Source organism: Cuculus canorus, chromosome 1 (genome assembly GCF_017976375.1).
Source record: "Cuculus canorus isolate bCucCan1 chromosome 1, bCucCan1.pri, whole genome shotgun sequence".
In the NCBI taxonomy this organism is placed as follows: domain Eukaryota; kingdom Metazoa; phylum Chordata; class Aves; order Cuculiformes; family Cuculidae; genus Cuculus; species Cuculus canorus.
In genome coordinates, this window is record NC_071401.1 from 48796800 (window position 1) to 48868888 (window position 72089).

General features: G+C 38.0%; 1 long non-coding RNA gene across 1 annotated transcript; it reads right to left on the reverse strand.

Moving 5' to 3' along the window:
- Nucleotides 1-28893: 28893 nt before the first annotated feature.
- LOC128851012 (uncharacterized) lies at nucleotides 28894-46881 on the reverse strand. Its single transcript, XR_008448300.1, has 4 exons — nucleotides 46779-46881; nucleotides 46166-46338; nucleotides 38536-38734; nucleotides 28894-29002 (listed from the first exon to the last, which is right to left on the reverse strand). It is a non-coding gene; the product is annotated as an uncharacterized LOC128851012 (long non-coding RNA).
- Nucleotides 46882-72089: the final 25208 nt, after the last annotated feature.

Consider the following 72089-nt stretch of genomic DNA (forward strand, 5'->3'; position numbering starts at 1 on the left):
AGGACCAGAGGAATGGGTATAAAGTGGAGAGGGGCGGATTTAGACTGGACATTAGGAAGAATTTCTTCACCATGAGAGCGGTGAAACACTGGAACAGGTTGCTGAGGGAGGTTGTGGATGCTCCATCCTTGGAGATGTTCAAGGCCAGGCTGGATGAGGCCTTGGGCAGCCTGATTTAGCGGGATGTTCCTGCCCATGTCGGGGGTGGGGGGGGGTGTGTGTGTGAAACTGGATGATCTTTAAGGTCCCTTCCAATCCTAACTATACTAAACTATACTATGATACTATGATACAAGAAGTTTTTAAAATTAAAAATTACAAGAAAATTGCACATGATCTTTTGTGCTGGATTCTGTTTCAAAAACTATAACATAGCAAACATTCTATCTAACAGTATTTAGACATCTTCACTGCATCCACCATAGCTAATAATTATTTTAAATAAATCCACGTTAAGGCTAACTCAAATCTTTCAGATTTTGATACTGGCATCAGTATGAACATCCTTGTTAATTCCGCATTTTTAAATAGTTCAAAGAGGTCTAGACTTCTTTATTGCAACAGTAAATATAGGGGCAGAGCCATGTGCTCTTTGAGTTCTCATTAGAATCTTCAAACGGCTTTCGAAACACACACACACACACACATACTCTGAAATGGTTGGATGATCTCAGATTTTAACTATGGTAGTATTCTGGTTTGAGCTAAAGTAGAATCAGTTTTCTAACTTTTCATCTAACTTCATGTTCTGAAAGTCAACTGTATGTTTTTCAAACAGTGTTTCTCTCTAGAAGTAATAACACCGGGCATTGTTATACAGAGAAGTAATTTCTTATATTTATCCCAACAGAGATGAGTTATCCTCAAGCTGGTGGAATGCCATAACTGAAAAAGGTAAACAAGGGTCACTCTTGCAGGGAGGGGTGGATCAAACAGGTGACCCAAAATTGACCAGTAGAATATTCCATTCCATAACATGTCATACTCTGTATAGAACTGGAGGATCACAAGTGTCAAGCCCTCCTCTTTGATGTTTGGTATCCAATCCAGACCTCATCTGTCTTCTTCTCCCATATCCTAGATCCATGCATTCCTGAATGTGGTTCTTGAGTGCAGCTCCCTCTTGCCATTGCGTCCAGTTCAAGACCTTTCCTTGTGTCTGTTCTGCAGCATCAGTGGTAATGTAGTTGTCAAGGTGAGAGGCAATTTTCTTTATTTGTATATATTTTTATTACTTTCTTACTAATTGTATTTTCATTAATATTATTACTATTTCATTAAAGCTGGTTTAGTTTTATCTTACAACCCACAACCCTCTTTCTCTCATTTCTGTTTTCCCTTTCCTGGGAAGAGGCTGGGGGGGAAGTGGAATTGAGTTCCCAAACTTCTTGTGTTTAGCTGCTGATCAGGTGAACCAGGGCTAAACAGTGACAGATATACAACATCTATGGGTAGTATATATACTATGATATGTACACAAGATGTATACCTTATACTATGATAAGTTAAGCCACAACTTCATTACTCTTAGACAGATCAGATAATGAAATTTTATCAAATTGGAAATCATGCAAAAAAACTACATTGTCATTCATATCCTCATTGAATAGCGGGCTAGAGAGGCTGAAGCTGAAGTACTGCAGTTACTTAAACATCAAGAGGTCTACAATACTTTCTGCTCATTAATGTGAAATAAAAATTCTAGATTATTCTTCACAGACCTATTGCCCAAACCTGCAAGATATTAAGCAGTTTGTCAGTTACTGGCTGTATGGAAAGGACTGGGGGCTACAGTTAGATGGGCTATTCTAAAGACAAATGTTTGGGCATAGACATTCTAAGCAAGAATTAATCACTCTTTAGAGAACTAGAAGTCTGAATGTAATGCAAGGACTTGAAAACTGCAAACTTGTACTGCTAAAATGCTCTGACATAAACCGAAAGCGAGCAGACTGTTGGCATTAAAGAGGTTTCTGCTTATAACTGCATACTTCTTTCTCTTCTAGGATTTTTTTCAGCAGTAGATAAGGTTAAGTCTAAAATCAAACATTTCATGTGTTTCACCTGTATTGCTCTCCCTGTCCAACTCATGGGGAAATAAAAATGCTATTGTAATAAACTCGCTGAACACAACAACTGCTCAGTCTCTTTTCTGAGTGGCACAGTGTGATCATGATCAATTCTTACTTTTCACAGTGACACAGCTGTGGTAGGAAGCATTACTGCCTATTCTGAAATTCTGCCCTAGCAATACCTTAATGTTGTGACATTCAGATTTATGGGAACTGTCTGAACAGTAATTAGCTGGAAATCTTAGGGAGGGGATCTCCTTCTGCTTTCTTTTCAATGCCTGTATGAGAAGTAATTATTGGTTTGGGTCAACTGCTGTTGAGAACAGATTTCTTAGTCTGAACTTCATTTAAATTTTACACTGTACTATTTTCTTTTTTTCCGTCTTCAGTGATTCAGAGGTAAAAAAATACTAAAAATCTACTGAAAAACAGACAGTTAGCTTAAACAGCTTAAGAAGCTATTTGATAGTAATGGAACATTTCCACCATTTTTTCCAGTGGAATAAGGGAAATGCAGTTGCATTCATTAGACTGAGTCAACTCTTACTGGGATTTTAAATAATATAGAAATGCCTATACAATTTAAAAAAAAAAAAAAAAAAGAAAATGCAGTTTTATTCGTGTGAAGGCAACCTCCTGGGTAAAGACTTCAGCAACTGGGGGGAGGAGCTTATAAAACATAAACAAAAAGTCAGGTCCAAAATAAGCATCTCCTGTAATAAAAAGTAAAATGGCATCCCTTTTATAGACAAAAATATAGATCCAATACACTTTTGGCAAAATACTAAATGTCTATAAAATATGGGAGGTAGAATATACTTATAATTTAAATATGGATTAATGAAGGCCCCAAGGTTTGTATTTTTATAGAGCAATTAGATATTTCCAATAATCAAAGCAGATTGCTTATAGCAGCCTCAATCTAAGCAAAAAAGTCAGTCTCACTCAATAAGACACCAAATGGCTCTCTTTTGCTTTCTCTTTTATTTTTTTTTTATTTATCAGGCAAAAAAAAATTTATAGGCAAAAAAAAAAAGGAGTCATACATGTAACATTGGTTGAAAAAAAGTTGAATAAAGTTTTAGTCATTAAAAACAATAAAACCAGAAGAACTTAAATTTTATGCAAGAATTCAATACATGGCCACCAAGAATATGTAAAGGGGTGAATGTATATTTTAAGATTCCAGGTTAGTACATTTCAGAAGGCAAATTAATCACTCTGCCCCAAGGGGTTAATTAGGTGCCTAATAATCTTAGCAGTCTCTGAATACATGGTGCATGTAGGGCACAAAGTTACTGATAATGTCCATGGAGCCAGAATTCTCTTCAGGCTTCAAGTTTAAATAAAACATTCTAGGCAATCATCTGTAGGGGAAAATGCCTGTAGTTGTTACAGAGCATTATATTAGCGTCTCTGGCTGATGTTGCAGCAATATCAAATATATTTCAAAAATTGCTTGCCTGGAATAGCTTCACCTCCTTCCCTTAAGAAAAAAAAAAATCAAATTTGAGCTAAAATACTTCATCGAATTCCGCATTCTTTCATTTTCGTTGACAAATATTTGTCCTACACTGCGTGCTGTTGTGCCACAAAGGTTATGGGTTGTCTGTAAAGATGTGGAGTGTAGCAAGGGACTAATGTTTCCCATTCTGTATTTGTTGTATAATTCCTGCACACAAATGTATTCTAAGTTCAGATTTTTCACAGTAAAGGAACTCCACATACTATGAATTTAGTTTTAGCAAGTGTTTATTATAAACACTTTTAATGATTTCAGATCTTTCTTAACATACAGGTTCCATTACCACTACTTTGGGTTTTTAAGGGGAATTGTGAGATCACAAGAGGAAATACTTCTAAGAAAAGTTGTGTTAAATTATACTCTTAGTATATTATGCACCTAACTGTTTATATTAGCAAAACAATACATTTCCACTTCCCTTCCCTGCTTCTGAAGTTTATGTTCTTAATACTTATGCCATTTTTTAATCCCATTACATTCCTCAGTGCTCGCAGAGGTGGGGCTTAAGCTCCATTTAATATATCTATCTAGATATCTATAATATATCTAAACTCATCACTCTACTAAATTCCAACATCACCAGTACTTTGTTTTACAGCTCCTTCAAGCAAAGTTATTAGAGAGGAAAATAGAAACAGGGCAATCCCAGCTGCCATCCGGAGACCACACATGGACCATCCGTCTATGCCCATATGTCTTTACCTGCCAAAGGTTTAGTGAATGACACCAATCCCATAGGCTTTTGATCTAGCTCAGAATTGTTTAAAGATTCAAAATATCACAGTATTTCTGCAGTTGTGGATGATAAATAGTCAAGTAATTTCAAACATGTGAGGAGCTCAAGTAGCCATGATGAAGGCACCAAGTTATGGCCATTTAAAACAGCCTAAATTAATGGCAATAGAAAATGAGTTGTCACAGACTCATAGGACTAGGCAGGATCTCAAAAAGTCACTTAATCTTTTCTCATAAAAAAATGTAGGATTAGTTATGCATGCCTCATTTAAGGAAGATGCTTGCCTGAGCCATCCCAAAGATATTTTTTCAATCGTTACAGCAATGTCTTTTCATCTTTCAGAATTACAAAAATCTAAACCCAGGAGACAACAATCTTACTGCTACCATTCCCAATGAAATCTTGATCCAAAGTTTTGAGACAGCAATAGCTTGATACTACAGGGAAGGAAATCTTTCCCCTTCACGTCAAACAGATTCTACAAAACCACTTTGCAGAACCTTTGGATAAGTTTCAGGAAACATGAACATAGATGAAGGCTCAAAGAGAAGATGTGACAAAGTGCAACAGTTTGAAGCAGTAGATATGGTAGATTTTCTGGAAATATACATGACTTAAGCACTATTCTCAACTATTTCTCCAAGAAGAAGCCACCTGTTGCTTGAATGAAGAAACAGGTTTTCTAGCCTGAACAACAGTAATTTTAAAATGTGACAAGGTAGGAGCTACACGAGATAGACAAAAACATTCTAAAAATTAATCCTTCTCACTTGCATCAGCAAATCATGATTCAATGCACTCTTTACTAAAATGTACTTAAATGTATTATAACCTATGTGCAAAGAAATACTAAAACAGATGTTTACACATATTTGAATGCCTAATATGAATCAACAAATTCCTCATTTGGTAGCAAAGGAAATCCATCTTTTTCTGAAAGAGTAATCTAAGATGCCTCCTAAGTGTGGTTCATTCGATCTACTTCTCTCCAAGTACCATATATAGAGCCCACCATCATTTTTTTACATTTAGGCATATATCTAGATGCCTAACGCATGTAGCAGAAGCCATCTAAGTAACAGAGTAGGTAACTTAGAAGCTGTACCTGCAGCTGACCAGCAGCTCCTTAGACAGGTAGTTGGGTGCAGTCTTCCAGCATTCACAATTTCCCAATTCAGGCAGGCCCCAAAACTAATGGCAGGATCTTAATCATCAGAAGATAATAGATATGTCCTGCAGCACATCATAAATTGAACAAGCCACCAGCATTGAATCAACAGAGTTTGTGCCTAATCTTGTTATCCCCCTACATACAAACCTCTCAGCTTTTAGGTAGGTACGTGTAAAATCAAGGAGAATGAGAATTTTCCTGCTGTAGTTTTTGCATGGCTTTTTGTAGGATTTTACATCCTGCGAAATGATAGAGTACCGTAAATGTCACACTAAAATCAAACCACTGCTGATGTAGTCAGCAGTTTACTATTTGTAACACTTTAAGAAATTTAAGAACTTTAAGAAATCAATTCACTTCCAGAAATGAATTATGAAGGAGAGCAACTTTACAATGCATGATACTCTCATTTTTCATCATTTATCCAGTAAATCAAATAGATGTGTTGCAAAACAAGCTTACTAAGGTCTATCCCTCTAAAAACTTACTTTTAAACACAAGGGGGAAAAAATTGTACAAGGCAGGCACTCTCTGGGTTAACAATAGCTAACCAGATCAATAAAAATTCTTATATGTATAAAGTACATCTCAGCATTTGAAAATACTTTTCATTTCTGTTAACTATTATTTCAATTTAGTACATAGGATCCTGATGCTTCCAAGACTTAAATATGCAAGTACTGCCCAGGACATAGCACTGTAACTGAAGTCCCGTAAGCATGTATTTGCAGGTTCACAGCTTATATGAATCAGTTCTGCCAGAAACTAGTTCAAAAAGCTGATGCACTCAATGCTTGAGGATTTCTCTCTTACTTGTGGCTGAACTTTTGGGAAGAGATAAGTTACAAAACAGATTAAGTATTAAAAAAACCCTCAAATTAAAACAATTTGAATTACTTTCTTCACTGAAAAGAAAACAAAAAGACATTTAATAAGTATTTAAGAAGTTTCTTGTCTCCAAACAGCACAAGTGAAATTAAACAATCCTCCCAAGAAAAGATCTGCCGTCACAGGTACCTTGTATTATTGCATAGGCTCTGTGAGCCTTTTCAAGTGTGCAGTGAACAGATGGAGACTGTTACAAGCTTTTCAAACCAGTGTTTACTGCAAACTTTCAGGCAATCTGTCATGGGTTTTTTATTCCCAGGGACTTTTAAAGTTCTTGAAAAGGGACCAAAATCATAAATGGTCCTTACTAAACCTTGTCTGCCTAATTCACAAGCAAAGTTTTATACTCAGCATCAAAAACATGTTTAAAAAGGTGAAGGAAATTATACAGCTTTCTCAAACACATCAAACCACTTTTGGAAATGGAGATGTATTCATTTTTGTGTTCAGAGAAAGTAGACATTGTAAATAAAACTCTGGTTCTTCTTCTAGAGACCAAGCCATATTTTACCTTCCAATTAATGACAGGATTTGTTGAATGTAGCAGTAGAATAATATGTAAAACTACAAGCTTGATACCCTGCTGTTCAGTCAATGAGTGTTCTCTGAACCAGTCGAGACATGTATTAGTTTCAAATTGTCCAAGATGGGGAGAAAAAATTGTTGTGCCCTTATTACCAATATATTCATTCTACCTCTACCTAGGCTTTCATACAGGGTTAGATTGTAACTCCTCATCTACATATCAATGCAATTTTTCCCCTGACATTTTTCATAGTAACAAACAAGCAAGAAATTAAATATCTCCCTTGGAGGCACTCACAGAAGCGTATATTCTTCTAACCCTTGTTATTTGCTATAAATAATAACTGCTACAGTTTGGGGTTTTTTTTTAATAATGCATAAAAATCCCTCCAGAAATTACATTGCTTCAAATTTTCAGCTTGTATACAGTCAGATCTTGAGTCAAAAACCGGAAAAGTATAGCATGATTGCTAACAAATTTGTTGTCCGAATTTTATAAAAGGAGAAAAATATAGCTTAAATTTATGTTCCAATGACAGCTGTAAAATTCCTGAATTCTTTTCCTCCAAGTGATTTCACTAATGAATCACTACATCTGTCAGCACACAGTGTTAGTTGTAAATAGCTGACAGGCAACAACAATTTGAGAGGACTCTTTAGGGTTTCCTACTCTTAATAATATCATCATTGATAACCCCAATTGTATCTCGTGCCTGGTAGGAGAAAAGGGTTATCAGTTGAATATTTTCATTTGTCTAACTAGGAACAAACAGCAATCATCTAATGATTTAGAGTACCCCGACAGATCATTTAAAAAATCACAATCGGTAAATCATAACCCATAAAAACAGCAAAAGTGCCCACTGCATCTTTAAGGTCAGTCCCTTCAAATGACGGAATGGTTTGACAAATGAAAGCAAAAGCCACCAATCTTGAAGCCCACTGTAATATCTTATTAGCATCTATGTATTGCGTATAGTCAGAAAATTGTTTACAAGCTTAATATCTTTGCTATAACATGGTGTTTCACAGAATGGAGAGTCTTTTTTTTTTTCTAATTTTTTCGTGTAGACGTGATTGCTTAAAAACCAACCTATTGCTTTTTTTCATCACATTCTCTCTTATGCCCAAGGGGAACACATTCGGTTTTGGAGAATATATTGTTAAGTTGCAAAATAAAAGTAGAGTCAGCTCACACACCTAGCAGGTGAAGAAAGTCAAACTTCCTCATCAATTATTTCTAAAGTTCGTGGGGATACAGTGGGCTTTATTGCTAGTGACAGAATGTCGTCTGGGCAAATCTGTCCTACTGGACCAAGGGTAAATTCCCTATAATAGCCAAGCCACCAAAACCATAAGGAAGCAGCATGTCTGATTTTGACAGTCTTTCAGTTCTCCAGTCCCAAAAGTCTGAATGATTGACTACCCAAAGCCTTTGAAATTTCCCAGGTAATTCAATATGAATGATGCAATTTAGTGTTAGAAATCATACTGATTCATCCTGGGAAGCAGCTCTCGCATTCAGATAGCGTGACTGCAGGTTGAGGAACAGCGATAACCGTCCAGCAAGTCCTTCAGAGATCTTCCTTTTCCATGACATCAACAAAAATCACTAATGTTTAAGTTAGTAAAATATGTTAATGTACAGCTTTTGCAGGTCTACCAGCAATAATCCTTCTAGCTTGTGAAGGTCAGGGAAAAGCTTGGCAGCCTGCTAGTGTTTTAGTTGGCATTGCACTGTAAGGAGTTTTTTAACTTGGGTGAATCTACATAGTCACCTGAAACGTGAACCTATTCAGAAATCATTTCAAAAGTCAACCATCTGTAGATTTTGTAGCTATGAGAATGCCACAAGGGGCTGAGGATTTCTATTGCTTCATAATCTGCAGCATGAGAAGTTTCAAAAGGACACTTGTTTTCTGAATTGTAAAAGTACAAGTATAGTTAAGGATATCAAATGTTTGATGCCCCATAATGTTATTGTGGTCATTCATTTACTAGGGTCTCTCCTAAATCTTTGGAGTTACGCTTCAGAAAATGCTTAGTTATTTGACCAAACAAAATCTTCTCCTGAGCTGTCTCACAGTGTCTAACTGATGCGGTCCAACTAAAGCCATATCTGTAGGCTGCAAACACTGCAGAACGGCTGCAGAAGCTCACCAGAATGCAGAAAATTACTGTGCCTGCAGGCGCTTGGCACAACTAACAGACGGTACAATGCATGCAGAGAGCTTCAGCCAGGATAAATAGGTGTTATAGACATGCTTTTGCACTGCTTCATGCACACCTATAACTCACGGAACAACAGAGAGCTGTAGCTGTATTTCTGATGCTGACTGCTCCTGCAGAAAATCTTTTTGGGGATTGTGTCTGCTTGTTCATCTGTGTTAGGAACATCAGTATCCTAGTCCTGCAAAAACAGTCTCCATCAAAAGCTCGTCGAAATATCTAGCATTGGCCCAACTTTTAAACTATTTATTCAGCTAAGACAATGCCCTACTTCTGCCTACAGAAAAAAAATATAGGAATATGACAGCAACTCTGATACATCAGCCTTTCATGATCACAATATCCTTATGCATAAGGCAGTTCTGCAATTGGTTTACTTGAAAATTCCTCAAAGAAAAACACTCCTCAGAAAAGGTAGATAATAATGTTTTTAGTTTTTTACAGTACAGTTAGACTGAGCCATTTTACTCACAGCATATCTTTGCATTCTCCTTAGGCTAGGATGTAAACCCTCTTTAGGAAGTCTTCTTACATGTTTAGTCATTTAATACATTCCACTTTTTCTGTTCTTATTCAGTCCCACAAAAGCTGAAAATTTTTGAGTCATTTTTATCAGAATAAATCAATTTTTTATCTCTTTCACAAGGCTTTACATTTACTGTACTCTTTTAACGTTAAACATATACACCAGCTATTCTCTGTAAAGTGACTTCAAGCATTAAAGTTACCATCAAAACCTAAATAAAGAAATTGATTAAATGTCAGACTACCTAGATTAGCCACTTCTTAAAGGATTCTTAAGAGATTGACAAAATATTCTTATGCATCCTAAAAATAAATAAAATAAGTACCTTTAACAGAACAGAAAGAAAAACTACAGTGCATAAGGTTTAAACTTAAATCCTTGTTTGATTTACAGATACAAAGAAAGCAAAAGGATGTTCAGAAAATCTGGATAGCTGGGAGAAAAGAAGCACATCTACAAAACTGGAAAATTGAACCAATTCTGTTTTGGTGTTGACACAAAATAATTCTCCTTGTAGCAAAGCCACCTTTCCACCAAAATATTATTCTCCAAAACAAAAGGGGACTCTGGAGTACAACAAAATCAAACACTGGAGAACATAACTTGTGATGCAGTGTAATAAGTCAGGTCCCTTTGCATGCAAAAATCAAGAAGTTCAAATTGGATCGCACTTATGTTTTAAGAGTTCATTATCTACAGGATAGAAGAAAAACACATCACCTCGTTCATTTGTTTCTATGCTAAAAGTACAAGTCTAAGCACCACCATGGGGGAACAGAGAGGTGATTAGCAAAGGCAGTTAACAAATCTACAGTATTTTTGAAATTACACAGGTCGGTCTTAGTGAGAAACACTAAAAGGACACCTAACTTGTATTTAGGACAGGACTGTATTTTGCCTTGGATGAAGAGATTGAGTGTACCCTCAGTAGGTTTGCAGATGATACTAAGCTGGGCAGAAGTGCTGACTGCTTGAGGGTAGGAAGTTTTTATAGAAGGATTTGGACAAGCTGGATCAACGGGCTTGTCCAAATGGTATGAAGTTCAACAAGGCCAAGTGCTGAGACCTGCACTTGGGATACAATACCCTCATGAAACACTACAGGACTGGAGAAGAGTGACTGGAAAGCTGTCTGGTAGAAAATTACCTGGGGCTTTTGGTTGACAGACAGCTGAATATGAGCCAGCCATGTGTGCAGGTGGCCAATGGCATCCTGGCTTGTATCAGAAACAACGTGCCCAGCAGGACCAAGGAAGTGATCCTTCCCCTGTACTCAGCATTGGTGAGGCCACACCTTGAATGGTGCGCTCAGTTTTGGGGCCCTCACTACAAGAAGGACATTGAGGCACTGGAGCGTGTCCAGAGAAGAGCAACAAAGCTGGTGAAGGGGCTGGAGAACAAGTCTTATGAGGAGATGCTGAGGGAACTGGGGTTCTTCACCCTAGAGGAAAGAAGGCTGAAGGGAGACCTTATCACTGTCTAGAACTAGAGCAGAGACCTTATCACTGTCTCTGATTCCCTGTCGAGAACACTTGAATTCATGGAGTAACAAACAAGTCTCTGTTTGGTAATAGACATTCAAAAATAGTAAAATGTAGACAAATATTTTTATTTTACAAAATTAATCACAAACACTCCTGAGAGCAACATGATAGGACTAGTCAATTTGTTCTGCAATGCTAAACTAAGCAACTACAAGTCTTCCAGGGTAAAATTGCTGAAAGTAAAACTACTCAGGTTCCAACTACCTCTACTTCTTTAAAAGAGCTGTAGCTTATGAGCATCTAGGAAATTACACCTGTTTCTACGTCTTCCATCTGCTTAGAATAGATACTGGTGCCACCTTAGGTATAACAGAGTCAACCATATGAACATTATTAACTGTTCTTATAAACCATTTCTTTTTCCTTCGCTATGGGAAATAAGAAAACACACACACACAAAAAAAACCCCAAACCAACCAAAAACCTGGCCACAGTCACAACAATTTGTATGACAAGATATTTTTACCACAAAAAAAAAATTATGATTGAGCTCCATTAGAAAAATAAAGTCAATCAAAGACTTGAAAGGAAAATCTGCACCATGACTCTAAAATAAAGTGCCCAAAAAGGGGGTGTTTTCCATTAAGTTTAGAAGTTAATCCCTGAATGCACTGCTTATCTGCCCATGTAGTTCCTAAGCAGATATTCCCACTGGGACTTGTTAAACAAGTTTAAATTACTTGTGTAAATTATAGCAGCAAAATCAGGTTCTTAGGAAGCAATGTAATACTGATTGATGTTAGTCCAGCTTGTGACATTATGAAAAGGAAGAAAACTATATCCCCTCCAGATAAGAATGTAAGTAAAGATCTAATGAAGAAGACTTTTTCCTGACTCCCTTCCAGGGACTTTCAGCTGCTGCACATAAAGGTAGCATCCAGGGACCACCTTAATCCAACAGAAACACATGAACAGCTGTGATTCTCACAGCAGTACCCCACTTAGTGGTTACATCAAAAGTGTAGCTCACAGTACTGTTTTCCAGCAGCAGACTTTGCCCATCCACTCCTTGGTTTACCCATCTCAAGGTAGATCTTCTCACTGATGCACCACCTGAGCTGATGAAGCACAAGAGGATTCATTTCTCTCAGCCCACCCACTGGCCTCTGCCTCTTCCCTTGCAACTGCACTTGAACCAGCCAAGAAACCCAAAACAAAATGTAAGGATGTGCTTTGAGCTCATTGTTTGGAGTGTTATTTTTCTTGCTGGCTTAGCTCCCAGAATCAGTTATTAGGTCTCCACGAGTGTAAGTGCAGAAGAAAAGCAACAAGCTGGTAAGTTTAACTGTAAGTTTAGTTAGGTTGAACAGTAACAACCAACCTAACCCTTAACGGTATTCACTTTGTTGTGAGAGGTTACTGTAAACCAGAGCAGTGAAAAAGGATTCATGATTATAAACAGGAGAGGGTATGAGCTCTAGATAATACAACTCATACTTTTCAGAGAAAAAAAAACAATATAAACAGTTGCATTGGCACAACAAAGAAGACAGTGATTTATGAGGAGCAGAAGAGAGGGAAGCAGCTGCAAACAGAAGGGTCTAGGACTTTCCTAAATTAGGTTTACCATCAGAAAAATCATAAAGTAAAACCTCAGTTATATGTTTTTTCAAGTGTTATCTTTCCATTACTTACTACAAAAATGTCACATATACCATTCTCAGCCTTTTTATCAGGAGATTTTTTTCATGCTTGTGCATGCCCTATCCACACAAGTCAAGGGAAACACTGATGATTTCCAGTGAAAGTCTGTATGCGCATAGCAGGTCTGATTGCCTGTTATCTCCTGGTCTGTTGAAAATGCTTTTCTATATTTTTCTCTCCTTCCCCTTGTTCCCGAGGTGCTGAGAGCTAATAGCTTGTTGTTGATGCCATTGCTTTGTGCAAGGGCATGGCTCTGAGCTGATCAGTTAATAGCTGAGAGTGAACAACAACAAAAAAAATCTCTCCAATTTTCTCCTGCTCTCATCACCCTGGATGGAACTCAGAATTACAGCTTCCACTTCACCCTAAAGTTTAAACTAATATCAGAAAACAGACAATTTTAGGATTAATAGCAGACCCTCAAAGAAACATAAATAAGGACACCATGAACAGATGACATATTGTTTCTGAATTTACACTATAGCTATATCTCATTTGTACTTTGCACTGAGACCTTGAAACAAACTATCCTCCCTCTGCCCTCTCACTCTACTCCCATTCCCTGTCTCTTCTTGGAGAAGAATCAGGTTGTACTCAAACAGGTCCCTGACAACAGACAGTCTAGGAGATAGGACAGTGGTACACACCAGGGAGTGCAACTGAGGCACAGACACAGCCATCAAATCTCAGTGGACCTGAAGGTTGTAAGTGGCCTGAGTGCGTATTAAAATGTTACTGTGTATACCCACCAGGTCCAACAAAAGAATCAAAATTGAACCTAGTCTGTTTATGCTTCCATTGGAAATAAAACATAAATCCTCATAGCACCCTTCCCTCTGCTCAGAAAAAAATAAGCACAAACTAAGCCTTTACCAGAAGGCAATGTGAGACATGAAGTTGATTTTTCTTCTGCGTTATCTTTATATTAAGAACCTAGCTGTTAGTGGAAATTACACCAGCTTAAGTGCCATTACCAGTGTTTAGTCCTCTTGTATGTTTGGTTGTTAGCTGCAGTATGTCCTAACCTACAGAGTCCCCTTGTGATTTTTCCAGTCATTTAAGGATTCTTCCTAATTTCCTGTATTACTTAAAGTAATCCAACTTTACAAAGGGTGAGGGGAAACGAAAATGTGAAGTCTCTATTTCAATGTAGATACATGTGTTTCCAAAATGCCTGTTCTGTCTCTGAAACTTCACAATAATTATTAATTAGTTCCTTTGTTAAGTCTGAAAAAGAACTGGAAAAAAATCAGGAGGAAGAGTGCCATAGAAATACTAATTTCTCACAAGAAAACTATAGAGATTTTATACAATAGGTTTCAGTCCTATGATTCACTTTCCCACCACCATTTAAGGCCTTGTAAACCAGTTTTTCTAAATTTGTCAGTTTGCTGTACCATCAGAAGCACGAGATAAAATTTTTGAAAGAGCTCTAAAGGGAGATCTTCTCCATTTCACTTGAGGCAGACTGGCTTCCTTTGTAAGGAGAGTTGAGAACGAGCAGGATCTCAGTCCACCTCCTGCTGTCAGGTGGAATAACCCTGAACCTCTTCAGCACACACCCTCTTCCAAATTCAGCAGAACAAATTGAACCCTATCTTAGAGATAAATGCCATAGAAATTAATCTGAATATGCCAGCTGACTTCCCACACTCTCATTCTCAGGTTATTACTGTCTGCTTCTGAACTTTCTTTGCTTCTCCACTACTGTCCTAGGATTTCTCAGCCCTGCCAGTACTTGACACCCTCTTCACAAGATGTCAAATCATGCTTAAGCAATGAATAAGGCACAAAACCTCTGCAGAATTTCACTTTATTATTTTTATCAGGTAGCTGAATGTTAATGTACCCTTTGTGGTGCAGAGACAATGAGACATAACGACTTGTCTACTGTAATACTGGAAATGCAAAATAGACAACTATCAGTAATCAGTTAGGAACAACATAAAGTGAAAGGTGATCCAAAGAATTATACACCACCATGACAACTCTCTGCCATATCACAAAACCGATCACGTTTGCCAGCTGTCCTTTTATTTCACACCTTGCTCTCCTAGCTTCATAGCTATAGGCTTTTAGTTTACTAAAGATAAAGATATTTATAAGCATTGATAAGGTCCCTTTCAGTCTTCTCTTTTCCAGGATAAACAGACCCAAGTCTCTCAGCCTTTCCTCATAAGAGTGATGCTCCAGTCCGCTGATCATCTTTGTGGTCTTCTGCTGGATCCTTTTCAGTAGTTCCTTGTCTTTCTTGAGCTGGGGAGCCTAGAACTGGACACAGTACTCAAGATAAGACCTTGCTGTGGTGGAGTAGAGGGGAAAGAGAACCTCCCTTGACCTGCTGGCCGCACTTTTCTTAGTGCATGCCGGGATAACATTGGTCTTTCTCGCCATGAGGGCACATTTCTGGCTCAGAGTTAATTTGTTGTTCACCAGAACCCCCAGGTTCTTCTTTGCAGGGCTGCTTTACAGCAGGTCAACCCCTAAGCTGCACTGGTGCATGAGGGTTATTCCTCTCAAGGTGCAGGACTCTACATTTGCCTTTGTTGAACTTCATTATGTTCCCCTCCACCCAATTTTCTAGCCTGTCCTGGTCCTATTGGATGACAACACAGCTTTCTGGTGTATCAGTTCTGTGTCATCAGCAAACTTGCTGAAGGTACACTCTGTTCTGTCATCCAGGTCATTGACAAATGTGAACAAGACCAGGCCCAGTACTTACCCCTGGGGAGCACTGCTAGCTACCCTTTGAACTCTGCCACATAGCCAATTTTCAGTCCACCTCGCCATTCACTCATCTAAACCACACCTCCTAAGCTTACCTATGAGGATATTATGAGAGACAGTGTCAAGATTAAAGAGATTTCTGCTAGCTAAGTTAGCTGAAGCAGCCTCCAAAGATCAGGTGAGCATCACAACTGACAAAAAAAATATAGCAAGAACTAGTGAAAGAAGGAGGCAGAGAGTGAGACAATTTCTGGCATCAAACAGTCACATTAGTTTAGCTACCTCACAAGCACACCAGGAGACTGGTTGAGTTACCATCACTGGAGACATTTAGAAGAAACGTAGACGTGGCCAGCAGGGACGTGGTTTAGTGGTGGATTTGGCAGTGTTAGATTTATGGTTAGACTCAGTGACAAAAAGCCATTTTCCAACATAAATGATTCCGTGATCCTGTGACCCCATCTAACAGTGTTCTCCTACCACAAGGGAAGACCTCACTGCCTCCTCCCTTGCTTGCTTTTCCCAGACCCACTGGCAGTCAGATTTATTCCACTTGTGCTCAACAGTTTTCAATCAGTTGATCACAACTACTAACACAATGAAAAACTACCTTTTTTTTTTTTTAATTTTTGACACATCCAATTCTTTTTCTGACAAATTGTCCAGTTGAATCTGCCCTGATGGGGCCTGACAAGTACCTGAACCAGCTCCGGCTGACACACATATGGGCAGGCAGTGCTGAGGGGAGATGGACCCTTCCCTCACGGCAGACGTGAGCTAGATCTCTCCTTTGCCCTGAAAATGTTTCATCAGTCAAATGCCTTCTTGCAGAACATACAATGACCAGAAGTTAGCAGATTACTAACAGCATTCATCACCTAACTGCATATTCCTCACCGGATATCCTCCTTAGGTCTACTACATAAACTTCTGTTTAGGTACATGAGTCCTCAGCCCCTAACATTTATTAATGCAAAAAAATGTCCATGTTGCTGGACACAATGAGTTGAAGTTCTGATTTCCAGACCAGGATGTGTAGGAAGTGATTGCACATGTAAAGGCACTTCTCTTGCTCTCTCACTCCGTGCAGGAATGTGGGGTGATGTATCTGCAGATAACTGAGTAGGCCTAAAAGTTCATTGCTATGGGAATAAATCCTTCCTGATCTCACACCTTCCAGTCAGCAGGGTCAGGAAATCATCTCATCCTTCAGTGAGTCACTTCAGCTCACTAAACAGACAAAAGCATCTTCATATTTTTCTATGTTAATGTTCTATAGTTCAATATTTTGTTTAAATTTTGACTGTCCCTCCCAGTTTTATTTTCCTTTTTATGTATATAAGTTTATATTTACAGTTTTAAGTTCAAAGGTAAAGTTAATTTAATTATAGAAATCCTGACATTGTTATTTGTAAATGTTGGATGTGCAGCACTAATAACTTCTATTTTTTATATGAATATACTCTTAAAAATGTGAAAATCAGTCTCTGCAGCTGATTCGGTTCTATGAAGTAGTGTTTACTAGTAGAAATGTTTTGTCAAACAATATCTGGCCAGTTATATTCATAAACTATTAAGCCATTAGACATTCTTCAGAGATTTGCTTATGTAAACCCTTTCAAGTGTCATTTTGTGTGTGTTGCTTTGTAAATTAGAAAAAAAAATAAAGCACACCAGTTTGTTTAAGGCAACACTGTGAGTCTAATGCTTGAATATCATTTTTTAAACCATTCAAGCTATGTAAACATACAGTAACTCATGTCACATGTAAGTCCAATATAAAATGTCAGCTACATAATACCCCAAAGCTTTGAAATCAATAACATCAATTAGACACACATTGAAAAGTACTGCTTCCCTTTGGTAACTGATATCTTCTGCAAGCAGATACTTCGCACTTTCCAGCAAAGCCAAATGCCTGCATTCACCACTGACGCTGGCTACAGTCGGTCTATGAACACATAACTAAACCTCATGTCATTAGCAGCACTTTGTTTTGGGAGGACTTTATTTTTATGTGCATTTAACTACTTTCTTTGAGTCTACTAATTTACAGCAATGTTCCCATCAGATGGAAACATTTAATGTAATCTATGCCTTATTTTCTGCACTGCTCATGACAAGGCTTTCAAGGCATTTCATGGAGAGGAGGGATAAAGACTGTTTTCTGTGAGAGTTTGTGAATGATTAAAGTCTCTGCAACCCTAGAAGTTGGAGAAGTTTGGTATGCTACTTATGCCTTTCATTACCAAGGAAACAGGAGAAATAAACTCCTTTCTTTCACACTACTTTGATTCCAGTAGTGTTCATAAGGAAGCCTCATGAGCAGGGCAGAAGGGATAGGGTCAGTATTTGGTGCACTGTTTTTGCAAGTCTCCTCTGGTTTGCTCTGTGTTCCACCAGCAAGACCAGATCACAGGGATGAAAACACCAGGGCTACCTCTGTCCCATCTATTCACTAATTTCTTTGAGCTACAGGTTCATAGGCTAAAAAGAAGATCAAGATCATTATACCATCTATCAGTAGCATTTTTAGGGAGAAGGAACCTAGGACAATCTGGGAATATGGAGACTAAATGCCAATCCTGACTTTAGCATATTGGCCTAGACAGAGATGAGACAGTGTCTTTCTTCCCTTGTACCTGCTGCTGCTGCTGAAGTGTCAGTATGCTGCCAATTGGATCAGAAATCCCTTTTTGAGACATCCACATCTTTCTAGGTACTACAGAAAGGTTCATGGATGTCTACATTCAGGCTCCCAGGCAGGAGCAAGGAGTAGCAATGCTGGGTTTCACTGTGCTTATCTTCCAGGGCACCTTGCTGGGCAGAGAATAATGCAGCTTTTAACAAATTACTGTTTTCAAAGCACAGATTTAAGTGACCTCATCATTAACATAACACATTTTACCAGTCACACTCAAGAAAATCCATACTTTAAACTACCAGGTTTCTACAGGGAAGATTAAATCAGTTGTTAACTTTCCTGCAGGCAGTTTCGATCTCTACATCTCCGAAGCGACAGACTGTTGTCAGAAAGCATAGGAAGAAGTACAACTACAGTGACTTAGGAGATGAAGAAGCTGGTTTTTGTGGAAAAGTTAAACAGGTTAGAACTGGAGGGCCAATGCCTGAGGGAAGACAAGGGAAAGATTTACTAAATCCCAAAACCGACAGACAATATGAGTGAAGAGCTGGTTTTCCCCAAATGCTGGTATATAGGGAACTTCTTCAAATAGCCAATTTGAGATAGAGGGCTCCTTCCGAGGAAAGTCAACATCTCAAGCTTGAAATCTGTTGTCTTCAGAGAGAAAAGAGGGGATCAGACGCATGTAGCATCTCTGAAAAATCTGTAAGTCAAAATACTGTTGGATATCCAAAACATTATTTCTGCTTCAGAATCCAATGCAAAAAACAGGCATCTTTCTTGCTAAAAGTGAGATATCTAAGACATAATGCATGAATTAATGAAGTAATTCATCTAAGGAAAGATCATTTGAGGCTAACGGTAAGTTCCTGACTTTTGGATGGTCGCAGGAAAGAGTAAGAAAACTGACCTAAGAAAGGCCAAGAGGAAAACAGCCCTGCTAATTAATGATAGCTGCTCTTTTTCAAGTGGTCAGTGACATTTCTGCTCTTTCATTTGCTGATGCCTTTCACTTTGATCCTGACAAACATAATCATCAGTATACTAAATTGACAGGCAATATGTTAAGCTGTGCATTTGTTTTTTCTCTCTTCTATTAGCTAAATCCTACAGAGGCCAGTTATATTGTCTGTACCAGCATCACAGCATCAAACAAAACTTGGCTCATCGTTTGGTGTGTTAGTAATTGTAAACAGCAAACTATACTTTGAATAAGGACTATTGCTGTGAACTTGTGTTTCCATTTTACCTGAGCTGTTTTTGAATAGAAACACATGGTAATTTGCAATGCAGATACTTTCTCAGGAGCATTATTTCTGACTACAGGAAGACACCCATGTTGTGCTTCCTTCTCTAATTACAAAGGGTCAAATAATTCAGCATACATGAGTTTTTCATTTCTTGTCATTTTTTCACATAATGAATTAGCGTGATCTATGGTTCATTCATTGAATCCGTTATTTATATAATAAATATAGCAGTTTGTCAATGTTTGATAAAGCTGCTAAAAAAAGTGTTTTGAAAAACTAAAAACAGAGTATACAGAATATACATCGAGCTTCCATCCACATATAAAAACTCTAGAATCAAGTGTTTTACAATAGCATTTTGGACAATTTCAAAATTGAATGTTACCATAAAGAACGGTTAAAGAGATATCCTTGATAGCATATTAGGGATAAATGAACAGTCATATTTTTTACACATGGCATTTCTTTTCATAGTAAGAGAGCTATCAAAGTCAAAGCAATGCTTTACAATAAAGCCACTTGACTTTTATAGTACCAGTTATTGTTAGTTTTCTATGTTAAATATATGTGACATTCTTAAAATGAGACTGAAAGTTGCAGTCTTTCAGTAGAGAAAAAAAGAATATTTCTAAGAATATTTTAAGTACTAGATAATGAAAACTTCTTTGAAAAACTTTTGTTTGTTTGAACTTCAGTACTTAACTCAGTCCTAAAAAATCATATATATTAAAGTTCGTTTGATGCAGCCACACTTGTTTGAGTAACAGTGGGCAGGGGCTACGGAACCTGTCTCTCAGAAGAGTAATTGAAAGAGCCTGGACAGCTGGGACTTCACACCAAAGCCCATGTGCTCGATGCTATCCTCAACTGAACAGAGCCCTTAAGACATCTGTGTATCATTAAAAACACATAATCTGGGATTTGGATGAAAACACCTATCTGGATTTTCAGGCATTTCTTCGCGGAAGGAGGAAAGGAAAGGAAAGGAAAGGAAAGGAAAGGAAAGGAAAGGAAAGGAAAGGAAAGGGAAGGGAAGGGAAGGGAAGGGAAGGGAAGGGAAGGGAAGGGAAGGGAAGGGAAGGGAAGGGAAGGGAAGGGAAGGGAAGGGAAGGGAAGGGAAGGGAAGGGAAGGGAAGGGAAGGGAAGGGAAGGGAAGGGAAGGGAAGGGAAGGGAAGGGAAGGGAAGGGAAGGGAAGGGAAGGGAAGGGAAGGGAAGGGAAGGGAAGGGAAGGGAAGGGAAGGGAAGGGAAGGGAAGGGAAGGAAGGAAGGAAGGAAGGAAGGAAGGAAGGAAGGAAGGAAGGAAGGAAGGAAGGAAGGAAGGAAGGAAGGAAGGAAGGAAGGAAGGAAGGAAGAAAGGAAGGAAGGAAGGAAATGGCCTATGTGGTCCTAAACTCCACCCAGCACAAGAAAAAGAATAGTAAAGGATTTCCCTCCAACTGCTTAAAAGCACACCATAAAAGTTTATATCAGGTTTGGGAGTACAGCAGAAGAACTGAGAGACTCAGCAGCCTGACAGAGTCTGAAGGTTTCAAAACTGGCTAGCCAAAGAATGTGCAAGTGTCAAGTTCAATGGAAAAAGTCACCCTCGTGGTAGGCAAACCAGATTAATTTGCTAAATTTTTGAGTTTAGTGTGGAAAAGGAGACTTTATGTAAACACTCTTCTTTCCCCTTGTCCAAAAGCAAAATAGTTAAAGCCACGCTGTACTAAAATCTTACAAGAAATTGTAGAAGAGGTTGAATTACTTCAGCCAACCTAGTATAAAAGACTTTCACATGGAATGATGCAGTGAGCCCTGCTTTCTGCTTTTGTCTTTATTCATGTCCTTTAACAACAAAAGATAATTAAATACTGAACACAAGGTGCAAGAGAATGAAACATCTACCAAATGGGATGAAAGATTTATTACAAGGACTTACAGAAAGATCTTTGATTAAGGCATCCTTGAGTATCCTTGCAAAGAGCTAAAGGGCAAGATGTTAAGCCATAAATCCCAAATAACTATTATATTCCTCTAAAAGAGACAGTTAAACTAAACTAACTTTTTGTGGCCTTCATAAGGATAAACAGCCCGATCATGGTTTGCCTGTAAGAACACTTGCAATTTCTTTACAGAGATCGTCAAATCAAGAGAAAATGAAGTTTTCAGATATTGTAAGGTGGGTACTCTTCAGCACAATCAGGAGCCCACTTTATAATGCATGAGTTGCTCTGGAAGATAGCAGTATGTGTTCAAACCAGATGTTCAGATTTTGCAGTCCATGGACAAAGATTTGTTCATACTTCAGGTACCACAGAGGTACACATCCATAACATAAAGCATGTAATTGTAATCGACCTGCACAGATGCAGCATGTTTTCAGACAGACTGCCAACAAAGAACTTGCACTGTTCTCCCAAAAAGTGTCACACATGTCAAGTCCATTCAAACACAGACTTATTCATGCAGTGGGAGGAGAGCTGTGGCAAACAATTGTCAAGCACTTTCATCTGTGTCTCTTCGCTGTGTTGCATTGCACTGCAGGATTGTTGGATCTCCAATTACTTTTAGTTCCAGTTCCTTCTCTTTTTTTTATTCACTGATATGTTGCCTTTCATCCTTCCTCCTTCCCCTGAGCTGTTTTTCCTTTGATATGCCTCCAACATCTACTCTTCTTCACCATAGGAGGACTTTTCGGAACAAGCTGGATCTGATTATATGGCACTTAGATCTCCCCTTGCTCCCACCAGCTCTTAAAAAGATAGGTGGTTAATTGGAGCCAGCTGCTTGGTGGGTTTTCCTCCTATGTGGTAGTTCAGTCTGTCACAATGAGAGATGAAAGTGGGAATAGGCCATAAAAATCCTTGGGCATGAAGACAAGCAGCTTACATCTGATAGACAGACGAGGAAGCATGCGAACAGAATCAAAGAGAGGGGCTGCATGGTCAATGCAACAGACCTGGAGAGACATGTTTGTTGTAGCGCAAGACTGCTTTTCTCAAGGGAAGAGGAGGTGAGACTGCAGCAATGTAGAGGGGAGGTGATCAGACCACTGTAACGTGGTTTAGCTCTGAAAATGGATAAGGAAACCCAAAGCTGAGAAACATTATTAAGGAAGGTACAGGAAAATTTAAAGAGAATGTTGATGTAAGGACCAAAAAAGGGGATTAAGTCCTATGCATTTGACAGGTATTACTAACAATTTAGCATGAATACTGAAAATACTGTAAATCCACAGACTGGCAACATTATGAACCTAAATGCTCAGCCTCTTTCTCCTCCCCTTTATCTCTGTCTGTTTAACTCCCTCCACACATTTTATCCTTTGGTTATAGATTCTACAGTCTGTGGTCAAGCAACAAGATCAAAATCAGAAATAAACTGAGTCTTTATTCTAGATATAAAAAATCCACTACTTAATGCTGTGTCTTCAATTGTGTTTAAATCTTTAGAGTTAAAATAATAAATATTAGCTAAAACGGAACACAGCCTGTTTTTTCACATTTTCCTTATGTGAGAGGTATACTTTCACATACTAGAATAGCATGACAACATACAATCAATGTTATATACTTTCAAAGATAACTACAGTAAAAAATTATACTTGCTTCTTGTCAATCTGCCATAAGATGGCTTTAGGGTGAAAGAGAAGAGAGAAAGAGAAATAAAAAATAAAAAAAAAAAAGACAAACTAAAGGAGAAAAGGGAAGAAGGAGAAGGGGAGAAGGGGAAGGAAAAAGGAAAAGAAAACACTTCTCAGTCAGGTACAAGTGGATGGCTTTATGTGCTCAGATGTTACTGCATCTTATGTAGCGAGTGCAAGTAATACAGCCAACGCAGAAATTTCAGGAAAATTGCAGGCTGCTGCATAACCTTTTTTTTTTTTTTTCAGAGTAGGATGTAGCTTAATCTAATTACAGACTGCTGAATTCAAGCATCAGCTTTTATGCATCCTGTTTATTGTACACTTGCCAATTATGTCTAATAGAGACAGGCAGGTGAGGTTCAAAGGAATAACTTAGTAAAATGGGAGTTACCCAAATTAACAAAACTATATGGTCAAATCATGATGCCAAAGAAGTCAAAAGGAGCTTTGTTTAAAGAGCCGGTGTGTTTAAGTCTGGGCAAATGAACATTTCCTAAATAAGAGTGGAAATCACTAAGAACTTTATTTAAATCCTGGTTTCACTTAAGTCAAAAGGATTTATGCCTTTATTCTCCAGTAAGTTCAGGTTGCTACCCATCTGGTTTTTGTTCTTCCCTGAATATATCTGAAATGTGTTACACATTCTGTAACTTTGCTACTTGTCTGGAAGAACACTTAAAATGTATATGTAAATACACCCATCTGTTTCCCCAAGTCACCTGGCCTGGTATTCCCTGAGCTTTTACCAATAAAATGAGCTAGATTTAGGCTAGGTCAATGAGGTCCTTCAGCTGGATGCCCTCAACATCAGTAGGTCATTGTTGCAGCACTCGTATTTTGCCCAGGTGAGACAAAAACCCAGAATGCTCCTGAGGCTTATTAAAATTCCTATGGCACTCCTCCTAAGATTAGGATTGTTAACTTCAGCATTAATTCTCATGTCCTGAATAAATTCTTATTGAAGTGAAATGGGTTTTAAAATTCTTCTTTCACTTCATGGTGCATATTTCGCACCACTAAGCAGCTACTGACATTCATGTTATGGGAGCTGCATGATAATGCCAATAGAAGTCCCTTTACACATTCCTTACCTCTGCCACAGTATCCTTATTCGGAGGCTCAATAAAGGTATGTAACTGTTTTAATTGTTTGGGAAGGAAGATAAAGAAATATATGAAGATCATCTGGACCCCACTGAAAGTCAACAAGGCTGAAGTTGCCTCTTTGGATTTTCTTTAGAAGCTTTCAAAATGTATCAGCAACTAACTAGTGTAAGTTTAAAGCCATGTCTATGTTAGCAAGTAATACAGAACAGTATAGGAGAAGCAGCATCAAGAAGCAAGTTGAGCTGAGGACCTTACATCTTCACTGGGTTATGGTGCAGGAGTGTTAGTTCACAACAGATATGAGCCAGTTCTGCAGGCTGAACAGCCCAGCGCACACAGAGCTTGAAGCTGTCCATGGGACAAGATGTCAGGTCAGACATTTGTGTCTTCATTGGGGTTCAGAGTACATTTGATGATACACAACGGAGTGGTAAATTCCAGTGTAGCCTCTCCAGAAGGGACATTGCTAACACTCACCCAAACCTTCCTGCAAACCAAAGCAAACTTATTAAGTGAGAATAACTGGAAGATTCACTTCAGTAGTGCATGGTTTCCCCAAATCTGAATGCTAGAATAGATACAGCCTGTCAGCCAGGACTCTGCTTTCAACGCACCAATACAGCTTGTCCTCTTTGTTAGGAGGTAAAAAAAAAAGTACTACAGAGCTCTGTTTCTATTTCTGTCTCCATATGGTGATACTTTGGCAAATGTTTTTTCTTAATCACAATAAACCTTAAGTTATGTAACTAACTCCTCTGTTTTTAAATAACCTGTTCCATTTTAAGCGAGAATGGGATTTTTAAAAGTAGGTTTGCTATTATTTTTCTATAGTGTTACAAACTGTTACAAGATTTAGCTAACAATATACCAGAATTATGAAGTGTAATTACAGAAACTATTTGATCTTGTTGCTCCATAGATACATCAAAGGCTGACAGCTCAAGCTGAAAAACGTACTGATTTCTGGTAACCATTATTTCAGTCAAAAGTTAAAATGTAAACATTCCTCATTCTTTTTCATTATTTCTGTTATACTTTATTGTCTAAAGAAAACAGAACTATAAATAGCAGGTAAGAATATCTTTCTCTAGAAGAGTTTTTCCCTTAAAACATCATACTGAATTCTTACTATTTTCATCTGTGAAATAGCATAACAGGGAATAGAAATTCTGATTCTATTATATGGTGAAAATCCAGACTAATTCTGTTAAAGGAAATCCCTCATAGTAAGTCTTATTTAGCACAAATATAATCAAATCCATCACATCTTGATTCTTAATGAAATCAGAAGAATTAAGAACTAATATATAGAGCAGAATGCAGCACTCTTTGTACAGATAAGCATGCACCTACTCGAGCACTCGGAACCTTATATTTAACCTTTTTATCTTCTTTAAAAAGTCTAGATATAAAAGTCTACTACACGAATGCGTCAAGGAGACTACAAAGTTGACATCGACTTCTTAAGAAAATGCCCAAGTGAAAGCAAGACAAGTGTCTCTGTTAAGAAAAAAAAGGACTTTGTAAACCACAGAAACAAGCTTTTATTCCTCCAGTTAGAAAAGAAGTTAACAGACCCATGGGAGAAAAGGAGAAAAGCACCTTAGTTTATGTCAGCCAGATGGGAAGTCCTTAGCAGTGAATGGTAGAGCATGCAGCAGGGGCCAAAGTGCCATTTGGAAGTGTTGTTCCTCAATGATTTTCTCCCCGGAGTATGGATGCTGATCAGCTTGGTGAGTCTCACACTTTTTATGGATAAAAAACCTATTTATTTTGCCCTCCACATTGCAGTAAGCTACTGAACAGCTTTTAGCACACTGGGCAGCACCTGAACTCTTTCTTTTAACTGCAACTGAGTTAAGAAGACAGAAAGCTTGCTGGCAGCTTGATACACAGACATATTAATACAGAATAAATTGCATACAAAAATTTATTGTTTATAAACACTCCTACAGTCATATCCAAACAAGTTCAAATTAGCATTTTTCATAGCTGGTTTAGTAACAACTTATTGTCTTTTTTACTAGCACAATGCCTAGTTCTGATTTTGAAACATCTAACGTGCCATTGACTCCTGCCACAAACATGGGGCTCAAGCGTACTACAGAGATATCAAATCACATCATTAAAACAGCTAATATTAAGAAAAATAGATTATTATGGTGATGATAATAATTATTATATCTCAAGTATAATCTCTCTGATAACAGATTTTTTCTTATTATTTTTATTATAGGGCCTCTTCTAAAATAACTATTACAATTAACGGTAATTTACAATAAAGTATGAATACACTCATGAAAATGAAAAGCATTTCAGTAATTTTCACAATAACTTTGTTCTAACCAAGAATTAATACACCAGTCTCAAGCTTCTGTCATTTCAAGGATAAAAATTAAAGTCTGCTGCATATAAGACTTCTTTCTTATAAACACTTCAGCATACAAGTAGCTTTTTATGTATACCTTCACAGGATAATTTGTACAGGATCGTATTTCATTTTTATAGAACTCCGTAATTTCGCTCATATTAAATTCCACAGACTCCTTCCATTCGGGAAAGAAAAATAGCAGCTCTTGAGACTTACAGTCCGCTAGCAACCCAATAAAGACCATCTAAGGTCACTCCTGACTCCCTGAGCTTGTAGATCAATAAATTCAGTGCACCCCATCACAATGTCCTCTGTGCCAGTGAGTTCGAGCTTTCTCCTTCTGGCAGACCTGGCAGAGGGAGCATAGCAAGAGAGGGTAAGTACCCACATAGGATGGATCTCAGAGTTTGGAGAGTTCAGTACATTCAGTCCATTGTCAGGCAACCACAGTAACAGGGAGGGAGAAGCCATGGTCACACTGCCTTCTCTACAATGCATACAGAGACACTTGCCTGGAACAACAGGGTCAAGCCAACAAATTGAAGATAACAGAGATACTATAGCTACGGTTACCTTCAGTCATGGCCTACAAATGAAGTTGTATGCTTTCTGGACTCTCTCATCTATGAAAAGCCATGAAAATGAAAACTTATTTAAAGTAATGGGCTCCTTGCTATCCAATACATATGGAAATCTTCCTGCTTGATCAGCAAAAGCACAAAATGAAGCCGTGCTCCAGAAAAAAAGCGACATAATTTGCCAAAAAACACAATAGACTTCTGCCAGTTAACCTGGTCATGTGTTACCCTGCAGAGTGTTTATTGGCTTGTTAGAACACAGCTCCAAGATATCCATGGGCATCCCTCCTTCCCTATGCGAGCCTCTGATGCAAACTCATCTCTGCTATCGTGCTCTCTTTCTGCCTCTCTGCTTCATTAAGGATAGTGTCTTTACCCTTATTTCTAGAGAAGAAGCTCGCATTCCTGCTTCAAACAGGAGTCATTATTTGGCTACTACTGTTTCATAAACATTGCCACTTGCACAGTCATCAAAGCTGCCAGAGGAGGCCATGCCCTGTTCAGTAAACCTGGGATCTGGCCTTTTAAGGGGTATCACAACAATTTTGTATCTCTCTCACAAACTTAAAGTTCTGAACTCTGTCATCAGATTTCTTTGCCATAATTACTAAAATATAATATGTGAGGTAAAATTACTTTCTGGTTTGCACAGACCACACAAAGATTATGCTTTTTAAACTATTTCTGGAAATAAATGAATATAAAAATGATAAAATAAATAAAATGTCAAGCAACATGACAGATTCAAAAGCAGATGAGACCAGATGTGGACCGTTAAGGCATTGATAATGAACACTCCTGTCCAACCAACAGGTCTGCCTTGCAGGTGGTGTATACTTTTTCTGACAGTGTTGACACACATTATCTAAAAATTGACATGAAATCATAATGCAACTGAGCTCTAAAAGAAATGGGGAGAAAAATCTGTAATAATAATATTTTACTTTTATTGAGTGGCAGCTAAAATAACCAACTTCTCTGTTTGGTACCCCACTACCAACAGAGCAGTAAAGCTTCAGTGTAACCACATGCTGTAAAATCTAATTGACTGTTGTCCAAACACTGGATGTAAAGTGACATGCCGCAAACTTGTCTCTTGTCCATTTACTGCAGTGCTTGGGAAGTGCTGATTTATAAGGTCCTCTTCTTATTGTCTATTATTTACTCTGCAGCCATGCAGAAAATGGCAGGACTGACAGATTTCAAGAACCATTTGTCAACCATTACTCCCATGGGTTAGTCAGCAAAATCTTCTGGTTAGTGATAAGCAATTCCCAGCAAAATATGGTTTTGGTTTTATTCTGGATTTTATTGTCTTAGCCCTCAGTGCTTCTAAAAAATGCTACTTCTAAGGTTTTGAATGAAATCTTTATTGGCTGATATAGTGTGTAATTCACATTCTCCATAAAAGTGCTGAATGTTAACCAGAAGTATTAGATGAAAATTTTAAAATGCTGTATTTAAAATAACCTACCAAGGCATTCAGGAACACAGCAAAATAAAATAGATACTGAGAAAAGCAAAAGAAGGGCAACAAATATATATGTGTTATAAAGTGTCAGATTTTAGTGGATCTGCTCAAAGACTTGAATGTTATTTGCATCAAATTACAGAATTAGCTACTATAGGGGAACAAAAAAAAGTAGTATTATCTGGTTTTGAGTGAAGCTGATATTTCAGATGAGAACAAGGTTGGTGTGACATTACTTTATCACTCATGTGCAAGGATTTACCTGGTGATTTACATGATCCTTCCTGGAGACTGCAGCCAGTAACACTCATTGTCATGGAACAGGGGAACAGAGCATTTAAAGGTTGCCCATGCTTCAAGGTCAATGATCTGAAGGACCAACATACCACGTCAGATCCAAGGTCTGTCTACAAAGCAGTGCCATGAATCAGACAAGGACATGCACATGTTAAGGCAATACAGGGTAATTATTGGGCTGGCAGTTGGACTTGATCATCTTAGAGGCCTCTTCCAATTTTAATGATTCTATGATGACCTGGATGCAGGCTTCCAGCTTTTTGTAAGAAATATTTTAAGAAGACAGCATTGCCCAAGATACTCACAGACATGCATCTATTGTTCTTCCACATGAAACAGACTCCTGAAGCCCTAACCCCGTCCTTTGTTAGTAATAATAACAGCGATAGAAATCCACCTCTCAACAGTTCCCAGAAGTGTCAGAGCCCTTGGGCTATGCACTGCCCAGGAGAGACAACCATTGCCCAAAAGAGGCTCCAACCTCTGCAAGAACATCAGGCCCATGCGGGACAACACAACATACCGGCAGCACTCCCCAAAAGATATGCATATATCACAATTTTTTTGAATATTCTTAAGTAGATATCAAAATATTCAGCTTCATTCTACCTCAATTTTAACCTACATTAAGTAAGTCCCAGGGCAAATTAAAAGCAGAATATAAGACATGAAAAAAATCATTAGGAAAAAATCCATTATAAGGAAAGAAAAGAAAGGCTCAGCAACTAAAGCTTGAGCAAAGCTGTAGAATGACACCTAAGAACAGGATAAACTGTGCCAGGGCAAGAGAAAAAAAAAGAAAATATTTTGAAAATGTAATGTGATCCTACTGGTAGTGTCAGTGCACTTGTAATGGCCTAAGAGAAAAAGTTTAGACTACCTAATAATTTTTTTGGGAAGAAATGAACAAACTTTCTAGTCACACATGCCTCTGCTTACTGTCAAGCAGTGCCTGAGGCAGGAGGCTGTTCAGCTGCCAGCAGAAGCATTTTCATGAGACAGTTTTTCCTTGGGATTCTTCTCATACCCAAGCCTACAAGACAGCAGCTTTACCAGGATTTTGCAGATGCTGTTCATGGTGTAGCCACACCTGTCTGCAGACACAGGATTTGCTGAGCAGCATATGCACAGGAGGTCCAAGACTTCCCAGAAATACCAAATGTTAACTCACCAGCGGCAGAGTTAAGCTGATGCATCTGAGATCTCCAGATATCTAGCAGCTTAGCCAGAAAAGAAGCAGCTGGGTTTCCATGTATGAGGTGCTCAGAAAAAAAGACTTCATCCTCACATTCCCACCTGTTAAACCTCCAAGCAGAGATAATTTTAAAGTCTAGGGAAACCCAGACGTAAAGTTAGGAAAACAGATTGCAGAAAAGCCTCTCATTTATTTAGACGTTCCTACTCTGACATCATTGTCATTATGAAGTATTAGAAGCCCAAGAAGTCTTAAAACTGAAAATGAATTAAAATTATCTTAAATAAGAATAGTTTCAAGTGCATTCCAGCAGTTCACAAAGTGTTAACTCTAGGACAATATGTCCAGAGAGAGAAGAGCTAAAGTGCTTCTTCAATTTATTAGAAACTAATATAGCTGTGGAACATCAAAATACAAATCCTCAGATATGTTAACATTAGAATTGAGGCAGAATAAATGCAGAAATGGGCCCACCAACACTAGATGACAAGAAAAGATAAATGAGTTAGCTCTGTGATACTGCCAGTAGTAAATCTATGGAGAATGTGATGATATTCTTCTGGCTTTAGGTTAATTGTTAATAACCTTGCTCCTCTGTCCTCCTTTGTGCTGTTTATGAAGAAATAATGAATTCAAGTCACGTCTGGGGCTGAGGGATGTGGCAACTGAAGAGCTCTACAAGTCTATGCCTTGCATGGCCACTCAGAAATAAAGGAGGCAATCCACGCAAGTGGGGCATGACAGCTAGTGGAAGGGAAAGATATTCCTCAACTGTGAATTTCTAACAATAAACCTCTCCAAAATGTGCGTCAAAGGCACCATGCCACACAAATTTCATTACGAGACATAAAGAGGTGAAACAAGAAAGAAAGGGAGAGGGAAAAGGAAATGAATCTCAGCTAATGTTAGTAACATAAGAGCTAAGATCCCTCAACAGTCCGGAAAAAAAAAAGTTTATTCAGGGATAGGTGCCTGAACTAGGTGGAAGTAAAAGTCAGTAAGACAAATCCCACATAAACTGACAAAATGCTGGATGAGGTCAGGTCTGGGCAAGACGCAAGCACTTTAATACTATTTTTAATAGATTTATTCTTAGTTGCTGCCACCACTTTCTAAAGGAAGGCAAACATAAACAAGAAATAAAAATATTTGCTTAAAAATTATCTGAGCAAAAGATTTCAAGATTATAGTTCTATATTTCAACATCTTCTACCAAGATACAATAATATAGGAAATTACGAGGATGGCCCTTTCAGGGAAGAAAAAATAAGAAAAATAATATCCAAACAAAAGAAAAAAAAAAACAAGTCAAGGAACAATTTTGATGAAAACTAAAGTACACATGAATCCAAGAATGAAAAGTTTTAAGTTATTTAGGAATTATTATTTTAATTTCCACTTACTTTGTTTCCAGAATGACTTTCCAGAAATAATACATTTTTAATGACTGAAGGTAAAGGAAGCTGAAAAGATCATGGGCTTTACTGGAATGATTTCTTTAGAAAATTTTAAGTCATGTTTATAGAATAAACATAAAAGAGGGCTGAACATGCAAAGGAAAAATATGAATTTTTAAATGTGAGACTAGCAACGGTGGAATAATGAACGTTAGAGATACTGGGAGTATTTTTGCCAGAACTGAAGTCGTCAGGTGTAAAGAGATGCATTTGTGCCTCACACTTTCTTCTTTTTTTAAGAAACAAAAGAGGCTGAGGAAATATCTGACTGTCTCAGACACAATACTCAAGCAGTAAAAAGAGCTGTACTGTATCAAATAAATCATGTGTTTTAAGGCCTCTCAACTGAAATTGTAGATTACTTGCAGCTGGATCTGCCTGCAGCTGCCACTGCCTTACTTGTCTCATTGGTAGCTACTACAGATGGGAAGAAAAAAAAAAGAAAAAAGGAAAGAAAACCAAAAACCCCACAACAGGTTAAATCTCTCTTAAAATTAGTTCATGACCACTCATATCATATACCACATCTCAGGAGGACTGCAAGAGTGAAGTGAGATCATGCAGAGAGAAAATCAGAAGGGTTAAAGCCTAACTAGAACTTAAATTGGCTAAATTGGCCAGTTCTGCGAAAGATTATAAAAAATGTTTCTACAAATATATCAAGAACAAAAGGAAGGCCAAGGAGTCTCCATCCTTTACTAGTTGCAGGGTGAACATTAGTAATGAAGGATAAGGATAAGGATAAGGATAAGGATAAGGATAAGGATAAGGATAAGGATAAGGATAAGGCTGAGGCACTTAATACCTTCTTTGCCTCAGTTTTTAATAGTAAGGTGAGGTGTTCTCAGGGTACTCAACCTCCTGAGCCAGAAGACAGGGAGGGAGAGCAGAACAAAGCTCCCATGATCCAAGGGGAAATGGTTAGATAACTGCGTGACCAACCAGACATTCACAAGTCTAGGGCTCTGGATGGGATCCACCCAGAGTTATTAAGGGAACTGGCAGATGTGCTCACCAAACCCATTTCCATCATCTACCAGCAGTCCTGGCTGAGTGGGGAAGTTCCACGTGACTAGAGGCTGGCAGATGTTACACCCATTTAGAAGAAGGGTCAGAGAGAGGATCCAGGGAACTACAGATCTGTCAGGCTGACCTCAGTGCCAGGGAACATCATGCAGCAGGTCATCTGGAGTGTTATCACAAGCAAGACAACCAGGTGATCAGGCCCAGTCAGTATGGGTTTATGAAGGGCAGGTCCTGCCAAACTAACCTGATTGCCTTCTATGACAAGGTTACCCACTTAACGGATGGGGGAATGGATGTGAATATAGTGTACCTGGACTTTAGTAAAGACTTTGACACCATTTCTCACAATATTCTGCTCAAGAAACTGGCTGCTACTGGCCTAGATAGGCGCACCCTCCACTGAGTTGAAAACTAGCTGGATGGCCTGGCCCAAAGAGTGGTGGTCTCAGTGGAGTTAAATCCAGTTGAAGCCAAACACAAGTGGTGTCCCCAGAGCTCAGTGCTGGGTTCAGTCCTGTTCAGTATCTTTATCAGTGATCTGGATGAAGGGATTGAATGTACCCTTAGTAAGTTCATGGATGACACTAAGATGGGAGGAAGTGTTGATCTGCTGGAGGGTAGGGAGGTTCTACAAAGGGGTCTGAACAGGCTGGATTGATGGGTGGAGACCAATGGTATGATGTTTAACAAGGCCAAGTGCGGAGTTCTGCCTTGAGACAAAACAACCCTGTGCAGCGTTACAGGATTAAGGAAAAGTGACTAGAAATCTGCCTGCAGACAAAGACCTGGGTGTATTGGTTGACAGCCAGCCCAACATGAGCCATCAGTGTGCCCAAGTGGCCAAGAAAACCAGAGCATCTTGGCCTGTATCAGAAACAGTGTGGCCAGCAGGACCAAGAAAGTGATTGAGCCCCTATACTCGGCATTGGTGAGGCCACACCTTGCATACTCTGTTTGGTTTTGTGCCCTTCACTACTAGAAAGTCATTGAGGTGCTGGAGTGCGTCCAGAGAAGGGCAATGAAGCCAGCGAAGGGCCTGGAGAACAAGGGTTATGAGAAGCAGCTGAGGGAACTGGAGTTGTTTTTCCTAGAGAAAAGGAGGCTGAGGGGAGACCTTATCACTGTCTACAATGACCTGAAAGGAGGTTGTAGAGAGGTGGGTGTTGGTCTCTTCTTCCAAGTGACAGGTGACAGGATGAGAGAGAATGGCCTCAAGTTGTGACACGGGAGGTTCAGATTAGACATCAGGAAAGATTTCTTCACCAAAAGTTTTATGGGGCAGTGGAACAGGCTGACCAGGAATGTGGTTGAATCACTATCCCTAAAGGTATTTAAAAGATGGGTAGATTAAATGCTTAGGGATTAGTTCAGATTCCTCCAGACCTTCTTCCTCTGTACTTTTTACTGCTTCTTACTGTTAGGTCATGTTGTTTAAACTGTTTTCTTCATAAACTTCTCACTGTGCTTTTATCCAAGGTGAGCACACCTCATTACCCTTTATTGTTCCGTTTAAGGGTGACTTCTTAACTTTTCCCTTCTCATGCTCTTTATACGTGTAGGTACTCCTCTACAGAAGTTTATAGTCCCAAATGACCAGAGGCTCATGAATAAAATGTGGTTCATAAATAACTTCTGTAAAGTCAAGAACCAACTTATAAATAGATCTAGCTCCAGCAACTAGAAAGCATATGGCAAGTAACCTGGAATATTACTTTCAAGACTTCCTGCCTATGATGTATCCACCATAACCATTTATGAATCCTACATGTGCAAAATTTTCTCATGCAGAAGGAAAGTAAGTCAGCAGTCACCCAAAGAGTAAATTTAAGTTTGCATCTTGTCTCTGCAGGTGTGTAGACAGGAACTAAAGAACTGAAGGAGCTATTAACTTTCTGGGCCAGTTCTACTGTTGTGCAACAAGGTCCCTGGACTGTACCAAACCTCCTATATATATTTCTATTTATAGCAATTATATAAAACAGGAAATTTGAAAATGCATAGCCAGGAAAATCCATCTTTAAATATTTTGATTCATGGATTTAATGTTAATATTTTATTTTATTTTGCTTAAATTATATTAAATTAAATTAATACAGCCAAAGTGTCAACTATATTTTCGTTTGTGTGGTTTTGTAGGAAAACTATCCCTAACTTGGTAGTAAAGTTCCTTTTAAAAAGAAGTCCTGTGATTTGGGAGCAGAGCAAGAGGCAGATTCATAAGTTCTTGAAGTCAACGTGAGAACATTAATTTTGTAGGTGGGACTCCTGGTAAAAATGTTTAACCAAAGAACTAATATTTTACATCTCTGCTCACAGTTTCAACTGTTTTGCAGCACAATATCAAACAGTTTCCAATGAGTGTCACTGTCTTTGCTGGATCTTCTTCCTCATCCCGTGGTTCTCTCTGTTGGAAGATTATGCAATGGCCACTCCTCAGTTCACATGCCTGAGTGCCACAGGTGGTGGAGGAGGGAGACTTACATATTCATAGCTAAACTGTGCCTCAGAATAGCACTGGGGTGTTTCCAGGACGGTTACCAGGATGTTTGTCTAAGAAATTCTCCAAGACTTATCAACGTATGCATGTCCACTAAGACTATTACGCTGTAAGAGCAAGAGCATCTCACCTGACAGGACACTGACCTTGCCTAAATTTATGCCTAACAGAATACTGTATTTTATTAAAGCAGACCAAGTGGGCAATTTTTACAGTACTTCTTTATCTCCTGTTTGAAAAATCCTTTTTCAGCAAATCAATGAAAAGAGGCTTAAGAAGGAGACTGACCGCCAACAAATCAATTAGATCTTAAATGAAAGCTCTTTTGTAGTCTTCTTTTTTTTTAAAAAAAAAGGAAGTAAAATACAGTTTACCTTTAATAAAACTACCACAAAGTAATTGTATTGTATAACAGAGGATATATCAATGTCCATAGTTATAGATTTTCTATAATAGCTTAAGTCACAATGATCCATGCGCTTTCACTCAGGTTAGTTATTTCCTATTTTAGAAGAATAAAAAGAATAATTTAAATTTAATTATCCTTTTAAAGTGTCATAAAATAAGGATTTAGCCTTCCAAGAAATCATTATCTTTAAACTCACCTCTGAATGGGGTGATAATGCTGATACAAGAGAGCAAATTATTTCAGAACACAGCACCTATTGTGGGTTTGTGTCTTCAGTAATCAACCCATCAATGTGTACAGTTTTTGAAGTTTGATCCTTTTGAGGGATGTACTTCTGTGTGCTGAACCCTTACCTCCAGTACTGGCGCTGCCATAGCTGCTGGTTCACTCTGTTCCTAGTTCCAGAATTTCAATGCCTAGACTGTAATTACTAAACAACCCTCAGGATGACCCTCTAAAAACTAGTGTGAAAAAACAAGTTAAAATAAAATAAGATCCACTAAGAGTATTTGCTCCAAATCCAAACTAAACTTATACTGCATCCCTAAGGATCAAAGCCTTTGGCTAACTTCGCTTTGATTTATTTTGGTATGTTTCAGCTCTTCTAGCTCTGGAGATGAAAGTGTCAAAATATCACAAGTCAGCTTCCTCATATGAGATTTTCCATGAAAATTTGCAGACACAAGAGTTTCAGAAAGTTTAGGAAAGTTCCAATTAAGAGTCCATAGCTTGTCTGTGCTCACCCTACAGTATTTGTTAGATGTGAACAACACACACACGGATGCATGCACATATGCACACACACATTTAAGTATTTACTGAATGTTTCTTAAGTTACTGAGTCCCAGTTTTAGAATGTAAACTGTCTTTGTACTAAAGATTTTGTCTAACAATATGAAAATACAGTGTATAACGTATTTGCAGAAGACTTTTCTAAGGCACAACATGCACAAAATATGCAGAATAGCTGCCCAAGTGATAAGACAAAGAAATAATTGAATAAAGAATAAATACCTCAACAGGGTTCTATTAAAAATAAATTACACTGAAACACCTTTTTTAATTGCCAGGAGTTCACTTGGCCAAGAGTTGTTCACTTGGAAGAAATTAATAATAGCTTGGCTTCTGCACAGTCAGTGACAAAATCTGTATCTCTTTCAGTAGAGCTAGAATCTAAATTTATATACTGAATATAATTAGGGCCTTCCTTGCCTACTTCAAAACCAGCTTATTCATTTGTAGCTCACTGCTATCCTGTTGGCTTCAATTGTTCCCTCCTCAAAGAGAAAAGAAATTCCTGGTTTTTAACTCAACAATTGCTGACAATTTTCACCTACATGACCAGCAATGAAACAATTACAAAAGGGATATCTAATAAAGCTACTGTAAATATAACTTAATGTACCTCAGATGCACGATGCTATGATGATTACAATTGTATAGGAAAGAAGAGAGGAAAAGTTGCTTTTGTAGTCCTTTCAATTTAAATTGCAGGCAGAAAGACTAAAGGAAAACAATGACACTAAAGTTTATATCTAAGTCCTCTGCTCTGTTTATTGCCATTGGTTGTGATCTTGGGGTCCACAAGTGCAGAGAGCAAAGCAGGAGATATTTGTATCTTGACAGATATAAGCCCTTCTGGCTATCAGTCAGAACAGTCCTCACATCTGAAGGGCAGTCTTCAGTGTTAACACAGGAAAATATATATGGGATTACATATTTCTTTTCAGAGGTATTTCTTCCTCTGAAAAATTTTTCTTAAACTCCAAGTGTTATGCAAGAAGATTTTCTCCACATTAGTTTACTAATACACTCCTAAGTACTTTACAGTCTTGAGAGACTAGGCAAGAAAAAGCAAAACAGGGTTTTGGAGGAGATCTAGTCAAAAGCATTTGCTTCAGATATTGCAAATCCTTTTATAACCTGAGATTCTTGACCTACTTCATACTGGAGAATAGAGCTTCTTTGCAGACATTTTTAGTTCTTCTAACCATAAAATGTGACTTTTGCTTAAGGACGCCTTAAAAAGTTTGTAGAAAACACTAAAATTTTATTTTAGGTCTTCTGCCACTGATATAGGCCACAAAGCGTACTAGAATTATAATTTGAAAAAAAAGTAAATTTGCTTTTAAAATAAGCTAGAAGCAACAGCTAAAGAAAACCACCTTTACGGAATCTTTTCAGCTAGTCCACCTCAACTACTGTTTACAGATCTGAATTAGGCATCTGTATGTTCTGGCAAAATTAAATGGACTGCAGATCAGAATACTTTCATTCCCAGTTACCTAAATGTAATCTCATAAACAGATCTACTTTTAAGGGAAATGTATCTTATAAAAAATACTATTACCTAACTAATAAATAGTGGATTATAAATAGTAGAGAGCTAAGACTATTGGCATTTCTTGTATGTTTTTAATGTAAAATTTAATAATGAAGTCTAAGAACAATACATTCCCTGCTGAAAATTTAGAAATAGTCACCAAAAGGAAGGAAGTAAATTGAAAAAAAATGCTGTTTACTAATCAATTAAGAGCAGAGCAGAGTCCCAGTAGACAAAAACATAGTTATGTAACTGTGGAAAGGAAATAATCTCTCTCCTTTTTTCCCTTGAATTTCATGGGAAGACAGACTGCCTCTCCTAGAAATGTAAACCACTGTGGAGGAAACAATGCATCGTCTACATCCCTGTAAGATTTGATTGAAGAAGCTAAATACAAACAAAAACCCTTGAATACTTCACCACAGGAGAGAAGTGGCAAGCACAAAGACTGAAACTCAAGTACAATCCTGACAAGAGAGGAAACAATCCTATTTAGAGAAGGAAAGGGAGACCTCTCTGATCTAATCACAGAAGTAAGCTAAACACAAGTTTATCTTTTATTTCTTCACTTATTTCTTCTATGTACATCTATGACTGTGTTGTCTGTTTTTGAGGTTATGAATAAATTATTATCTATTTGTTTAACCTACTTTGAATTAAGAATGATTTTTAAAAAAGAAAACCAATGCATTTCTCACCTTAACAAGTTTCACAGGTCCACAGCAAATTTTATCCAAATGATGGCAAAGAAGGTTCCCATTTCAGCTTCAAAAGCAGAGTAGAGAGAAAACTCCAGAGGTGTGAGAAGGTTTCCAGCTGTATTCAGGTGATGGCTGGTGGGATGCTGGAGGCTCTAAGGCAGTGAGTATGATACCGAGATACCTGCTTGAATACAAGCTCAAAAGGAAAATATGAAAAAACATCAGTTCTCAATATCCTCACATCAAGACAACCAAGGATTTAGATACAGGGTCAGTAACATTCACTAGAAAATGTCTGAGGGTAAGGCAGAAGACAAGTTTTTTAAGCATATGGGGTTACTGGCAATATGTTCTTTGATTTGTGTGTGTGTTAATCAGAGATTTCAATCAGTTCCCAGCAAAGGAAGACACTAAATTTTCCGGTTTAAGATATGGCTCTGAAACTGAAGAATTTAAAGATGCGGGGAAAATAATAAGTTTTCACAGTCAGGAGATGTCTTGGAGAAACTGCAGCTGCTGCAGTTCCACTACACATTTCTTAGCTCACTCACATTCCTTGCAGGTGCTGGAGAACTGTAGAAAACCTTTTCTTACTTGAAAACTCAATTTTTTAAGAACATTTGGGTATCATTTGCTTTTTCAGTATGGAGGCATTAGGCTTCACTCAGGCCATACAAACTTTTTGCCATCACCAGAAGGCTAGAAATGTTTCTCTGAGAGATGAAATCTGAGCATTTCAAATAAATACAAGAGATGGCTCAACACAAATCCACTAAGCATCGCAAGACACATTGTAAAACTTACAGGCATTGGCAAACACAGTTTTTAAAGCAATCTTTCACAGAGACTCCAAGAAACGATGAATTCCCTCCTTCACTTGATAGTCTGTTCTAGTGACTAATTACTCTTGTAAAAGCTGAATTTTCTTCTTGCCTTTCATCTTGATTCTTTTTCTAACTTAGCTGTCAGCCAAGAGGGCGTCTTATTATGGCTTCATCACATTAAGTTCCTAAAATATTGAGATCCACTTCTATTTTGAGAGAAAAAAATGCAAACTTTACAAATATCCTTTGTGGTTTTGTGAGCTTTTCACTTCTGTTTGCCAGACTAGCTGTTTCTTGTAATGGACTGGGAGATGGGAGATGTTGCGTGTAGACCCTGAGGCAATTTTTATTGAATACAAAGAATTCTCAAAGTATAATCAGCAAATAATCCCTCTAAGTATAAATATTTTCCAGGCTACATAAATGTATTTCTTTAGTATCTTTCATTTGGCACATTTGATATTTGGAACTTAGAGATTAAAGAAAAAAAAATCTAATCCAATTTGTAGAGAATAAGTTTGTTGCTTCTGGATCTATTTTAATGAAGTGATAGATGTATAGAGGTTATGGCCGTGATACATTTTTCCTGAAAGCCACAAAACCCAAAGCCATAAAAAGTAATAGAGTTGGATCTTTTCATCCATTAAAATCTAACACATTGGCATTTGTCATCTTGTATAGTTATGTACCAGTGCTTACATCTACTGAAACCAGCTATTTTTTATCTCTGCTACTGTATTCAAATTCATCAGGTTCATCAGTCTATTAACCTGCCTGCATGAAAGATATCTAATATGGAAGTTCAGATCCTGAGTAGGTGTTACGTGCTCATCAGTGGGCCCCAATGGCACCAGATGTAAGTATAGCTAAATGAACAAATCGTTAAGTAGAAGATAAAGGCAAAAGAAAGAAAAGAAAAATAGGAGTGGTAACATTGCAGTTTAGACAGATCATTCAGCGTCATCAGTTTCAGCTTTCTTTCCATATTCGTCTGTAATTATGAAAACATTATTATGGCAGGTCTAAATCCTGTGTGATTCGGCAGTGATGCTGTGTACTTACTATTCTGGCAGTCCACAACACTGTCATTACATGTACAAACTTCTGACAACACAAGAAGAAAAATTTGTTTTCCTTCAATGCAGTGACCCATTCAAGTCTTTCAAAAAGTTAATATTGACTGCATTCTTTGGGAAATCATAAAATAATTACTTCACAGAAAAAACAATATTATTGTCTTCCTTCAAAAGTTAATTTTGCAGTTAACTCTCCTCTAAATATTCTTTCTTTAAAAGGCATGTATTAGCAATTAAATTCAGAAGAAAACTTATCATGTTTAGATTTACAGCAGAAAGCACATATTTATAATCTCTGGAGACTGTTATCCATTTTAACTCAAAAATGTTTAAGAATCAAATTTTGTGACACTATTATTCAGAAAATGTAACAGCTGAAAAAAACAGAGGCTTACATAACATGGTATGTACAGCTATCTGTCTTTTTTGTTGTATCTTTTCTAGATGGTGATCAGAGCCTACCAAACTTGCACTTCTGGGATTTGTATTAGCTTCTTGCAATCTTAATAGCTGTCAGGATTTTGTGCACTGTTGAACTGTTTTATTACTGCTAGCTTCCTGCAGATTTTTGGTAGCTCAGTTTATGCAATTATGAAGCGGTTATTTTCTACTAATATTATAGATATCTAAGAGAAACACATTGTCATTACATCATTTCTGGTTTCAAAAGATTCTTTTATTATAATTCTGCACTGAACAACTGCATACCTCTTCATTAGGCTAACCTGATTGGGAAATATCAAAAAGAGCAAAGATATTTTCATATTTCATCCTACAGGAGCACTGAAAAATGTGTTAGTGAGGTATAAGATAAATCTTCCTGTCCTTATGTTTAAGTGGGTTATTTTGACACTTGGCTTTATTCCTGCCTACATAAACAGTCATAATGGCCGTATACACAGGGAGGTATGATAAGTGTGCAATGTGTAGTACAGCACTATGTGAAGTTACCCAAACCAGCTCTGAAAATGCTGGTTTACTGCAAATTCTTCTCTGCCAGCTAAAGGCATGGAACAGTTCAAGGAGAATCCAGGTAAGGTTGTATTGCAAAGCAAGAGAGGTTAGGATGAGATGAGAAATGCAATAACATAAATATTCTTTTTCACCCGTTCTGAAATGTAGCGTCATGAAGAGATACCAGTTTGTGTCCCAGAGGCAGGATAGCTATGATAACAATGCTCTTGAAAATTAGTCCTGCTCTTCTAAAGCATCCTAATTGCATTATAATCAGATAATTTAATTTTGCAGCCTTTTTACAATGCCTTTTTTAGCTAGGTTCGCACATTGCAGCCTACTAGCAGCCAGCTCTGTGACTTCCTGAATCACAGGTCTGGTGTCTGACTTACAGCAACCCTTTCACTCAAATCAACTCCAAACAAACTCAAAGTTAGCTTAGGGACCTAATTCTGAAAAGAAAACTTATAAGTGCAACCATGTTGGCACTCTTTTCAGAACAAAATGTCATTTGTTAAACGGAATATAACATGTGAGAGTATTTAATCTAGAATGAGAATCCCAGCTTTAAGATAGAGCTGATATTTGCAAAGTAAATTCTCCTGTGATTTTTCAAAAAATCACTCTTTCTTTTTCTTTCACTATGTGACTAGTCACTTTAAATACAATAAGGAAATAGTACAGATTGGATGACCTCTATGAAGGCTATCCCAGCGTACTGTCTTCTTTCTCCCACAGAGATTAAGGCAAAGTTTGTACAAGAGCATAACCATCTACCTTGCAAAATTAATTCTAAAATTTTGGGGGTTTTCCTTCCTTTGTGGAGCAGAAATTACCCTTAAAAAAAACTTATCAGACATTTCCTTCTGTCAGAACTTGTCTAGGATGTCTGAAGTTGTGTTTTGTCAGGCATCACGATCCCTTGTGGCAGTCACCCAATGGTCTATTAATTACAGACTTCAGACACTTTTCCATGACTGCAAGGTGTTAGGAAAGTTGTCCCAACTTTCAGTTGCCCACATGACCCGGGCAACATCAAAATGTTCCCTCTATTGGTCGTAGCATGTTTAATTGCCAAGAAATTGTATTTGTCAGCCTTGGACAAATGCAGATCTCTTCACAAGACTGTTGCCTGATTATCTTACAGGCTAATATGAGATACTACCTTCAGTTTATATAAAGTAATCAACCTTTTTCAGCAGGCAGAGATTCAGAAAGAGATGACTTAGTTTCAGTGCTAAGACCTTGACAAAGACTCCATACTGCCAGACGGCAAACTTTGAGGGATTTCTCCTAGGCTCTTTTGTAAGGAGTCTGCTGATTCTTGGCTGCCACCAGTTACAAGAAAAATGTTACGCAGTGCTCTCATCTCTGATGGCTATGAGCTACTTTGCCTCTTCTCAGTAACTCTCCCTCTAGTACATTAATCAATTTCTTTCTCTCTATTTCATATTTGGGGTAATAGTGTCTCTGATGGCATCTAATGTCTAAAAAAGTCCTGTTTCTTTAATACTCAGTATGGTCAGTACTGGCTCTGTTAGCCATGAAACCTCTGGTTCAGTACAGAGAGCAACACGCCATTCATAGTGAAAAAGCCTCTAGAATTCAAGTAGGAAAAGAAAACATAGTGTATTTTTTTGTAGATAGGTCATTCTTCTCTTTCTGGCCATTGCAATATTGATCACAATAAGGCACCTAGAGAGCCCCACACATTGCTCAATCAAACTTTTTTAGTTCAGTAGCCTCTCTGTTTTCTTGAGCCTGAAATTTGCCTGGAAGGTAAGGTATGTAATAAATCTCATCATTCATGCCCTCCCTTCACTAATCATGATTTAGGACTGACTTGAGGCATAGACAAAACTGGCAATTACCCTGGACAGTGGAATAAGTCAGCAAAATCATGTTACCTCAGGCAGAGTGTAGGTAGACTGCCACCTTTTAGAGCAAGGTCTGTACCCAACCCCTTCTGCTGGTTGCTGGGACCCAGCAGGGATCCGTGGGCTCAGCCTCAGTGCTCCAGCAACACACAGTCCCAGGGGAGAGCCAGACAAAACCCACAGCCTGAAGCCTCCACCTCTGCCTGGGCAATGTCATAATTTAGCCCTTCGCAAGCAGCTGAACACTGTGCAGCTACTGTAGTAGGAAGAGGAGGAAAACTTGTGGGTTGAAATAAAACCAGTTTAAATAGAATTAAAGAAATGATACTAGTAACAATAACAAAATGAACAACAACAATAATAATAATATAGAAAACAATATATTTAAATGCAACCCCTCGCTGCCCAATGATTAACCAGTCCCAAGTAGTGATTTCAGCAAATGCAGCAATAGCAGAGAGCAGAGTTCACAGCGATTGCAGCGACAGCAGCAAACACAGACATTGCAGCAAGTGCAACAATCGCAGCAAGCAGAACACTGAACAGAGAATCTGGATCACCTGCCTGCCCTCTGGCTAAATTTCCATTTCTATACTGAGCACGATGTTATGGTATGGAATATTCCATTGGCTGATACGGGTTAGCTGCCCTTCCTCTGCTCTTGCACACTAGCAAAACAAGGGAAACTGAAAAATCCTTGATTTCTTAGCAACAATTAAAATCATCAGTGTATCAACACTCTTCTCATAGAAAGGCTAAAACCAAGCAGCTGCTGGGAAGAAAATCATCTGTACTCCAGCCAACCACAAACATTACCTAGCACAACTAAAACCATCTGTGTTACCACCGTTATTCTGATACTAAATCCAAAATATAGCAGATACTGGGAAGAAAATTAACTCTATCCCGGCTGAAATCAGAACAACAATCGTACAAAAGAGGCAGGAGCTGGTCGTGAAGTAAGAGGTCTTCCACTACTCTATAGCCAATTCTGCTATCAAGGAATGGCACAGGCACAGGAAGCCGCAGATTGGAATGAAGTGCAGAGACAGGGCAATGAATATCCCCTACCATGACTGAGGCACTCATTTAATACTTGCACAAGGAATAACTTAAAGACAACATTCTGTTGCATTACTAGGTAACCACCAGCTGGACACAGAGCCAACCAAGAAGCACAGCCTCTGCCATAAACATGAATGCTATTCAACAATCCCTAAAGATAGTATTATTTTACTTCATCCCAAGAGCAATGAATTTGAATTGCACTATGCTGGTGAGATATCTGAGGCTGTTCCTGGTTGGTCCCAGCTGGATTAACTGATCACAACCAGATTTATCCCATTAACTTCAAGCACTTCACTGTGGCATATAATTTGAGGGTAGCCTGACCCCACTGTATTTCCTCTGTAATCAATGGAAGGGAAAAATTGCTAAAATTGACTTCCAAAAGTATCTTTGTTGACTGCAAAGTGAGTTTGACCTCAAATTAGGCGCCTTTATTATGTGCCTGAAGCTAAGGGGGAATTAATCACTTCTCTGCAGCTTCAGATATTAGGTTTGATCAAGACCATAGTCTTACAGTCTTTATCAAACTGTGCTAGTGCTGTGTTGAACAAAGTCTACATTTTACCGCATGGGTTGATCTACTGCTGCTGCAAACTAGGAGGGCTTCATAAAGTTCATGTAATTAATTTCCAACACCACAGGCAGAGAGGGTTTTAATTCATGTATACCTCCATCTTCTGATTGCTTGCCATCAAACCAACTTTTAGAAACTCTCAGTAATTCTGAAGGAAAAGTACTTCCTGAAACCATGCTTCTGCCCTTCACCTCCCATACTTTTACTCCCTGAGGAATTTTCCCTTTAGATATTTCATACTGTATTTGTATTCAGAGCTTTTGCTGCACACCCAGCAGAATGAATATATTCACAATTCCTTTTTGCATCAGTGGAACTCTGAGCAGAAAGTGCTTTTCAGGCTGGTTAGGAAAATCATCAATTCTGTTTGCTCTACTGCTTTAGTGGGACATATAACTCCTCTTCATCCAAGAGCGGTAATACCCAGAGTAAACAGATGATAAAGAAAAATCATTGGAATGGAGTAAAACACCGAACAGAACAAATTTCACTGACTGGTTCGAATCCAAAGATTGATTTTATGTATTAGTGTTATTCTATTCATTTTTTAACACTGCAGTACAAAGGAACTTGTTTACCCATTAAATAAACCTTAATTTTTTTGTTCCCTCCCATTTCTCTGCTTCTTCAATATGTGCACTGGTGGCTTGCAATACAAGGGTCATAATTTTTAAAGACGAAGTCAAATAATATCTTTTCAATACTAGTTCTGATGTGCACAACCTTTTGGCAAGAATATAACCTTATGAGGAGACTATATCACCTAAAGCATAATTCTTAATGATATACATTCAGGAAAACAAAGGTATCTCTTCCTTTACTAGCTTGCCCAATCACTGATAGGAAATTAATTTATTTATTTAAGCAATGCAGTGCTCAAAAGATATGAAAAATATTTTTGAAATCATGCTATCAAACTTGAGTAGCCACAACACAGGCCTTGGCCTGAATTTGATTAAAATGTGAGAGGGAAAGATAATGAGCTTGTCTTGAGTTTCCTCACCATTTACAGAGGACTGGTTTTTACTTCAATAAGGCTTACTTTACCCTAAGATGAAGTAATTACTACCATAATGCAGAAAGTGAATTTAGTTCTATAGTCTGAATAATCCAGAAGGTCAGACTAGCTGATAAGAATTGTTCTTCATTGATCGGTCAAATATCAGTTTAGTGATCACCAGTGATGAAATCTAGTTTTGTTCAAGACAAATTTGCAACAACACAGTGCTGATTTCAGCTAAAAGTTTGAGATACCATCACAAGGAAAAACTGCTTCTGTGAATTAACTCTTCTGACGCATTTCCATTCTCTCTGGAGCTTCCAAGACAAGTATCAACATCTTCCGACCATGTTGACTTTTCAGATCTTTTCCAGTGGTGGTCACATCTTCTAATAATGCTGACTATAGGGAGAAAATTTCAGTCTTTCTGCAAAACAGATAAATTGTACATTTCATTTTTAACTGCAATATCTTGGCAAAGTTTCAATTTTCATGAGATGTAAAAAAAGAACATGATGCTAGTTTCATATGCAGAGAACCAATAAATGTATTCTCTCCATCTGTAGCCTAGCCACAAACTTTAGAAAGATGAAACTCTGTGGCAAGAATAAATGGTTTCTGAAAGTGCTGTGGTTAGATGTCAGATATAGCACACAGCTTAAGGGAATACAATATAAATAGAATGTAGGTGCGTATGCATTATTACTGTCCTGTAATTTGAAATTCATGTGATAGCACTTAAGAGAGACTTAGTATATTGGATCAAGAAATTTAATAGATTCAGATATTGATCATTGGAGTCTATCTAAAAGATGACTTGCCATATTATGAGCTATGAAACCAATAAGACCAGTCATGTTATCTTACCCCAAGATACAGTCAAAAGGGATCTTGCCAGACTTCAGTTGGAACATCAGTAACAATGGCAGACACTTTCTTCTTCACAATGTCTGTCGCAAAACATTTATATCTGAAAATAGATGGATGATGTTTCTTCTGGAGCTATTTACAGTAATTTGCCAAATTCACACCAGCATAATTCCAGAAACCATATTTAAGTTTTGCCTCAGATTAATTTTTTCTAATAAGCATAACATTTTTAGTGAGGCATCAGTATTAGCAGTACTTACCTATCTAAATTTGTTCAGAAAAATCTAGTTTGGTAAATAAAAAAAATCACAATTAATAGAAGCTTCACTTTCCACACACTCAATTCAATGCTACTCAGGAGTCACACTTTAAATACTTCCTTATTAGCATTGTATGATTTGAGAAAAAAAGATCCTGCAGTATGTACATTAGAAATTGGTGACTTGTTAATCCATAGGAGGAGGAAGGCAGGCACATGCCATTCTAAAACTCACTGTTTTGTTAAAACCTGTCAAATACGGGCAATTTTAATATTTTTCTTTCAAACACAGTATTTGTCACTCAAGATGTGACGATGCTCCCTGTGCATTCTGCCTACACAGATTTAATAATTTACTGGTAGAATATATTTAGATTAACTAATTTAAATGCAGGAAGAAAAAAATGCATTGCTGTTTGTGAGATAATGTTTGTGGACGCGTTCTTCTGTTCAACTAGTTTTCAATCTACCTCGCTGTATGGTCATTCAGCCCGTATATCAACAGCTTTTCTATAAGGATCCTATGGGACACCGTGTCAAGGTGTCCCATACAAGTATCAACATCTTCAGATCATGAAGTCCAGACGGACAATATCTAGTTCTCCCCTCATCTACCAAGATAGTAATTTCATTAAAGAATTTTATCAATTTGGCATGACTTCCTCAATAGACCTGAATGATCAGTTATTGAGATTGGTCTCACAATGACGTCTGTCAACTACTTCAGCACTTGTGGAATCATCCCATCAGGGTTCATGGACTTATGTGTGTCCAGTTTGTTCAAGTATTCCTTGAATGGATCCTCTTCCACCAAGGTTACACCTTCCTTGCTCCAGATTTTCCCCCTGGTCCCTGGGAACTCCAATTCCTGAAAGCCAGTTTTTCTAGTAAAGACTGAGGCAAAGAAGGCATTCTTTTTTCTAAATTCTGTTTAATCAGGTCACTCATCTCCTTAAGCGACAAGCCCACATTTTCCCTAGTTTTCCTTTTGCCACCTATGTGCTTCTAGAAGCACTTCTTGTGATTTTTTTAACAGCACTGGCCAGATTCAATTCCATTTGACCTTTGGCTTTCCTAACTTCATCCCTGCTTGATCAAATAATGTCTATGTGTTGTTCTGAGATCACTAGTCCTTGCTTCTACCCTCTATATGCTTCCTTTTTGTGTCTGAGTTTGATTAGGAGCTCCTCGTTCATCTGCAAATACCTCCTGACATTTTTGCCTAACTTCCTACTCATCACACAGAGGAGTAGATCCTTAAATGTTAATCAGCTTTCTTCGCCCTCCCTCTCTTCCTCCAGGTCCTATTCCATGGTGCTCTTCCAAGCAGATCTTTGAAGAGGGCAAAGTCTGTTCTCCCAAAGTCCAAGACTGTGAGCTTAATTTCTACCCTTCTTCCTTCCCTCAGGATCCTGGATGCCACTGTCTTTTGGTCACCTTTGACTTTCACATCCCCAACAACCTTCTCTGTGTTGATGAGTATGAGGTCCAGCAGAGCATCTCTCCTCTTTGACTTCCCTATCACTCTAGTCAGGAATACATATTGCTGACTGGACTACCTTTGCTATACTTCCTCACATTATTAATTTATGTTCCCAGTGTATATGACTGCTGGAGAGGACAAAGTTGTTCTGAATGAGTAAACGTTCACCATACTACCTCACAAGCTGGAGAAGAAACATTTAGATTTTGTGGCCTACAAGGAAGCTCTGAAACAGTAAGTGGGGAAGAAAAGGGCACTGACGACTGAACACTACTAAAGGAAATTTACCAGCAAGTAAAAGGGAAAATCATCAGAAAAATAGAATTACTCCAAATAATTGAATAGGAAAAGCTAAGTAGAACACTTGTTCGCTCTTCAAAGAATCAGCTCTGAAATGCTTACCATACAGTCTGGCATCCGTACGACATCATTGGTTTTCCTATCTTTCTATTTTCTGCAATGCACCGGCATTAATTGAAATAGAAAGGGCTTGTAAAACCTCATGGTGCTATATATTGTTTTACAATCAAGGTTCCAGACTTTAACTTTATTTTTCTCAAAACTCTGTCATTCATAAAAGAGATATCTTTCTGCTTTTAGCACTTCGTTTTCATTTCCTCCCAACTAATGCCAGCAATAACTACTGCTTCAGCAGCTTATTATTCATTAAATACTCATTCAAAACACCTTTCCTGCTGTATACTTTGGACTCAAAATAGTGTTTTAATACCTAGAGCCTTTTATAGTATAAGCCTTTTTTTTCCCAAATACAATCTACCTTGATTCCTTTAAAACAAGATTTTTTTTTTACACTTTTTATGTTATTTGTCAAATTTCCAGGCTAAAAAAAACCCAAAATGTTAAAATGCTTAATGGAAAATATAAAAATATTGCTCACAAGTCTGGCAAAACTAGGGAGAAAGTTATCCTATAAAACAAAGCTTATAAATTAGTATTTCCATTCACTTTTACTAGACACTCCATGTTTGCCAGAAATAAAACCTAAAATACTTCTGATTTGAAGATTTAACCCATATTCTCTAAAATCCTGCAGATGTATCCAACAATACCTTTAAAAATAAAATATTAATATACTTTGATAATCGATTTAATTTCAACATAACATGAAGTTGGATTCATCAACCATCCAGTCTTAGATGCTTATCTTAATTGTGAGACTTAAGCAGGGCTTCTGCTTGAAGTTTCTTTATATTTGGAAAGCTCTTCCAAAGGAAAATTCAGAACAAGAAGCCTCTCTCTGGGCAAGCACTGGAAACCATGCATGCGTAATTAACTCACAGATAAGTTGCCTAAACTTGATATCCAAATTCCTCTTTTTTCCTTCCACCGTTTTTTTCTGCTGCATGCAGAAAAATAGACGGAAATAATTTTTTCAGGAAAGGATCTCTGTGTCCTGATGGACAAGAGGTTGAACCAGCAAAGCACTCTTTGCACCAACAAAGAGCAACAGCCTCCTGGGTTGCATTAGCAGTTGGATGTTGTTGTATGCCACTACCTCATGGGAGCATGCGAAGTGACAGAGAGAGACTCTTCCAGGAGGTGCACAGTGACATGAATGCGAAATAAATATGATTTGGCAGTATACCAAGGTGGCCAAGAAGGCCAATAACATCCTGGGTCATATCAGATATAATGTGGCAGCGAGACTAGGGAAGCGATCTTTCCCCTATGCTCAAAACTGATGAGGCTTCAACCTCAAATACTGTGTTCAATTTGGGGCTCTTCACTAAGAGAAAGACATTGAGATGCTGGAGCATGTCCAAAGGGCAATGAAGCTGCTGAAGGGTCTGGACCACAAGTCTTATGAGGAGCAGCTGAGGGAACTGGGATTGTTTAGTCTACAGAAAAAGGTACAAGGGAGACCTTATCATACTCTGCAACTACCTGAAAGGCGGTTGTGGTGAGACAAGCACGGGTTTCTTCTGCCCAAGTAACAAGTAATACAATGAGAGAAAATGGCCTGCAGTTGCATCAGGGGGAGAAGGGTTAGACTGGATGTTAGGAAAAATATTTTCACTGAAAGGATTGTCAAACATTAGAACATGCTGTCCAGGGAAGTGGAAGAGTCATTATCCCTGGAGTTATTTAAAAGATGTGTAGATGTGGCACTTAGGGATGTGGTTTAGCAGTGTACTTGGCAGTGCTAGGTTCCTAGTTGGACTTCATGATCTTAAAGGTCTTTTCCAACCTAAATTATTCTATGATTCCATGATATTGGGCAGCAGATGCAAGCGGCAATCCCTGAAATTCTGCTTAGGTACTAGGAAAAAATTCACCCTCTGAGAATGATCAAGCACTGGAACAGGTTGCAGAGAGATGCTTTGGGACCTCCACCCTTGGAAATACTTAAATTTTGGCTGGACAAAAGCCCTGAGCAGCCAGGTCTAACTTCACACTCAGTTCTGTTTTCACCAGGAGGTTACTTTCAGAGGTTCTTTCCAACCGACATTATTCTATCATTCTGACAAAATGACAAAGAACTTAAAGCAGAAATTTTTTGTGTTAGCTGTGTTTTTATGTCAAGCTACTACCAAAAGAGAGACTACAAACATTCAAAGAAAAAAATAATGCAAATATTTTTCAATAATTCCTTTGATCACAAATGGTTACAATTCTTCTCAGTTTAGAGAACAAAGATTCTAAGAGATTCCTCAGATGTAAATGGCCAAAGATGCCTAGAGACCTACACCTGTTCCTCTCCATTTTTAGCCCAGATGCACTGCCAACCAAAACTCTGATGCGTGTATTAGCAAAATATAAAACAGACTGAAAAGGCCAGTAAAGATGTCCCAGTGAATCCACTCCTGTGGAGAGAGGAATGTGTCTGTTGGATTTGCACATCATCAGTTAAGTCTGATTTCCTCACTTTTACATGGTTGTTGCTTTAACTCATTTAAAAAGTGTTTTAGTCGCTAATCCACTTCAGAATGATAGGCATAACGGATGCAAATTTGTACCCAGTAACACATGTTGCTGGTGATTAAAAAACACATTACGGCAACTAATGTTAATGAATTCTGCATACCATAAATAGTGAATTACCCTTGCCAGTACAAACATCCACAAAGGCAAGCCTTCATAGAAAAGACCATCAAAGAGAAACAACTGGGATCTCCTTTCTAGAGGCACTACAAAAGGTTACTCCCATAAGTCCGTTGCTTACTTTTGACTTTTAACTGTACTCCATGATATCAGACTGCCTTTGAGATACCAACTCCTGTCCACAATCTGAAATTTTCATCACACGCAGAAGGATCACCAGCATTACACGACTCATCCCTTCCACACACCTCTTTACTTGTGCGGGTTCATAACCTGAAGCACTTTGGCTACACATTCGATTCACAAGACATGAATCTGTCATTCAAATCTTCTGAAAAACATGCAGCATCTTGCCATTGAAAACTCATCTAATGCGTGGAAGAGATTACCCTTCAGCATTTAAGTATTCACAGCCATTTTGTTGCATGCAAGATGCAACAAAGCCATGGCTGTCCCTGCAGCCCGTTATATATTAAATCATCCTTGTTTGTTTAATATTACTGACTTCACTAAGCTCTCATTCAAAAATTAAGAAGCTTGGGTTTTTTTCAATGCATTTATCCACAGTCCAAACTTTTGAGGTTAGATCTATTTGCTCTCTGGTGGTTGCTGACATCCATATAAACTTTTTCAATGTTTGTATCAATGTTTGAAAAAGTAGATATTCCATTTATTCCATTTTAATTAAATTAATATAAAGGCTGAGGTTCTCAAAGCAAACACAAGTTACTAGGTGCTCAGTGTTCAGCAAACATCTTGGTAGAGACATGTTTAAAATCTTCAGCTTTTCATAAAAATACAGTCAAAATAAGAGAAATATTTGAAAAGATTCTTAGCATGACATCTAAAATTATACATTCAGGAACAAAAGAGTAAGATCACATTTATATATCCACTACATAGACCTAATTGCAATACTAAAATTTCATTCCAAGATTGATGACAGACATCTCCAAAGTTCATGCATCCTGGATACATGAATATCAGTGTGCTGGTTTTGGCTGCGATAAAATTAATTTTCTTCATAGTTCTTAGTATGGTGATAAGCTTTGGATTTGAGTTGAAACCAGGAATATTTTAGCTCTTGTTGAGCAGTGCTTGCACAGAATCAAGGCCTTTTCTGCCTCTTAATCCACTCCACCAGTGAGCAGGCTGGAGGTGCACAAGAAGCTGAGAGAGAGCACAGTCAGGACAGCTGACCCCAACTGACCCAAACAGACCCCAACTGACCAAAAGGATATTCCATACCATATGACGTCACACTCGGCATATAAAGCTGGAGAAGAAGCCAGGAGGGTATTTGGAGTTACGGTGTCTGTCTTCCCAAGTAACTGTCATGCATGTTGGAGTCCTGCTTTCCTGGAGATGACTGAACATCTGCTTGCTGATGGGAAGTGCTGAATGAATTCTTTGTATTTCTTTGCTTGCCTGTGCACTTTTTTTTATCTCTACCCATGAGTTTTCTCACTTTCATTCTTCTGATTCTCTCCCCTACCGAATGAGCAGGGTGAGAGAGCAAAAGACTGTGGTGCTTAGCTGCTCACTGGGGTTAAACCACATCAGCTTAATATGGTGACCTCTAACACACTCTGATTTTAAATGTATTGTTTAGACACCAAGAGACCCCTGGGAAGCAGTTCTAAATAGTGCATGAAATAAATTTTAAAACACCCTAAAACATTCAGAATAATTTTAATTGCATTCAGAGGATCTTTATATTATCACAAGACATAGCATCCTTTACAGACATCTCAGACAAGTGTTGGCATAAGAGAGTTAGGGAATAAGATGCATATGTTCTCATAACGTATTTACAAAAATGTAGGGAGAACATATGGTAGATGTTATCATCAATGTTACACAGGAAAAAGTGCTGTGTACCCCATTCTCCATTTCTGATAAGAACTGCAAATAAAAGCAACATGAACAAAGAAATATCCCAAGTGACAAACCAGGTATTGATGAATCAGATAATGGCAAGATAGCTACCATTCACCCAACTGCTTTTGAAAAGTGTTATAATACAATGGTTATGAAAGATAAAATGGATCTAACTCCTGCAACTTTCACAGAGAAACCTTTAGCTGATTTATGCGTGAAGAATTATCACTTTTTCAAAATAGACATCTGGCTGAGTTAAGGATATCTGCCCTTCATTCCATAGTACTTGGAGAACTAAATATTCAAGACCATTTTTCTGCTTGTTAAGTTGAATTATAACCTCAGTCTTGATCAGAAAATTCAATGAAATTAAAATTATGACATTATTCTAGCTTTATGCAATGTTCAATGAGAACAGAATTTGACTGTATAACTACAGGTATTAACTATTCTCCAAATACCGGACATAGCTACTAGTGTACTGTAAACATATTAGTATTGCTAGTTTTGCCATTAATTTCTTCAAGATTTTTCACTATCACTTAGCAAAATCTAAGGCAAGTACATGGAGATTTGTTTCCAATGTTTCTTTCAAAATATTTTAAAAAAATTATGTGCATTTCCTTTGCATTAAAAGTATTATTTTTGAAAAAAAAAATCTCATTTTGAATCAGTTTGGGTATTGAAGGACAAGGAAAAGAAAAAAAAAAAAGAGCACTGCAAGAGAAGATGGGAAAAAAGTCATAGTCTCTTTTCCCTTGATGGAATCCCAAATGAGTTTTACGTGCAATTGAAGTAAAAGAAACTCCTTTCATTTTGTTGTGACTGTTCATGGGTATACATTTCCCAAACTTTTCCACTGTAACTCAATTTCACATGAGTTTTGACAAACCTCTACTCAGAATGCACTCCAAGAAACCAAACAGCAAAAAATAAGGAGTGGTGTACAAGAATGTTCTAGAAGGAATATGGATGGAACAAAATAGTTTTTTGAGACTACTAATGTAAGACTGACATGAAGAATGGTATAGCAGATGCCCTTAGAGAGTCAGTTCTATTAACTGTCTCCTAGAGTGCAATTCATTTGATCAGTCACAGAGGTCTGAAGCAGGACTCTAGGTCTGAAGCTGACAAAGGTTGCCTACAGTCAGTGGGGAGAACAGTCACTTTCAGGCACGATCCATCTCACCTAATTTCAACACCTAAAATTCAACTGCCTCAGCTGGTAGTAGGAGGTGCCACTGAACCTATCTAACAACTGTCAATAGTTTGTACTATTTCCAGGATCTCAAATGCTTCTCGCAGTTTCCACCATACTCTCTTGGGCTGCAGCTCCTCTTCCTACAAACAAACCCACCCAATCTTTTGGAAAGACCACTGTTTGAGGACAGAGGAAGAGTTTCCACTTCTGATCAGTTACTTGTGACTTATGGCAAAGTCAGGTGACTTTTCTGCTCACTACAGGTCATTAAGGTCACTACTATCAGTTCTGAGGTCACTACTGAGAACTGCCCAGTTCCAAAGTAAGAATTGCGTCCTTTAGAATCTTCGGATAATTTGAGTTGGAAGCAACACTTAAAGATCATCAAGTCCAATTGCCTGGCAATGAGCAGGGACATCTTCAACCATATCAGGTTGCTCAGAACCACATCCTACCTGACCTTGAATGTTTCCAGGGATATGACCTCTACCACCTCTGTGGGCAATCTGTTCCAGTGGTTCACAATCCTCGTTGTAAAAAAAAAAAAAAGAGTCCTTATATCTAGTATAAATTTTATCCCTATCCTTCTTATAACTCACCTTTTAAGTACTGGAAAGCTGCAATAAGATATTCCTAAAACCTTCTCTTCTCCAGGCTGAAAAAGTTCAGATTTTTCAGCCTTACCTTCACCGGAGAGGTGTTCCATCCCTCCGATCATTTTTGTGGCCCTCCTCTGGAACCACTCCAACAGGTTCTTTATGTCAGGAATATTTGAAATATCTGATCTATTGTACATTAGAGAAATATCTTTGCAGCTCAATAGGTTTCTTCGTGAAAAATCCCTCTTACAAAAGGCTGGTTAAAAAATAATATATGGAATTAAAAAATCTAGGTTTACATATAATTCCAGCTACTGTGATTTGGCAAAAAAATATCATAAGGAACAAACACCAGATAATATAACGGTACCACTTTAGAGGGTAATTTTTCTGTCCATAATCCCCTTTCAAAATACTGTCATCTTTTCAGATATCAAAAGTTGAGCAAATCTTTACCCATAAAATGGATATTTTATCTTACTAGCATAAACAAGTACTTGAGAAAACACACGAATGAAAAGAAAAGAAAACTCAAGGTACAGATGTTGACTTTTTTCATGTGAAATATGACTGTTCCATACTGAAGACAAAAGAGAAACATTCATTGGTCACTATTATACAGTCTTCTATGCTGACCAGAGCTAAAAAGTTACATGTACTGTTATGTCAGTTTTATTGTGAAATACACATTTCTGTCTGTATCAACAGAATTTGCTTTTCAAAACTTCAGTTAAACAATGTAGAAACTTCTGACTTTTAGTATAATCATAGCTAACAACCATACTTTTATGAAAACTGACATATGGCTTCCTCCTAGGTAAATACTTTGTAGGTCAAAAATGATTAACTAAACTTAAAATAGATAATTATTACTAAAATAGCATATACTAATTAATATAGTCTGGATTTTGGCATTCAACAAGCATGATTTTCATTTTATTATTAACATTATGACATTAAATATCTTTTTATAGTATTTTAATTACTTCCATTCTTCCAGTGCAGACTGATCAACTATAATAACCAAGGCTTGTTTTATTCCTCAGGATTCTGCCTAAATTATCATAAGAAATAAAATTATTTGCCCGATCAGTGGCGGTAAAATAAGAGCACAAGATCACCTATTTATGAGCTATATAATATACTGCAATTAAGAAAACCCTAAAGAGAAACAAACGAAGCCTGGACTTTAAGAGAAGGCTTGTGTCAGAGATCGAGGGTTTTCTCATTGAAAGGCAGGCTATATAGGGTTTTTTAACTCAATGCCATGGTATGAAAAAATTGGGAAGTGTTTTGATAAATCCACACTGCTGAATAACATATGAGGTCTGCAGTCTTAAATTTGATATTCTGCAAACTCGTTCCATGAAACAGTTGGAAGTTGTGGATTTTTCCCTGTGTGTGTCTAACACACACAAGCTCACCACAACAGATATGTGGCGATGAGCAAACTTTATTCATGCTGGATGCAAGATCATAGATGTTTTATTCCTGAGCATCAGTTTGAGCTTCTAACATGTGAGGCCAACAAGAGTTTTGTTTGCCCCTTGGAGAGGAAGCTGGCCTCATTTCACAGATTTGAGCTTATTAGCCATAATAACTGTGAACGATACGAGCCCTGCATCACGCAGGCAGCTGTTTGCCTCCTCATTCCACAGCTAGTCCAAACATCAAGTGACTATCTATATGTCAGCACAGGCTGACAAGATACAGTGGCTTGAAAAGATACAGCGTGCAGTTTTCCCTCACACACTCCAGAAATCAGATCTCAGCTTGAAGGAGCTCACACTGCCAAAGCGACACGCACCAGTTGGCAGCTCTGGTGGTCTCCTCTGCTCCTCTTCTACTTTGTCTTTCTATCACTATCCTTGAAGAGTAAAAGGCTGTCTAGAACCCATTATCACCTAGAAGGGGGATGGTTACTAGCTTTCATGTACCCTTCTCAGGCTATACTCTTTATCATTTCTGCTGTGGCTGTCCAGGAAAAGAGCATCATTTTTATCAGTTATACTTTCTTGCCCTCTGCTGGCAAAACTATCAACTGATTGTACAGAACTGAATATTTAAAACTGACTTTCCAGTCAACCATGAAAATAACTGACTTTCTTCACATAGTCTTCCCTCTAAACCCTTAAAGAAATGCTAAATAACTCCTGTTTCTAACCAAGCCACCTGAATCCTAACAATACTGACCCTTATCCAGAATCAGGCCAAAGCATTGCTAAGTACCGTCTTGTCTCCAAAATATACTTGCTTCAAAACAGAAGGATAAAATGGAGAGGAGACCAAACAAGAGAGATGAAGTTAGGGAACAAGTAATATGCTTACCTTTTTCTACAACACAAATGAAACACAGGTGCTGGTATTAATTTGGAATACAGGGCAATAGCATTTTCTGGTTTAATAAATTATATTTGGGTTATGATATTTTATCAGAATAGGAGGGTAGCAAGTGTTACACCATTGTTAATAAGCAGAATTCATATGTTTTTGTACTCATAACCAAGGAAGAATTCTTCATAACAGAAACAAAATCACTATGGGAACACATTTAAGAGCCTTTCAAGAACTTCTGGGAGAGAATTTTGCCTCTGGGTTTTATGCCTTCAAAACCTCAGTCTCCAGCTTTCTCTAAACACATACAGTTTTTCCTGAATAGCAGTTGGAAAAGCAGTCAGGTTCATTGGCTATATTGTCATCATTCTCCTTTTCATCAAAGAGCAGTTATGGTGAATTAAAAAAGTAATGTCACCATGTCACAAAGAAGGAAGGATAGCTCTTTGTTAAGTATGCCACTGGGAAGGACCTCTCTGGCTTTTAATGCCTCTTCAGGTCTTTCAGGCAATCAGTAGCTCCCTCCTGTGAGCCATGAACCTTTGCAGAAAGTCTTTCTGTCATAAGTAACCTTCTGCTTTCTATTTAGTGACCTTAATCTTCAAAATGACAGGGTATTTTCATGGCGTGAGAGTTTCCCTTGCAAACCCTTACACAGCGCTGAATGGCTTACAGGAATAAGCATATCCTATTCAGGAAAACCAAAATTTTCTTTCAGATGTTCTTTTTTCAGTCAATATTTCAAAAACCTTTCTTGGTCTTATCTTGATACTGAAAAAAATAACAGTAATCTCTGCTGGGATAAAACAGATGGAAAATGGATGTAAGCAGGATTCATATTTCTGTTTTCAGTTGCAGTCAGGTTCCTTTTCAGATAGTAAGTTGTTTTGCAGTGACTGCTTTCATTCATCCTGCTGTATTCTGCTAATATTGTTAAGTCCCCAGATTTGTTTCATAACGCAAACCAGATTTTAAAGGATTTGTTTTGGGAAATATCATGTTTCTGCTGGAAGTACAAAGAGTATCTTCATTCCTGTTGCTGATCACCTAATGACCTTACCGTAACCAGAACATCTTTTTATTCAAAGTAAGGTCAAGTTCTTTTATCTTTTTAAAGCATTATAACAGCTGGAAACAAAATGTATGTCTGAAAAAATTCAGTTGGCAAGTCCTCAGCAGACTGTTGCAGGACTACAGACTGCAGATTGAAATAAATCAATCTAAACTGCATTTATATAGATTTAAATATAAGGATGTTTTATGAATACATCTATAGGCAATATCCATGACATCATCTGTCAGTGTCAGCTTCCACACTTGAGCTGCAGAAATACAGTTTCCTTTTGCCTAAATTTCTTTCCAAAAACAGCATCAGAGATAATATATTAGCTACATGGTATGACTCAGGGAATAAATAATGGCATGCAGAGCTTTTCATTTCAAGAACATAAGTTCAAGTTCAGCCCAAGCCACTGGAGGCCTAAAAGTCCTGTTGTGACTCCTCTAGCAACCTATTGAAAATTAGTTCATTTTCCAAATCCAATTACCTTGAGTTTATTTTCCAAATCCAGGAAATACGTTCACATCACAAATAACATCAGCACAGAAGATAATCTTCTTAAAGATTTTAACATAAAGGTCAATGATTAGATAAGATTAAAATTGGTGTATCCTCATTCACTTCAGGTTTTCCTTATCTATCAGGAAGCCAGCAGAGAAAGATTCACCTTTTATGGGATCCCATTGCCAAAAGAGGGACAAATCAAGGCACTCAGTGAGATATCAGAATTTGGATTTTCAGACCAGTTCGGAAAGAAGTTGGTGGGGAAAGGAACATAACCCATTTTGAACTACAGTTATGTCACAACAAGTTTTTCTGACCTCAGAGGACAGAGCTGTCACGCAGTCCTGTCATACTGCTTTCTCTCTGTCACACCTTGAATGTACAGAATAATGTGCGCATTTCAGAATGTGGAGATGGTTTCCTGTGTTATATGTTTAATGCAGTTTATACCAGGGGTCACCAAAAGTGATTTTAAGGGGGAGAAGTTATGGTGCCCACCAACATTTACTCAATATCCCTTAACATAAAAGAGGAACAGAAGCTCTTGAAATTTAGATTTAAACTGAAAATTTGACCTTGATTTCACATCTCTATTATGTCACAAAAAATATTAATTAGACTGGACAGTTTACATTTAAAGCAGTTTATATAAGCACAATCCAAAATGGACTTTCTGACAACAACAATAATGACTATGGAGCAAAATACGGCACTTCAGAACCACCCTGCAAACTGAAATTCAAGACTTTTGGTGACAATGACAAAGTCATTGGTAGCAATTTTGTTTCAATTCCTATTCCAGAAAAGATCTGACTCATTTGCCAGCTATTTAATTTTTATATTCTTTTTCACACATAAAAACTGTATGTTGGATGTCATACATTTTTCAGAAGTAAAAAATTTTACACTCACTTTACTGCAGTTCTCCCTGTCCTGTGGCAGGCAACAGGCCACCATACAGTAAAGTGAGATCAGTAGTAGGTACCTGCAGCTGTTCCTAGATTTGGAGTGTGACTGGTTTAATGTTTCTTTGATGCTTCTGTGTTTCTTCTGTAAGTGCATGTCTTGACATTGATACTATTTGCCCTTATACCAACCAGTAGCATATTGCAAGTTTCCTGCAAGTGCATGTTCTGGCTTTGGTCCACAAGTGGCATTTTCTTAATGAGACAGGTTTTTTTCCCATCATATATTACAGCCTTACTCGATCCAACAGGAATGAAAAACAATGATTTGCAGGTGTCTTCCAAATTCCCACAGGGAGTGTTTGATGATTTTAGGCCTGCCTACAATTTGCAAAAAAAAAAAGAAAGATACGGTCATAAATTACATTATCTAACTCAAGAGAGTGACAGAGGTAAATTCAGTTCTAACAGAAACTGATAACTCTCTTTAAGGCTCTACTTCAAGAGTTAACTGTGATTACTGGAGTTTAAACCCAAGTGAAGAAGAAGCCTTGTCTCACAGTGCAAGGTACACTCACATCCTCAGAACTATCCTTCCTTAATGCATTTTTTCCCTTAAGGTCAGATGGAAGAAAAGGGGAGAATCTTCCCATTAAAAGCATCTCACCAAATACAGATAGACGGTCTGAAAGCATCACCTGGGATTCACCTTCTTTTTGTAAGGACACTCTGGCATACCAAGCTTTAAGTTATCAAAAGAGAGTGCTTTCACCCACATTATACAGTTCAGAACTCTTCGAATACTGTTTCTACCTTGCATCTTTAATCTTTTCTCTAATTTTAGTTACTTCTAATGGGAGAGTCATAAAGTTGTCACAATATGTTCTACAGACATTTTTCCAGCAAAAGTCCTTCAGTCAGCACACAGCAGCATTAGCCAACATGCAATTTCAATTTCTTCAGTGAAACACTTATCTTTTGTTACTAGTTTTGCGGTGGTGATCCAAGTTAGCAGACCTGACACAGGCAGAGCAGTGTCTCCTATTAGGGTGCACCCTGCATCTGCACAGGGCCAGGGCAGCAACGGCGAAGGCTCAGTTGAGCATCCTGGATGAGGCCGGTAGTGAGTCAGGTCTCGGATCCATCCAGGGAGTCCATTCAATAAATCAAGACAGTAAGACAGAGAAGAGTAGCTTACTACACTTGATGCTCCATGATATATGAGGAAACATGGATCGTACAGGTCCATGTGGTTTAGAAATATGTAATGCCTATGCTTGCCACTGAAATAACAATGCATACACCCTGATTTTGTAAAGGCCTTGGAAAGCACATAACACAGTAAGAATGAAAGTCAATGCTGGGTAATGGAGAAAGTGCCATAGTTGTCCTACCAGAAGACAAAATACAGCTTCAAGACTGGCATATCACATTTTGGTTCATCCAACACCAGGGCAAACCATTATCCAGAACAGTTATAAACAACTTATAACCTTCAATGGAGAGAAATCCAGACCTGGCAAAGGGTCACTGGCTATGGGGACACAGGTTGACTCAAACCAACCATTAAGAAGGAACTATGCTGTGCTACGCATTTCTAAAGATTTGAGTATCCATTTAATTTTTGTATTTTTTTTCTTCCATTTAGAAGCACACCAACTTCATTCTTGTTACACACCAATTTTAATTTGACCTTCAGCAGTGCAACCCTGATATAAGATCATTATCTGTAAAGTAAATGCACCCACCCGAGCTTTTGGCTGCTGTCTAATCCCAGCCTGCAGCAAATTGTCCCAACTCCAGCTCAGCTGCCACAACAGAGAAATTCCAGGGCAGTCACTCAAACTGAGAGCAGGGCTACAGGAGGAAGCTACAGTGGAATAAAACTATCCCATATACTGAAACAAAAGACAGATCTGGAGTAGAAATGCATTTAGTCTTTCTGCCATGTTTGCTATAATATGAGCCAGCTGGGTCACCTCTGTGGTGGGTCATGGTATAAGAAAACTTTTTGTGCTGAGATCTTTGTGGACACGGGTATTTTTATTGGAAACAAAGAATTTGAACAAGGAACATTATGACATGCTTAAAATAGACTGAATGTCATTTGAGTCACTTCCAAATTAACATGATTGTTTAAAAATATATGAAGTGCTTCACTGAATATTAATCTCTTTACTGCAAAAACAACTTTAAAAGATTACAGCCAAACACATTTTTAGAGGGATGTAATCATGCTTGCTAAAACATAAATTTCATACACCACAATAATTTTTAATCATTCTGCACTCCACTTACACGGCATTCAAATGTCTCTTTCAAATGTCAAAATAAAATTAATATTTATTAGCACACCTCTGAACCAGCACATTTACAAAACTGAAGCTCGGGACTTTTTCTACTAAAATATCTAAGCCATTTTGTACATTCTCAGTTAAATGTATTTTCTAGAGCCTCAGGAACTTCCAGAATTTCTGGAGCACTTTGTGGCTTATTTCACCAAATTCTTCAAGAAAAAAGCACTTGGGTCAAAGGGGATTCCCATTCCAGAGCTGGCTTTCCTATGTTGCTAGTTCACTGTAAATAAAGTCGTAAGAATAACCGATACTGCTGAACCTTACACACACAAAAGGTAGTAGCAAATACATAAAATGAAACACAGATAAGTCATATTCAAACCAAAATCTTTGACAACTCCAGGGCATGGTGAAAGTTTTTGGGAGCTGGGCAGGATCTGAAAAACAGCAGTTCACCATCAGGGCAGAACAAAGGCCGGGTCCTCAATATCCCCAGTTTGGGATGAAAAATAGCTCCAAATGAGAACTTGGTGAGCCCAGACACACCTGGAAAAGTGTCAAAAAGACTCTTGGGATCTCATCAGAGAGAGAATATGTTGTTCTTAGTCCCTTCTGTAATGTAAACATTGGAGATTTTCAATCTTGTGTCTTTGATTTCCCTGACGTAGAGCATGGAGAGGGAGAAGGTCCCTGTACTCTCTGCAGCTCTTATGGTAGCATATCAGGTCTCCTCAGAGAGATGTGCAAAAGTTTTTGTGTATCCACAATGACCTGTGTGCAGAGTTTCTTAGACCTCCCAGGATTTTTTGACTGTATTCACACTCTGCAGCCAAACCTCAGGCATGTAGGAGACTTCAGCAGAAGAAATCAAAAATTGTGCCTAAATGCATTTACGATACCAGCCCTATGTTAACTGGAAGCATAAAACAAACAGATCCACTAGCATCTGCTCTCCTAAATCACTTAACCACCTTTGAAAAATCCCACCCTTGCCATAAAAGCACTAGCTGACAAAGTTCATGCTGTCAAGCAGTTTGCACCAAATAAAAATCCAAACAAACTTAGTGTAATTGTTTGTTACTGCCCATAAAACAATTAATGTGGCTTTAGATCTCCAGGATAGCAAACAGTTCATTCAAAGAGCAAAATTATAGATTCTCCTGTCATTGTTCAGTGGGGAGGAGGGGAGAAAGAGGTTCCTTTTACTGTGTTGAATTCAGCCGACTGGCAGGTGCTGTTTGGTTGATCTGTACAGAGCATTGCCATCAGTTTGTACTGGCCAGTGTTTTGCAGCAGGACCCCCTAACACCTCACAGCACAATGCTAGGGTTTGGTGGTTGTCTTTTTATAGATCTAGCAAGGCACCGGCATTAATTACATTCCTGTATGCTGAGCCACTGAGGCCGTTATACTTTATACAATCAAGGAGACAGAAAAAAATCTGCATGAAAAAATGTGAATTAATAATGTTCTAGCTACTCTTGTGGCCATTCTGAGTTTATCTTCTGTGAAGAGTTTAAACAATTGAGTGTGACTGGAGGGACTGTTCTCAGAAACCATGAATCCCATTAATACTGGCTGTCCCACTGGAAGCAGAGTTACTGCTCATCCAACATGGCAGCAGAAACAAACATCACTTGACGTATCAGGCTAGACAGCAGAAACCTTTCTTATCCCTCCCTAAATGCTCATAATATAATGTTTGTAAACAATTCCAAGAGAAGGACACTCTCATGAAATTATTCTGACAATGATTTGTTATACCTAAGATGCCCAAGAAAGTCCCTCTCCATCTGCAAATGAGGTACACAGCTAGCTCTGCCGTCATAGTGTGACCTTGCTCACGCAGCTCCTGTCAAACAAGAAGCACTGTAGAACTATAGTTACAAAAGTACAGTAAACCACAGTACAAAACTTCCCAGAAATCTCTACTGCTTTGGTGACGTCAGCACAGGGAGCCAAAAGCCGTAATTAAATTTTGATTGACCTTTGATCAGTCTGAATGGATACAGCCTTTGGGCAGTGCTTGGGCTGGGAACTCTGCCAGACCCACAAGATCCTACGCGTAAGAGAAGCACCACTTGATGGTTATCCTTGTCCGCATGTCCTCTGCCCAGGTATTTGCTGCCCTCCTCTGTCGAGGGTAGGAGGCTGAGCTCATCTTTGGCCTTGCTTTGCATGGCTTCTCCCTCTTTCTAGGTATGTTAACAAGAATTCCTTAAAAATCCAAGTAACATCCAAGCAAGGTAGCTCAAAGCACTGGCGAGTCACAGGGGAGAAGGAGACATCCCTCTCACCAAAACTGATCACCACCCAAAATTTTCCTGTTCTTCTGAGGTAATTGCAGCTGAGTTTCGGGTCCCACAGCGTGGACACAAGCTGCCTTGAGAGGAACAGAAACTGGAAATTATGGCTACAGGACCATCATAGTGACCTGCTAACCTCAGCAAGAAATTGGACTGGAAACCTGGCAGGGAAAAATCACATTTTTTATTTCTTTTGTTAAACATTCTATATTATTAGTGTCATGCTAATTTGGGTCACCTAAATAACCTTCATGAAATTTAATAAATTTAACTAATTACTTAATAAAACATTTAATTCCTCTGGGAGTCTGTCAGCCAGTTAAACAGTGATTGACTGATATCCAGGGAAACAATACTGTGGAGTGGAGGGACACCCACCACGGGATTATAATGGCGAAGTAGCTTTGTTAGACAAAGATGAGGCTTTTGGCAGTAGACATTCCTGGTTTCAGATTCTAGGTCCCATGTTTAGCCACTGCTCCTAGCGATCTTCCCAAAGGTGTTCTGTCACATGCAGACAGATAAATGTCTAAGTTGAATCAATTATTAATCAAAAAACATTTGTTCAGCTCTGTGCAGATATGATGCCTCTCCCACCCAAGGCAAAGGTCTTATTCTCAAATCAATCCAAAGTGTCATGAGAAATGGATGATAGTTTCACTTACTTCTGGTCCACTTCAAGGAGACTGAACATGACTAATTAATTGTGCAACGCCTCCAAAGAAGATATTCAGTGTCATTGGCATTTACTTTAAAAGAAAATAAAACAAAAGAAAAATAAACAAACAAAAAAGTTGAAGCCCCAAAATCTGGAAAAAACAGTGAGGCAGGAAAACTTTTTGTTTTAAATCTTCAGAGACACAACTCACTTACATCATTTTTATTTCAATTTGTCTATACAGATACCTTATCCTTGAGAAACAGTTATGACAAATGTATACCACAGCACAATTTCTTTGTCGTTATTCATGAATTTAGTTGCAAAATCAAGTGGAAAAAAAAATAGTTATTTCACTTAGTGTAATCTTCCTCTTCAAAATACCTTGTGGATTGTTCTCTGTGTATGCACAGGCTTCTATATACAAAAGATCACTTTTTTTGTGGCCAAAGCCTGTTGGCAATACCATGTCAGCAGTCAATGTACATCAAATGTTGTCATTAGTATAAAGCAATAACTCGTTTTTATTCCTGAGCTGGTTGTCAACACTGCCTGACTTTTGGCATAGGTTTCTTTCAATCAGATGTGGACACTTTTATGTCATCTCATGTTCCCTTTAAACTTAGAAGAAAAGGAAAAGGAGCTACAAGGGTACAGCTCCTTTCCATTTTACTAAACATGCAGGTCTTTATTACTGGGTCACCATTACTTCTAGAGTCAGTGGAGAGGTGTACCGTCATAAGGGGAATACAGCCACGTCATGCCTGGATCATACCTCAGACATGCTTTTTCTTCGCTATTGATTACAGCAAATGGGAAATGATAGCTGTGTCTATACTGTACTTTCCACACTCTTTTTTGACAATGTTTACAAGAATAATTGCCATACCTTCCACTCAAAAGAACTAAGGATTTTCTCATTAAGTTTTGTCCTTTTAACAGGAGAATGGCTTCCAAGTAACTGAAAAGAAAATAATTTTATTTACAATATGAAATTTTAAAGTATAGTTGTATTTTTATTTTGATTTGGAATGAAAACAAATTTTGAGCTTGCAGCAAAATGTACTTTCTGATTCGCTTGGGTTTAAAAGTTTTGTGTGTCAGTTTCTGCAATTTTGTTTGAGTTTTCACTTCTCTCTAATAAGTTTTCACTGTTCTACATAAGGTCATGTCATGTTCATGTCAGTGACATCGAGGCTGAATTAAATAACCTCCAGATGTCCCTTCCAACCAGTTTTTCTGCTATCAGTGTACAGTAGTCATTGTTAAATTTTAATATCTCAGACTTTAAAAGGTGTATCAATCTGAATTGATCATCCTTAAATCTGTTTAATATTACAAACTTCAAAGAGTATTTTGTGAATGTCTAGAGAGACTGAAGTGTCACACATGAGCAAATTTAAAATTCAGGTCCCTCTGCTTTCTCTTGTCATTCTATTGTACTGACGAGGGAGCTGATCAATTAAGTGTTTGACTAATTGAAAAGTTTTATTTGCCTCTCTTCATTCATGCTTGACTTCCTTCTTTGCTATTTCTGCTTTCTACTTTTGTTCCCACTTGCTGTATTTGAAATGGACTGAGGATCTTCATGGCAGTCATTTTAAGAGGAACATCTCCTTGCTGAACAATCTTCTCTAAAGTTCACGTTGCCTTGGGACAGGTCATTTTAACTTTTTCCCTGGATAAAATCATAAACCTCAAAGGAATTTTTTCGCATGACTCACGTGGTGTTAGTTTGTTTTACTGTGAAGCTAGACCCTTTTAAGAACATCTAACACATGTAAGGGCTAATCTCACTAAAAAAAACCTATATGTTAACATTTGTAGAGCAGAAATTTTTAATCTGGAAATTTCTAGATGATTCCAAAGAATCTTGATGGGATGAAAACATCTAGTTCAATTAACTACAGGTTTTTATTATACACATCTAACTTTGTACACATCCAGTGAGGACCACAAGATACATGAAACCCCAACAAAATTAATATTATCTTGAACTTGAATGTTCATAGCAAACTTCATATACATTAAAGTGTGACTGAAAGCACTGAAGTGAAAGAAAATCTGTGTTGCTGTTTAAAGCAAATATGAAAAGCAAATTGTCAGTAAAAGATAGAGCAAGATTTAAAAAAACATTCTAGCTGGAAGACAGACATATGCTTCTTTTCTAAACTGGTAATTTTGCTGTCTCTCATTTTTATATTGGATTCCTGTCTAGACCTCAGACAAGAGGCTTGCTGATTACCCATTTTGGGACAAATTAAGACATGAAGTCCATTGTGCTACACAAAAGATTTTATTTGTGGCTATGCAGCTGGCTAAGAGCAAAATAGTCAGAGGCAGTAAACAGGCTATCCCACCTTCCTGAAATTTCAGTCCATAATAAGTGCTAATTTCCCAGGAAGTTTTCTAGTCTTCAGTTTACTCTACAAAACAGATAATAAAACATAAATCTAGTTTCCTGTCATGCGAAGGATCTTTTTTCTCAGGGAACGCTATGCAACAATTTTAAATCCACAGATCTTTAGGAACTAAAATATCATTGCAACAAGCCATTTCTTGAAAGACTAACAGTTTGCTCGCTCTCCAAATGAGAGACTATCACCAGATTTTTCTGGTGACATTTGTTGGCAAATTCTACCAGTTTTCCCTGGATCTGTTTTAACTTGCCCAAAATAAGAATATGATAATATCTACACATATTTCTCCTTAATTATCAGATAAAAACCTGAAATGAACAGGAAGAGTCACTAGAATACAACATATAAACATTATCACACACATACTATACCACAGCAGACAGGACACTGTATTTTGAATGCAGTAATCAGAAATATTCAAGATAATTAAGAATGTTCTCTGGTGATACTCCGAAATAGAATTGTTTCTTGCATAAGCTCTTCAGCAAATTCAATAGATTGTTGAAGCAACATCTGAACTGTGTAAGTGGATGACATATTGTTGCATGCATCCTTAGCATCAATAATATACAGCTAATGCATCATATTCAGTAAAAAGGCTTTAAGTGATAACAGGTGTTTAACATAATGGAAACTGCTGCTTGTTGGGCAACACGTAAATTAATTTTGTTATTTACAGAACCAGATGGTCATTTCTGGAACACCAGCATGGGTAAAATTAATAAGACTCCTCACTGCAGAACATGATGTCTCATCTGTAGCTTCACTGGTTTCTAATTCCTACTACAGTGTGAGTTGCAAGAGTGCCCCTCTGACAGAAAGATTAACTAACTTACTCTCTCTCCAAGAAATGCTATACTATATATCACAAAGCAAAAGTGGCTAAAGGTCATACAAACAAACTTCATGAGAGATTAAGAGAAGTGGTGAGAAACAATAATGTTGTGGGTTTTCATTCTTGTACTCAGTGCTGCTTACAGCATCGGCATGATTTGCTACTATTTTCTTTCTGCTTTATTTCTTATAACAATGGCTCCATAGTGCAGAAAATGCAATTTAGCTACAGAGCTCAGCTGTTAAGCCATTTCCATTCTGAGACAGAGATTGTTTTATTGTGATATAATGTTGAGTTTTTCTTCAAAAGCCCTATTTGAGAAACTCGTGTTCTGATTTAATCTCTGATTCAGAAGAAACCTTTTTCCATCCATAGTTGAAGCTTGTTCAGGTGCAACCAGTACACACGTACATGCAGGACTAGGAAATGTCACTTGTCTGGATTTCCCGAACCAAAAGGGCCAGCAAAGACATCTGCCACTACAGCGATGGTCCTCAGGGTAACACACCTTGCCCAGGCTCCCATTCACTGGTAGGACATGCACAGTAAGCATGGTCCAGCTGATGAACGTCAGACCCAGGGCACTCCAGCTGTAAAACTCATGCATGAAAACACATGAAGCACCCAACACTAACTCCTACCACATTGGCCAGGCATTTGGAAATCCTAAGCAACCACCCCCTTACCCTGAAACTGTACATGGGCAAAGTCTAAACGTACCAAAGTCACTTCAAGGAAGTCCAGGCACACAGTAGCCCTGCATGCACTGGCAACGAGACACATTCTACTCCAGAAAGCACTGCACCTGCCTCCTTTGGACACCTCTTTCCTTATCTGGGACTCTCTCACAGTGTATGGTACAGCACTACTCTGTCTGCCCAGGGGTGGAGTGACAAGGTGGCAGAGAGGAAGGCCGAGCATGTTCAGATTCCCTGCAAACTGCAGAGAAGTTCCTAAACCCACAACTACTTCTGCAGGGCCTCCCCTCCCACGTGTCTTATGCATTTCTGTTACATATTTTAAAGTTATATTAATTTATGCATGCTAGAAAGAAATAGTAAATGATAACAACTTTGTGCCTCAGGGTTACTCTAGGGCAGGTTTCTTCTGGAGCAGGTTTCTTTGGTGAATGCAGACAAAAATGCAATCACTTGGCACTGTGCATCTCTAACACTCCCCTTATCCCATTTAACCAGCTTAAACTGAAGAAAAACATAGAGAATAGAAATATAGATTAAATTCTAATCTATAACTATAAACGTTCATACCTTATCTAGAACTTCAATCTCCTGCTTCGTTATCTGTGTATCAAGTACATGGGGGAGGGGGGGGTCTACCCTTCACTACTAGGAGGCTATGTTTTAAAAATGCAAAATCTTCAGTGACTTACTGAGAATTATCCTGCACATATGAACTAGTTTTGGAATTCAATTTGTATATCTGGAAGCTACATGCCACACTGAATTATTCAAGGACAGAGTGCCGTATTAAAATGGGTAAAATCCACTGCATTCTGCCTGTTATTTTAAGAAATCCTCTCTATTTTAGAAATATTTTGTTCTGTTAAGAAAATACAAGCATGCAGCAAGGTGAAGCAAGAGACATTCCTATGGACTGCTTAGATCAGTCATATCACATGCCTCAGTCCTCTAATCACAGCTGTAGTGCTTCTGAATACATTAAATCATACGCTATGTTATACAAAACATTTTTGTTGCTAGCATGCCGTGCAATGTGTGAGACAACAAGCAAAATAAGTCACCAAAGGGTATTAAACTCTTTTTAAATTTTTGTGTATCTCCAGACGTTTGCAAAGCACTGTACACTCACCAGCTATTTTGTCTTTTCAGTAGTAAGTCCATAGAGCGTTAGTTGACCAACTTAAAAGAAAAGAGAAAATCATGATAAATAAACAGGTAATTCAAATATGTTTAGGTCACTAGTATACAAATGAAAGGTAGTCACCAAATTCAAATTAATGTATACAAAATATTAAGGTTCTTAATCCACAAAGCAGTAACACGCATCTGCAGGCAAGTAAATATTTTCATTATTCTGGCTTGAGAGGCTTGACTGAGGCCACATAAATCAGGGGGCAAGGACAGAACCAGGGATATAGGCTTGCATTTCAAAGGTGGCATGTTCCAGAAGTCAGCTGCAGCAAGTTTATGTTACCTTGTTGAATCAATTGCTTACTGCATGACCATGGGATGCAACATAGAACTTGGAAAAAAAAAAACAGGAAGGCAAAACAAATACTGCAGATATACGTGTGCCAGCAAACACAGAAGGGAAAGGGAGGGAGCTTTCGATTTCGAAGACTTCCCTGCATGTCACAGGTGATTTCCAGAATTGAGGAAACTGGGAAATGACTGCAGAGTTGTGAGTTGCAAACAGCCAAGAAAATTGTTGGCAACAAATTTATGCATCAAGTAGCAACTCCAAGCCATTTATTTACAGCCTGTGTCTTTTCAGTGACACAGTTTGCAGCGTAGGTCCACAGACCATCCTATTGGTTTTGCTTTATTCTAACATTAAAATTAAATTGTGCTTATGATAAGTGCATAGTGATTTTTTAAACCATAGGCGATCACTGCCAGGCGATCACAATCATTGAACTCAACAGTATCTGATGGAGATCCAGCTTTGTGGCAGTGAATAGACATGTCCAATGATGCAGGAGTATTGTCCTGCAAATGCACTTACAAGACTAGTGGAAACGTGCATCCACTCGCAACATGCCCAGCAAATCCCTGAGCGGTACAGGGCATATACAATTAATTTACAAAGTCCAGTCCAGGAATGAAGGAGATCGTTCCTCCCCAGGATACTGAAAGGCACATCATCTGACATCTGCAGAGCTGTATTCTGACACTCCTCTAAAGAACAGAAACACAGAGGGTACCTTTTTCCACTGTGTGTCTTCATCCCACAACTGCACCATCAACATTGAAGAAAATTATTCTTCTCTGTCAAAACACTACTGTATATTAGCAGTGAATCACTACAAATTTGCATCAGTAACACCACATAGCTTCCTTCAAAATACGTCCCTGACTTTTGTCCTGCAGTTGGCCATTTGTTTTGATTATTTAATACCAACAGAGTTATGCTTGAATAAGACTGTAGAGTCGTTTAATTAAAGTATTAAATAAACAAAAAATGTCTCTCTTGGAATCCAAACAGAACAGTCGGAGAACAGAAATTAAGAAGGGGGAAAGAGGGGGAGTGAAACAATAACAACCAACAACAGAAACAATTAACAGACAACAAACCTCTGATAAACTATTCAAGCAAAACAAGCCTCTCCCAAATCATAATGACAGCTCATTATAGAAAAATCTAACGCTGCACAAACCACAGGGCTTTCAGTAATTGTGATCATCTTATTTACCTGCAACTCAGCATCTAGACAACAAGAGGCAGGTGAAACTATGTAATATATTTGGTAATACATGTGCTGTTCTCCATCATTTATAGGAAATGTAAAGTCAAATTTTCCC